At 29.4% G+C, this 53,986-nt stretch overlaps 4 protein-coding genes across 11 annotated transcripts in view; 3 read left to right on the top strand and 1 right to left on the bottom strand.

Moving 5' to 3' along the window:
• The window catches only part of LOC132939006 (uncharacterized), a 21,693-nt gene extending 12,958 nt beyond the window's left edge, over positions 1-8,735 (top strand). For all 4 annotated transcript variants that reach the window (XM_061006000.1, XM_061006002.1, XM_061006001.1 and 1 more), the window contains 3 exons: positions 1-8,163; positions 8,272-8,441; positions 8,586-8,735. The exon at positions 1-8,163 is cut by the window's left edge and continues 7,209 nt beyond it. In XM_061006000.1, the coding sequence (XP_060861983.1) occupies positions 1-8,163; positions 8,272-8,346 (8,238 nt within the window). In that variant the 3' untranslated portion in view covers positions 8,347-8,441; positions 8,586-8,735. The remainder of the gene's footprint in view (positions 8,164-8,271; positions 8,442-8,585) is intronic.
• A 2,769-nt stretch (positions 8,736-11,504) lies between these two features.
• Positions 11,505-40,523, bottom strand: LOC132939008 (protein borderless). Its single transcript, XM_061006004.1, has 9 exons — positions 40,019-40,523; positions 38,337-38,658; positions 32,669-32,947; positions 31,965-32,155; positions 31,297-31,512; positions 29,964-30,217; positions 28,531-28,709; positions 23,571-23,807; positions 11,505-12,215 (listed from the first exon to the last, which is right to left on the bottom strand). The coding sequence occupies exons 1-9, from the start codon at positions 40,220-40,222 to the stop codon at positions 11,974-11,976; spliced, it is 2,124 nt and encodes a 707-aa protein (XP_060861987.1). The 5' UTR covers positions 40,223-40,523; the 3' UTR covers positions 11,505-11,973.
• LOC132939009 (double-stranded RNA-specific editase Adar) lies at positions 16,289-22,106 on the top strand. Of its 3 annotated transcripts, XM_061006007.1 has the most exons (5): positions 16,289-16,644; positions 17,789-17,851; positions 19,008-19,781; positions 19,851-20,488; positions 20,547-22,106. In XM_061006007.1, exons 3-5 carry the CDS (start codon positions 19,065-19,067, stop codon positions 20,953-20,955), a joined length of 1,764 nt encoding a protein of 587 aa, XP_060861990.1. In that variant the 5' UTR covers positions 16,289-16,644; positions 17,789-17,851; positions 19,008-19,064; the 3' UTR covers positions 20,956-22,106. The 3 variants fall into 3 exon arrangements, with proteins under 3 accessions (XP_060861990.1, XP_060861989.1, XP_060861988.1); XM_061006006.1 differs by having other exon boundaries at positions 16,289-18,531; positions 18,589-19,781; positions 20,547-22,105; XM_061006005.1 differs by lacking the exon at positions 17,789-17,851 and having other exon boundaries at positions 20,547-22,105.
• Positions 40,524-44,105: 3,582 nt separating the features above from the next.
• Positions 44,106-51,711, top strand: LOC132938497 (spermatogenesis-associated protein 6). Of its 3 annotated transcripts, XM_061005363.1 has the most exons (12): positions 44,106-44,217; positions 44,333-44,470; positions 44,529-44,738; positions 46,012-46,196; positions 46,266-46,341; positions 47,118-47,172; positions 47,242-47,290; positions 49,132-49,283; positions 49,360-49,390; positions 49,465-49,632; positions 50,913-51,098; positions 51,603-51,711. In XM_061005363.1, exons 1-11 carry the CDS (start codon positions 44,170-44,172, stop codon positions 51,049-51,051), a joined length of 1,251 nt encoding a protein of 416 aa, XP_060861346.1. In that variant the 5' UTR covers positions 44,106-44,169; the 3' UTR covers positions 51,052-51,098; positions 51,603-51,711. The 3 variants fall into 3 exon arrangements, with proteins under 3 accessions (XP_060861346.1, XP_060861345.1, XP_060861347.1); XM_061005362.1 differs by lacking the exon at positions 51,603-51,711 and having other exon boundaries at positions 50,913-51,271; XM_061005364.1 differs by lacking the exon at positions 51,603-51,711 and having other exon boundaries at positions 44,165-44,217; positions 44,333-44,415; positions 50,913-51,271.
• Positions 51,712-53,986: the final 2,275 nt, after the last annotated feature.

The following is a 53,986-nucleotide window of genomic DNA, read 5'->3' on the forward strand; positions in this document are numbered from 1 at the left end:
TCGGACGATTACAACAACTTGGGTGATATGACAATGGAAGATTCGGATTTAAAAAAAACTGAAGATAAATCACCTAATAAAAAAACAAAACATGATAACAGTATAACGGAAAAGAATAAATCGATTCCCGATATGAATTACAAGAAAGTTAAACCAGAGGTAGCTGAAAGTATTGGTTCACTGAATTTCTCTGATGAAAAGCCAGATGATAAATTGGCATTTATTGATGATCATTTATATAAAAAGGCCAATGATATAAAACCAATTGATAAACCAATTGTTTTAGAGCCGACGAAGGATAAAATTCCAAAGCCTGAAAAACGATTATCAACTGATGAAACTTTCGATAAGAATAGTTATAAGGACAGTGATAGTATTCTCCATAAAGTATCCCAAACAAAACCCTTTGAATCAAAACCTGGGAAACCTATATCCGATGATGATGCTCTTAATGGTAAAAATAATTTTATTCCTATTCCGAGTATTTCAAAAAACGATGAAGGTACTTCTAATAATTCACCTGGAATTCAAAAAATAATTGATCTAGTCGATAATTCAGTTTCAAGTTCAATTGAAGAAATATTAAAAAGCCCCATAGATAAAGATGGCTTACTATTACCTTCAATAAATGTTGATGATATAAATGTTACACCGATAGAAAAACATGACAAGAATTTACCAAGTTCAAAAGACGATAAAACTGAATTTTCCATTCCATGTGACCACAATAGTCAAAAGATTTTAGAAAAAAAGAAATCTTTGGAAAATTTAAGCCCCAATTCAAAAACAATAATCAAAACACCACATATTACGGAAGGACCTACTTTAAATAAACATGATAAACCAAATATTCATAGTAAAACCCCATCTATAGATAATCCTGATAAAGATGTCGAATTTTTAGACATTTCGGACGATTACAACAACTTGGGTGGTATGACAATGGAAGATTCGGATTTAAAAAAAACTGAAGATAAATCACCTAATAAAAAAACAAAACATGATAACAGTATAACGGAAAAGAATAAATCGATTCCCGATATGAATTACAAGAAAGTTAAACCAGAGGTATCTGATAGTATTGGTGCACTGAACTTCTCTGGTGAAAATCCAGATGATAAATTGGCCCTTTTTAATGATAATTCATATGAAAAAGTCAATGAAGAAAAACCAAGTGATAAATCAATTGTATTAGTGCCGACGACGGATAAAATTCCAAAGCCTGAAAAACGATTATCAACTGATGAAACTTTCGATAAGAACAGTGATAGTATTCTTAATAAAGTACCCCAAACAAATCCCTTTGAATCAAAACCTGGGAAACCTATATCCGATGATGATGCTCTTAATGGTAAAAGTAATTTTATTCCTATTCCGAGTATTTCAAAAAACGATGAAGGTACTTCTAATAATTCACCTGGAATTCAAAAAATAATTGATCTAGTCGATAATTCAGTTTCAAGTTCAATTGAAGAAATATTAAAAAGCCCCATAGATAAAGATGGCTTACTATTACCTTCAATAAATGTTGATGATATAAATGTTACACCGATAGAAAAACATGACAAGAATTTACCAAGTTCAAAAGACGATAAAACTGAATTTTCCATTCCATGTGACCACAATAGTCAAAAGATTTTAGAAAAAAAGAAATCTTTGGAAAATTTAAGCCCCAATTCAAAAACAATAATCAAAACACCACATATTACGGAAGAACCTACTTTAAATAAACATGATAAACCAAATATTTATAGTAAAACCCCATCTATAGATAATCCTGATAAAGATGTCGAATTTTTAGACATTTCGGACGATTACAACAACTTGGGTGATATGACAATGGAAGATTCGGATTTAAAAAAAACTGAAGATAAATCACCTAATAAAAAAACAAAACATGATAACAGTATAACGGAAAAGAATAAATCGATTCCCGATATGAATTACAAGAAAGTTAAACCAGAGGTAGCTGAAAGTATTGGTTCACTGAATTTCTCTGATGAAAAGCCAGATGATAAATTGGCATTCATTGATGATCATTTATATAAAAAGGCCAATGATATAAAACCAATTGATAAACCAATTGTTTTAGAGCCGACGAAAGATAAAATTCCAAAGCCTGAAAAACGATTATCAACTGATGAAACTTTCGATAAGAATAGTTATAAGGACAGTGATAGTATTCTCCATAAAGTATCCCAAACAAAACCCTTTGAATCAAAACCTGGGAAACCTATATCCGATGATGATGCTCTTAATGGTAAAAGTAATTTTATTCCTATTCCGAGTATTTCAAAAAACGATGAAGGTATTTCTAATAATTCACCTGGAATTCAAAAAATAATTGATCTAGTCGATAATTCAGTTTCAAGTTCAATTGAAGAAATATTAAAAAAGCCCATAGATAAAGATGGCTTACTATTACCTTCAATAAATGTTGATGATATAAATGTTACACCGATAGAAAAACATGACAAGAATTTACCAAGTTCAAAAGACGATAAAACTGAATTTTCCATTCCATGTGACCACAATAGTCAAAAGATTTTAGAAAAAAAGAAATCTTTGGAAAATTTAAGCCCCAATTCAAAAACAATAATCAAAACACCACATATTACGGAAGGACCTACTTTAAATAAACATGATAAACCAAATATTCATAGTAAAACCCCATCTATAGATAATCCTGATAAAGATGTCGAATTTTTAGACATTTCGGACGATTACAACAACTTGGGTGGTATGACAATGGAAGATTCGGATTTGAAAAAAACTGAAGATAAATCACCTAATAAAAAAACAAAACATGATAACAGTATAACGGAAAAGAATAAATCGATTCCCGATATGAATTACAAGAAAGTTAAACCAGAGGTATCTGATAGTATTGGTGCACTGAACTTCTCTGGTGAAAATCCAGATGATAAATTGGCCCTTTTTAATGATAATTCATATGAAAAAGTCAATGAAGAAAAACCAAGTGATAAATCAATTGTATTAGTGCCGACGACGGATAAAATTCCAAAGCCTGAAAAACGATTATCAACTGATGAAACTTTCGATAAGAACAGTGATAGTATTCTTAATAAAGTACCCCAAACAAATCCCTTTGAATCAAAACCTGGGAAACCTATATCCGATGATGATGCTCTTAATGGTAAAAGTAATTTTATTCCTATTCCGAGTATTTCAAAAAACGATGAAGGTACTTCTAATAATTCACCTGGAATTCAAAAAATAATTGATCTAGTCGATAATTCAGTTTCAAGTTCAATTGAAGAAATATTAAAAAGCCCCATAGATAAAGATGGCTTACTATTACCTTCAATAAATGTTGATGATATAAATGTTACACCGATAGAAAAACATGACAAGAATTTACCAAGTTCAAAAGACGATAAAACTGAATTTTCCATTCCATGTGACCACAATAGTCAAAAGATTTTAGAAAAAAAGAAATCTTTGGAAAATTTAACCCCCAATTCAAAAACAATAATCAAAACACCACATATTACGGAAGAACCTACTTTAAATAAACATGATAAACCAAATATTCATAGTAAAACCCCATCTATAGATAATCCTGATAAAGATGTCGAATTTTTAGACATTTCGGACGATTACAACAACTTGGGTGATATGACAATGGAAGATTCGGATTTAAAAAAAACTGAAGATAAATCACCTAATAAAAAAACAAAACATGATAACAGTATAACGGAAAAGAATAAATCGATTCCCGATATGAATTACAAGAAAGTTAAACCAGAGGTAGCTGAAAGTATTGGTTCACTGAATTTCTCTGATGAAAAGCCAGATGATAAATTGGCATTCATTGATGATCATTTATATAAAAAGGCCAATGATATAAAACCAATTGATAAACCAATTGTTTTAGAGCCGACGAAGGATAAAATTCCAAAGCCTGAAAAACGATTATCAACTGATGAAACTTTCGATAAGAATAGTTATAAGGACAGTGATAGTATTCTCCATAAAGTATCCCAAACAAAACCCTTTGAATCAAAACCTGGGAAACCTATATCCGATGATGATGCTCTTAATGGTAAAAGTAATTTTATTCCTATTCCGAGTATTTCAAAAAACGATGAAGGTATTTCTAATAATTCACCTGGAATTCAAAAAATAATTGATCTAGTCGATAATTCAGTTTCAAGTTCAATTGAAGAATTATTAAAAACCCCCATAGATAAAGATGGCTTACTATTACCTTCAATAAATGTTGATGATATAAATGTTACACCGATAGAAAAACATGACAAGAATTTACCAAGTTCAAAATACGATAAAACTAAATTGTCCATTCCATGTGACCACAATAGTCAAAAGATTTTAGAAAAAAAGAAATCTTTGGAAAATTTAAGCCCCAATTCAAAAACAATAATCAAAACACCACATATTACGGAAGAACCTACTTCAAATAAACATGATAAACCAAATATTCATAGTAAAACCCCATCTATAGATAATCCTGATAAAGATGTCGAATTTTTAGACATTTCGGACGATTACAACAACTTGGGTGATATGACAATGGAAGATTCGGATTTAAAAAAAACTGAAGATAAATCACCTAATAAAAAAACAAAACATGATAACAGTATAACGGAAAAGAATAAATCGATTCCCGATATAAATTACAAGAAAGTTAAACCAGAGGTAGCTGAAAGTATTGGTTCACTGAATTTCTCTGATGAAAAGCCAGATGATAAATTGGCATTCATTGATGATCATTTATATGAAAAGGCCAATGATATAAAACCAATTGATAAACCAATTGTTTTAGAGCCGACGAAGGATAAAATTCCAAAGCATGAAAAACGATTATCAACTGATGAAACTTTCGATAAGAATAGTAATAAGGACAGTGATAGTATTCTTCATAAAGTACCCCAAACAAAACCCTTAGAATCAAAAACTGGGAAACCTATATCCAATGATGATGCTCTTAATGGTAAAAGTAATTTTTTTCCTATTCCGAGTATTTCAAAAAACGATGAAGGTACTTCTAATAATTCACCTGGAATTCAAAAAATAATTGATCTAGTCGATAATTCAGTTTCAAGTTCAATTGAAGAATTATTAAAAACCCCCATAGATAAAGATGGCTTACTATTACCTTCAATAAATGTTGATGATATAAATGTTACACCGATAGAAAAACATGACAAGAATTTTCCAAGTTCAAAATACGATAAAACTGAATTTTCCATTCCATGTGACCACAATAGTCAAAAGATTTTAGAAAAAAAGAAATCTTTGGAAAATTTAAGCCCCAATTCAAAAACAATAATCAAAACACCACATATTACGGAAGAACCTACTTTAAATAAACATGATAAACCAAATATTCATAGTAAAACCCCATCTATAGATAATCCTGATAAAGATGTCGAATTTTTAGACATTTCGGATGATTACAACAACTTGGGTGGTATGACAATGGAAGATTCGGATTTAAAAAAAACTGAAGATAAATCACCTAATAAAAAAACAAAACATGATAACAGTATAACGGAAAAGAATAAATCGATTCCCGATATGAATTACAAGAAAGTTAAACCAGAGGTAGCTGAAAGTATTGGTTCACTGAATTTCTCTGATGAAAAGCCAGATGATAAATTGGCAGTCATTGATGATCATTTATATAAAAAGGCCAATGATATAAAACCAGTTGATAAATCAATTGTTTTAGAGCCGACGAAGGATAAAATTCCAAAGCCTGAAAAACGATTATCAACTGATGAAACTTTCGATAAGAATAGTGATAGTATTCTTAATAAAGTACCCCAAACAAAACCCTTTGAATCAAAAACTGGGAAACCTTTATCCGATGATGATGCTCTTAATAGTAAAAGTAATTTTATTCCTATTCCGAGTGTTTTGAAAGACGACGAGATTTCTGATATAAATAAAACTGAAGTTAAATTACCAAATAGAATTTTAACACAGAAAAAAACAGCTAAAAATATATTATCATCTACCAATGTACATGAAAAGATTTTTCCAGGAAATTTATCAAATTCTGGCCAATATGGTTTTAAACCAATTTCACTGAACTCCAAAATTTCTAATCTTGATGAACATATTTTAATAACTAATAAAGACGAACATTCGTCGGTTTTAAGTGCAATTGATAAACATAATAATAGTTTATTAGATGACGATGAAGAAATGAATCTTAGTTGTGAAACCGAGCCCATTGTGGATAATTCCAAGTATTTATCAGAAAACCATAAGAAAAATATTCCTGTTAATCAAATTAAACAACAAAATAATGAATTTCGGCGAACACCGGCCAACATGAAACACACCAAGAATGAAACCCTTAAAGAAATTGTGAAAACTGAAGTAAATAATGATAATCCAAAAGTTAATACACATGACGGGTTTGATAACAATTATTATGATTCAAACCACATTGATAAATTACCTAAAATAATTAATGAAAATAGTAACATATATAATCACCCATCAACTATAGTTACTTCCGAAGTTATTTCACCTATTATGTCAGATTATAATTTACTGAATGAAGATGATAATCCATACGGTTACATGTTACCCAAGTTTCGCACAAAATATATTGAGGGTGGTAATTCAAATAATTTATGGGAAATAGTTCCACCAAAAAAAAATAACGATTTCAGTATACATAAGGAATCTGATAATTATAATAATGAAATAAATCAATCCGTTGATTATACTAAGAATAATATAATTTCTAGTCGTGTTAATAATGATAAGAAAACTATATCAGAAACTGAAACTGTCAAACATAGTTATGACGATAAAGAAAATACTGATATTCACAATAAAATGTATGATGATTTCATTAAGAAAATGTCAGAACAATTGTTTAAAAAAATCGATAATATTGATGACAAAATTTCTAAATTGGATAAATTATCTAACAATAGTTCTTACATAACACAAAGTTACAGTTTAAGATCTGATGATCCTGGTACAAAAAATATTATACTTATGAAAGATTTACCTATCAATAAACCAAAAAATAAAATAGAAGAGCCTGACTCAGAGCTAGATTCAAAAATAAATAAATCAGTAGAAAGTCATGAAACAATGATAAGTTATAAAAGTAATGAAGATAATGTAATCGAAGAATCTACAAAACCAAGTAAAGATAAACATAAGAAACATAAGAGGCACAATAAAAAACATAAAAAGCATTCAAAACATGACAGGCATAAAAAGAAGAAAAGTCATAAGAAAAATGATAAAAATGATAGTTATAATGATGATGAGGATGATGATGATGATGATGTTGATGACAGGCATAAAAAATATAAAATTCATAGGAAAAATGATAAAAAGGATGATGATGACAAACATAAAAAAAATAAAAGTCACAAAAAAAATGAAATGATTGATAGTAATGTTGATGATGATGATGATGATGATGATGATAATAGGGTTAACAAGAAAAGTCTTAAGAAAAATTATATTAATGATGATGATATCAAAGTTTTACGAAATAAAAAAACTGATAATAAAAAGAAAAAAAAGATAAAAGACAACATATTACTACATGAAAGCAATGAAGTCAATAAAAGTTGTAGTCTTCAAATGAATAGTGAAGATGATGATTCTGTAAAAGGTTTAAAAATTAAAAGTAAATCAAAAAATTCCAAAAAAACTAATTCAACTAAAAGAAAAAAATCGTCACCAAAAAAAAAGTCAAAACATATGAAACATTCCAAATATATCAAATATAAAAATAAAGAGATTCCTGTAGATGTCAGTGATGAAGATTCAAGTTCAAATAAAAAAAATTATAATTTTGAAGAATTCAATGTAAAAACTAGTCGTATTAATAATGAAAATAATGTACCAAAAGAGAAAACGCATAAACATAAAATGCGTAAACATAAAAAGCATAAGAAACCTTTAAAAACTAGTAAAACTTACAAATATAAAGAAATCCCCGTAGATAACGAAGATTTAATTTCAGATGAAAATAATGTTAATTTAGAAGAAACCTATAATATAAACATTACTAATGATGATAATGCGTTGAAACAGAAAAGGCTTAGACATAAAAGACTTAAAAAAATGAAGAATATTGATATTAATATTGTAAAAGACACTGACAATCAAGTTCTAAATAAAGATACTGATACGGTGAGACTCGTTTTTTAATTCCGATGGGGCTGAATTTCCTTTGTGTACTTATTCAAAACAATCTGATAAGACAAATACATAAATACTAATCATGGTTTTCTTTTTCAGAGGCATGGATATCAATTTTACACTTTTTATCCACAATACCGATACACAAATCCATTTGCAAGACTTTTTTACTAACCCATAATACGTACGATAATACTTTATACTAAATGATAATAACTTGGAAAAATACCTTGTTATTATTGTTCTATAAGTAAACAGTTTTAACGCAGGTAAATTATATTAAACATCTTTATTAGGTAGTTTTATTATTTATACATATTACATAATATATACAGGTTACGTTCTGAAATTGTTGGACAGTGAAAATACCTATTTATTTTTTGCATCTCTATATTTAAACTTTTTTTTTCTAGGTACCTATACTTTAAATACTAACCAAATTTATAAACTGCGACTGAATTATTATCAATGAACACGTTTCTACATCTGGATTTCAAAACATATATAGTTAATAAAATATAAATAATATAATACATAGAAATATATTATATTCTTTTGAATAATTACGTTTACTTATTTTATCATTTAAGATTTGAATAACTATTAATTCAATATTAATATATTATTAAACTATTATTTAGCAATTTAAATAAAAAATGTTTAAGCAAGTTATAACTTATAAGTATGTAATGAATTACAGTTTAAATACGCTCATAATTTATTTTTAAATTTAAATATATTAACTATAGATCGATTCACATTAATATTAAAATTTAAAGCTAATACAACACAAATCTAGCTAGTTCCTTTGAACGCAAATGGATACAACGTATTCGTGTGTGTCAAATTCTCTCGACAGGTGTATAATATTTTATCGTAGGTAGGTACCTTCATTAATTTACATTAATAATATGCCCATTCAAATACCCAAATAATTATTATTAAAATAATTCTTCCAAATAAATATTACATCATTAAGTTCAACTTTTAATTAATTAATATCAGTATTTAAAAAAACTAAATTGCAATAGCACATCATATTAAATGTTTCTATGTAATTATGCCAAATTACTTATTTTGTTTTCAATTAACTAATTTATTCTCTAAACGAATAGATAATCAGTGGAGTAGCCAGGATTATGAAATGGGGGGGGGGGTGTTTAAGAATAGATTAAAACCAAGTTTTTACAGTTTTCGTATATAAATAAATTTAGGGTTCGGGACTTGACTTGTTGCACTAAAAATTATCGAAATATGCAGTCAAAATATGCTTAAATATAATATGTAGCTACATTTTTATATTATTTTTGAAAAATGCATAAAACATATTACAATTTTGGTAATAAAAACTAAAAAAGGGTACCGTAGAAGTGGCTTACTTGGGGCATCTGCTTAACTTGGGGCACAACTGTAATTTTGGCTTATTGTCGCTATTACCTCTTTTGTTATCACTATAAAATAATTTTTGAATCTGATAATTTATCAACACAATATTTTCAAATTCCAGAACACATCAAAGTCGTTGTACGTTTAAGGGATCTTAACTAAATATTCATATTTAAAAAGTAGATTTTTACTAACAGCTTTACAGCATAAAATCAACCACGATTTACTCATGTAATAATTGACTTGACGTAAATATTGTTAAGAAACATATTTATTCTCTGCATCTCTATAAGAGATGAAAAAAAATCATCATCGTATGTCAAATATTTTTAAAGTTATCGATGTTTTTTATTTTAAGCGTAACTTGGGACACCATCTTTTTAATTCATCAGTTTTTTTATTCAATATAATTATATTTCTTATTTTTTTAATTTGACTTTATATGACCTAACTTCCTTGTTTTAAGTTGAATATTCATAATTACAATTTAGAAAATCACATTTTTAACTGTATCTATTAATCTATTTACCTAATACATAGTTATAAATTATATACAATTTGAATGACACATTCCTACGTTAAATGTTATAAGGAAACATTTTTTTTTCATGTATTTTGCCCCAAGATGGACACAATAGTGTTAAAACGAGTTTTTCATCAAAATTAAATAACTGCCCCAAGATAAAGCTCTTTCAAAGGTAACTTGGGGCAGCCACAAAAAAATATTTATAAAATCAGGAATTAAGTATACAAATTTAAATTAAAACCCATATTAAAGTATATAGACTACGAGACAACTTTTGATATGCTTACTGGCCCCATACAATAATTATTAACTGAGATATACATTGTCAAAGTTCAAAACTGCCCCAAGTAAGCCACTTCTATAGGTATCTAGATATATTGATTAATATGATGGACAGAGGACACAATGGTATGTTTTGGACGTTTTTAAACTATTGTGAAATTGATGTATAAAACAACTTAATTTTTAAAAATACTGGCATAAAATACTAGGTTAATAAATAAGTAATAACGAATAACGTGATATGCGAACACCGTGATAAACGAACACGTATCTACTGAATCAGTAGTACTGATTTTCATATTTTCTTCGTACAATCTAGAATCTAGATGTCAATTATAGTTTTAACACAGTTTTATCACAAAGATACTTATAAAATCTTACGTACCATATGCGAAAAAAGGGCCTACTGTAGGCAAGCTCCACCAATAACTTTAACAGCCCTCCTAAACATTAACTAAATTTTTCTAAACTTATTCAATTTTATAATAGTATGATTTTAGGCTTCGGCCTCCCCAAATCTCAAAATTAGCACCTATTGTACCAAACCAAACATAATATTTTTTAAGGTATTTTTCAATGTTATCCAAATATGATTTTTCCCAATAATTGTATGTACATTCAAGTTTAAAAAATGCAAAATAGATATAATATTATGCTTGTTAATAATATTATATATACGCCTATCATAATAAATTTAAAAAAGGTGGACAAGTGGGTACCACTTTGCTGTACAGTAGTTGTAATGGATATGTTATATTTGAATACAATGATAAACAATTGTATACGAAAAACGATTCTGAGCGGTAGCGTAGTCCTTATAATATTATTATTTTTATTCGTTGCTATATGGTGATAAGCAAATCGTTAGAAATTAAAATCCCATTTATAGAGGTTTTTCGTAATTTGTCGGTAGTTGTTCTCGACGCTTTCTAAAACTACTTAGAATTTTCAATTTTGACCTCCCAAAAGTACCAACTAGGCTCACTTTTCTATCAGAAAAAATGTTGATCTCAAAAATCGAAGCATGCTTACTATCCGGAATGTTGCTGATAGACAGAAAAAAACACATCATTGTAAAACCAATACATTCTTATACATTCTTTCGCTCCGCTCAGAATCTAAAAAATGTATAGGTATATAATATTTTATACTAGCAATATTATTTTTCCCAATAATACAACATAAAATAAAACATATTATCACAGGAAATTACTAAAAATGTACAAAAAAAAATCCATTATTAAAATATTATAAAATATAATAATATTACAATTATATTTCTTGTGATAGTATTGTCGCAGTATTTTAAATACGTTATTCAAGGGATATTCACAAATTACAAATGTTAAAAATATTTGTGTTTACAAATTACAAACGAGCAGGTATTTTTTCTATTGTGTATTATTTCCTCGGACATTTTTATTTTGGGTATTATTTCCACAGGTATTTTTTTTTTTTTAGGGAAGTATTATTTCTACCAAGTATTTTTTCTAACTACCAATCTAATAGTAGGTACCTAAATAATAAATATTCTTAGAGTTTGGCGCATATGATACCACGGTTATCGTTTGTCGGTGGATTGGTATATGTTTGTCGTTCGTACAATTTCACCTGCCCTTACCACCACGACAATTACAGCACAACACGACGAAGCCAGCGATGAGCAGACCGAACAGTGCCATATAATAGTATTTGGTGAAAGCCGTCGACTGTGACGAGGACGTGGTAGTTGCTGTCAACGCTGATGCCGGAGAATGGAATGAACGGCTGCCGACGGACGTCTGTCGGCCATCCGCCGCGGTGGCCGTTACCAGGATCCCGTAGGTCTTACCACCAGCCAGCTCCACCACTAGGAAATGATAAAGGAATATTATATTCTAGTGAATTATTATTTATTTTATGTTTATTTTTGTACCAATAAAAGTTTTTCCGATCAAAAATCCTAGTTTGAGTTTTATTGTAGTCGTTTGATGTTCTTACTAATTCTTACCTTTGAAACAGAACAGTGCCTAAATGGCAAGACGACGAAGACCGTAGTCACTGAACTTTTAGACTTTAGTATAACAATATACAGTATATAGTTCAGTGAGTTACAGCGAGCGGAAGAGTAGACAAACTATACTTGAATGTACCTAGATAGTAGATACTTAATTTGTATAATTTGGAGTTAGGACTAACCTTCTAACCTTAAAATATTTTTTTTTCTCTCTATGATTAGGATTTTACCATAATTATTTACCAGGCTACATATACGTGAAAAGCTCAATAGCGTATACTCACGAATTATTTTAGCAATACCATTGGTTTTAACTATTCGTTTAAACCAGGATGCACTAGAAAATGTATTTAGCATTATGCGATAAAAAAAGTGGCTGCAATAAGAACCTTACGGCGGCCAGCGGGATTGATATTAGAACGTAATTTATAAGTACTTGTATAATTTCATTATGTATTTTTAAAGGGATGAATTGTGAAAATATTACTGAAAGAGTAATACAATAAATATTGTCAGAGTCAATTGATGATCATAGAGGAAGATTTAAATGAAAATAATTTAATAATCAAATACCTACTAATTATTCATAATTTAACACAGGACTTAAGGCACAAAAATGTTTAGTTGATATTTTAAATATTTTTGAAAACAATTTTGACAACGTGAAACATAATAAAAAAATCACGTACAAAATAAAAAGCGGTGGGAAAATAAAAGCAAGTGTTGGAATGAATGCGGATTGTGTTAAGTTAGGTTAGGTTTAAACAACTTTTAATTTTTAAAATATAAAAAAAAAACTTAATTTTATGCAACTTTATACATAAAAATTAGCAAAAATGTTAAGTCACATTTATTTTGAATCATCCACAAAGAAGCGGTAGCCGAATGGAAAGACATATCAGGTGGAATACCACAAGGTAGTGTTTTAGGACCTATCCTGTATCTACTGGTGCTACTCTATACGGATGATATATATTATATACCAAACGACGACAACACAAAATCAGCTATATGTTTGCCGACGACAAGGCAATTTTTTCGACACGAACAGTCAGCTCACTGCAACTGCCAACTGCAGATAACTTACAGAAATCAATTGACAACATTTATGCCTGGACGAGACGTTGGAAAATTAATATCAATGACGATAAATCGGTAAACATTAACTATATACGTTACGCAAAACCGATAACATTCAAATAATACTGAATCAATCACCAATCTCGCAAAAAGGTCCAGCTAAATCTTGGAACCTTGACTCTCGTCTAAACAATATTTTCACGTCCGTCAAAAAAAATTCAGATTTAAGAAAAAATGGTAAAACTTTATTGGTCAGTATCTATAGCCGTGCTTGATATTTTGTATACATTAGACGATAAGATAATAAGCTGAAATATTAATATTGTTATCACCCGTAGACACGGTCACGGCCATAGATAATATAAGAATTTCTTATATTATCTATGGTCATGGGCCGGCGGATCAGCAACTGTATATATAAAACACAAAATTGTTCCGATATTGCATATACTTTTGTTCCCCTCCCATTCATTCATATATTCGTATATCTTCAGACGTGCCTAAAAACAAACAAAAGTTGATACTATTATAAAAGACGTACGTTTGCGTATTTTACGTAATTATTATGATTGATTTAATAATCTTTATAAGAATTAAGAGTTTATAGGTAGATCTGATAACTCTAGGCACACAATAATATCGGGTTTAGATCCAAAACTCAAAAGTACAAATTTAAGTTTTAATGCGCATTGTACATTTTGTACGGCTATAATGCAGAATTATATAATGGGCCTTTTTAAGCGCTTCCTAGTGGACAATACACTAAACTAAATTCCGTCAAATTACGACTCACTTTTCGACGCCGCGACAAAAATATTAATCCGATTATTTAATAAACTCTTTTTATCGTTCGTTCAAACAACCGGCACAGACATCTATATAGTACTAGATAGCGAACCCCCATCGTAAATTGAAGCATAAATGTCGGGGGGCAATTCAGAAATTGCATGGTATTTCACAAGAGTATATGACAAATAAGATTAATTACGATTTATTTTGTATTGTATTTTATTATTTCTAAACCTGTAGTTTTAAAAACAATTTTAATTTTGTTAGTACATTTTTATTTATTTAGGAAGTCATGTTTACATTCAGGACAATCGAATCACATTCAGAGCTCAACTAATGTGCCATATGTGGTACTGTGGTGGGTACCTACCTACAATTGTTTTCCAGCTTTTACACCTCTAAGTACTGCGCATATAGACATAAGTTTAAGATGTGAGGGGCTCATTGTGTAACCCATATACCTAGGTACCTCTGACTATGAAGGTAGGCATGTATGTATTTTTTTACTTACCTTAATGTTTGTGTACATAATACTTGCATGGCATTTTAAAAAGGTTGAATTAATTTGATTGGTTATACTTATACCATACCTATTATTAAATGCACATAATTATATAGTGCTATTAATAATAAGTTTACTCCTTTAATAAATATGTAAAAAATTTTATATGCAGACCACTGATGATGTGAGTGTAGTAATAATGAATTATACAAATTGAAAATTGAAAATAATAACAGGGCTTTTCAATAATCAATAAACTATATAGACAACCACATTACCCAAAGCCTTAGTACCTACCTAATTTAAATAATCTAATATAGTGCAAATATTGTTTACCTGACCAGAAATAACTTTTTTTAAATATTAATATATTTAATTGGATTTATTAAGCTAAAATAAAAAAAACTATTTTAATTAATATTAAACCATTTAAGTAAGTTTGGATCTACGTTAGGAAGAAGGAACCTAGAAAGTCTGTTTATTGTTTAACTAACACTGAAGGTGTGTACAAGTATAATACACTTAAGAAAAATAAAAAATAAAATACACTTACTTTCCAGTAAATAGCTTAATAGTTAAATAGTTCTTTTTATTTGTTAATTAAATAATATAATATTATAATGTTTAATATTCAAATAAATAATTTAAATCCTAATTGATAAATGATAAAAAAAAAGCGGGATATTTGAAATTGGCCAATGACAACGTGGTATTCATAAAGCGCTCTGTGACGTCCTGATACGCATCCCGTGACTTTTCGATTCAAACCGTATGCCGTGTGATAACATTTTTCTAATGGGTCGTTGTGCAACCATACTATCTTAAATCGTGATCGCCATATTGGCGATATATTCTGTGACCATGATAAAGGTTTTTCTTTATCATGTCTGTGACAACCGGACATATTATCAAGTATTGATCATAATCAGACATATATTATTTATATTTAGAATCTGTATCTAGAACTTGAAGCAAAATATACTATTTACGACAATATTATACAGCACACCATATAGCATATAAAAATTGGCGAACTATTTCTTATCAATATATCATTAGAATATTGATAGCCCCTTTTGAGATTGTTATAACAGTTTCCTCAAGGTTTATAGTGGTTAAAGTGTTTACACCTCTGTAATCTATGTTATAATATCCACCTTGAGTTTTCTATTTCACTCCTTACAATTAACGTGAATAATTTAGCAAAGTATAGGCAAATTATTTACAATCTCGGGGAGCAATGATAACAATATATTTTGTTCGCCCTGAGTCATAGAACATTATTTAATCAAGGTGATTTTATCACGGAGCGTCCTGTAATCTGCATTATCGTATCATCACAGAATAATTTTGTGGTATTATGACAAAACAGATAGGTATTAGGTATGTCGGCAGCAAACGAGGCGTAGTCTGGTTAGCGCATCCCACCCTTCCCAACCATAGTCATAGTTCGCCTCATTTCATTGGCCGTTAAATTACAACATACAGCGGCGAACCACAGAATAGACGGGAGTTGCGAGGGGGGGGGCGGATATGGAGTGATCGACGCGTATCAAAAAGTTGCAGACATACCTCATGGCTCATACCTATTCATTTTTCATTTATATAGTATTTGCTTGAAGCACAGAATAATCATTTCTGCGGTTGAAAACTGAACGACTTTCTGTCCATTGTTATGGGTTATGATGTACGAATTCTACATCATAATATTAATTATTAAAGATAATAATATAATATAAACTTTTTACATCGTATTTATGTGTCCGCCGCCCGATACAATAACAGACTCGTGACTATAAATCTCGAAATCGAAATCTGATCACGATGGGCTGTCGTTCGTCCACGGTTTACTACACCGCAACTCAACTACATGTTATATTGTTATAATAATTAACCAGACATTTGTTCAGCGTAAGTACCTATGCATTAATGATTATAGTTGTTAGTGTTGTGTTTTGGTGGCGGATATTGTTGCACCTACAATATTATTATTTATTAGTTTTTCACGCATTAAATATCCCGACGGACGTGAACGTGTAATACTTACCTAAGGTACCTATATTATTATTCGTCCTGGTGCGGATATCGACGTATTGCGCTTATTGTATTGACTTTCGTTCGCCCTCCGCCGAGATAGAATAAATAATAATTCCCATGGTACTATTATGTTACAGTACGTTAATTTATCATGAATAATGATATCAATTCTTAATCCCGATTCCGTCGTTATTTCGAAATACTATAATATCCTCCCACTCCAATACTCATGAGCACGCTTATTTACCTTTCTTATCCTTAGACATATTATTATAAATTGTTGTCTTGTAATGTCTACTAAGCTTATCTCAAAGATGGTGGAGGGGGGGTGTCTGTTGGCACATTGCATACAGTTCATCAAGTATTCGAGTATCAACCTATTATACAATTTGAAATAATAATTACTATAAGTGACTATATATGACTATATATCAAAATAAATGTATTTAGGCATATTAATAATTAATGAATACGAAATTGGAAATAGTTATAAATGTGGGTTGTCACTAATAAACAATGATGAGAATTTAAATTTAAATTAGCCTGGCACTGATATTTATAATAACAACTTTTAATAATCAAGATAGGAAAATTATTAATTTAATTTAAATGTGGTGTCAACAACGCATGAGCCGGATGGTGGACATCTGGTCTGTGTGTTATATAGTGTACCGTTGTCATTGCATCAGTTTAGTGTAGCTGTCCGGGGTGTATAATTGGTGGGTATGGGTACTAGACTACTAGAGTATATAACAAATGTATACCCATAACAATACTTATAAAGAAATACACATTATACCCAAATGGAAATTTAATTCTTTAGATATACGGTATATTGCAGGGGTCCCTAACTAATTTCTATGAATGTCCGTATTGAAACGTACCAAATTTTCCTCGGTCCCAAATAGTTTTAATGACTTACATACCAATGTTAATAAATACACATTTTATTTTTTTAATTTATATTTATATTAGTTGATTTAGGTATTTATTATAATAATATTATTACCTACTATAGAAAAATTATTCTAAAAAAAGTGGGGAAGTGGATGTCGTTCTGCTGTACAGTAAGTGCACAAAAGTGAGTAAAAAAATAAACACCATTGTAAAACCACTAGCTTTGTCACTCCGCTCAGAATCTATAAGACAATTATACAAGAAAACATTTCATTTTTAGTCTGAAAAATGTTTGTCATAATGTATATTTTATAGGTATGACACACTTATTGTTTTATATTTATATTATACAAATTTAAAAACTACTCAGGGTCCATAAAAAAAGTGTTTGTTGTCCATATTCAATTGGTGACCCCTGGTAAATAGTGATACATAAAAGTTATTTTATTTTTGCAGCCTAATATTTTTCTTAATTTTTATATTCTGAACAAATGCTGCAAACACTTACTGCAAGGATTTGTTTTTTTTTTTTAATGTAAGTTAAGACTATTTTTGGGTACTAAAAATCATTTAGACGTTGAACAGTCGGCACCTTTATATATAAGAATTTTTCATGTAGCAGATACTTAAGAAAGTTAATTATTCAAAATTGTTAATAGTTATATCAACACCAACAATTTGAGTTAAACGTTAAAATATGTCAGTTACTAGGTTTTAACAAAATTGTTTTGAGTTATTTAGTAATTTTTAATTTTTAGAAGTGTTTAAATTTAAAATCTGATAATTTAATTATACTCGTTTTAAAATCCCAGCTGTAATTAAAGGATCAGTCATATATTAACAAATAATTTTATGTAATGTTAGGTACTTATAATCTTTAACAAAAAAAAATATGTGTTAAGTTGATATTTGTAATATTAGTAAAATATATTGTTTGTAAAAATTGTATTGGTTGAGTAGGTATTTGTTTAGTAGAAAAATATCTAGTTTTTGAGTGGGATGAGAATAAAATAATTATCGAGTTTTTATTTGAATAAAATGGAAACTGGTTTCCCAAATGTAAGTCTCAATTCCTTATTTGTGCATAAAAGGCTGATGCTGGGTTGCATAAACAATTTATTAAATTTAATTGACCAATCATGGACCACTAAATCTTGTTTTATTTAGCTCATTATTGATTCATTAAATGTTTTGTGCAATCCGGCATTAGACTATTGTATATTAATAATTATAGATGTATATTTTGTTATTTATTTGTTTATCATTTTAATTTTTTTATGCACCCAATAAAATATATTATATAATTATAATTGTAATTAAAACAAATTTTTTTTTTATAGACTTAAAAAAATTATGGTTTTTATTGTTGGTAAATTAAGTTGACACTATTTACAAGTATGGATGAGCCAATCGATACTGAAAATACAACTTTATTAAGAGATTTCAATGAAACTCATTCTAATCATGAGTGGTCTCCTTTTATGTGTGAGGGACCTTCACATTTGCCTACTTTCAAGGTTTCATTATATTTAAAAAATCTTCGGTTTGATGGATGCGGGTCTTCAAAAAAAAAAGCTAAAATAGATGCAATAAAGAACTTCAATTTATACACTTTAAATTATGGTTCTAATTCTAAGGCTAATCATACTGTAGAAAGTGATACACAAGTTGGGAAAAGAAAATGTACTGATGATATAATAGAAAACTCACTATCAAAAAAACTTGCAATAGAACATCAAGTGGCTGAACATCAAACATCAGCAGTATGCATCCTACATGAAATATTCCCAGGACAAACCTTGATATACGAACATGAGCAGTCCCATGGTATATTAGAAACAATTAGTGTCATTGTTTCTGGTAATAAGTACATAGGTTATGGGAAAAGTAAAAAAGAAGCAAAAGAAATTGCATGTCGTAATGCTTTAAAATCCTTGTATGATGTGCAGCCAATAGATAATAAGTTCAAAAATCAAATAGAAATGTTGCGTACTGATTATAATGATGCTAAAATTATTGATCATTTTGCTAGAATTACAGATATAGTATACCAAAAATTAGAATTTGATCAAATCAAATTTAAAGAATACTCAGTCATTGCAAGTATTATTAAAGTAAATGAATTATTGGTAAATAATTAATTGTTTAATGTGTATTAATTTACCTATTGTTTGTTTATATAGATGACCAAAGATAATTTGATGTCAGCAGAAGTAATTTGTTTGGCTACTGGTACAAAATGTTTATCTGGTAACTATTTGAGCCTAAGTGGTGAATCTTTACATGATTGCCATGCAGAAATATTGACCCGCAGATGCCTATTGAAATTCTTTTATAAAGAACTCATGGAATCAGTGAAAGGCCTTCCTTCTATATTTATCCCTGTATTTATCTCAGATGATAAAAAATGTAAGTTCAAATTAGCAGAAAATATAGCATTTCACTTGTACATAAACACGGCTCCTTGTGGTGAAGCTAGAGTGTTCAGTTTCTGTGATACAGAACAACAGTCTAATCGTTTAAACCGTGGTTTATTACGATCAAAAATCGAAAATGGTGCAGGCACTGTATCTGTATTTGGTAGAGAAGTTCAGACATACGATGGTGTTGCTCAGGGTGAACGTCTTGTTACTATGTCATGTTCAGACAAACTAACACGATGGAATGTACTTGGACTACAGGGCAATTTATTATCAAATTTTGTTGAACCCATCTATTTAGAATCAATATCAATTGGAAGTATGTTCAATATAAATCATATGAAGCGGACAATTTATGGTCGTGTTGAAAACAGCATTGATGAATTACCACAAAATTATAAGTAAGTAACAATTTGCTTATGTTAAAATCTCTATTACATAACTATATTTTACTTATAGACTACAGAAACCTCAACTTCGTGGTTACGGTATACTTCCTCGTAGATCTGTTACATTATCACCTCACTGTGTGAATTGGATTATAAATGAAGGAATTGAAATAATTAAAGGAAGTATGGGTAGAACAGTTGAAAATAAGTTATCCAGAGTATGTAAAACCTCATTGGCTAAAGAATATATTAAACTGTGTAGTGCTACAAATAATTTATCAACTCTTATTGATAATGAAACAAATATATTTTATGATTCATTGAAAAATAAAAATAAGAGTTATGTAGCTGCTAAAAATGAATTATTATCAACATTTAAGTCATTAAAACTTGGGACTTGGGTACATAAGCCTGAAGAACTTAAAAGTTTTGAATTAAATGTTGGTAATGCAATAAATAAAATTGATATTATAACATAATAATATGTATTGAATACTTTTACTAAGAATAACTCCTTGAATAATTTACTTTAGATCAATTTTTATGTAAAAAATTATTAGCTGTAAAAAGTTTCCAGAAGGAGAAATAAAGAATCACCCAACTTTCCCCAATTTAATATTTACATTTTATAAATAGTAGACTATTATCATTTATATTTAATACTGACTATTTTTAATTTATTACTGAAAATATTGATTTCTCTTTGACTGTTTTTTAGAGTAAATATTTAATGTTTTAAAAATGTATAACTTTCTTGTCTCGCTCTATTTATGATCTTAAATGAATATTACTAATAATTAAATATAACATTGGTTAATTTTATAACATGCTCTGGTATTGCAAATTTATTATAAATTAGTAATGACCTCACTGCTACTTTAATATCTGTCTCTTAATAATAATGTATGATTGTTTAATTTATTAACCTCTTTTATAATATAATATGAGGTATGTACAAAAAATAAATATACAAAATGTATTGTAAATTATGTATTTAAGTGACAGAATATTTAAAATAGTCATACCATTAATAAAAACACATTTGTATGCATATATTTAAATAATTTTAAAAATAAATACATATTATGTAATGCTTACAATGTGTGATAATTAACAAATTATTATTATTTTTTTTTTTTTAATTATTTACTTATTCATTTTAAATACAATTTGTATAATGATGTTGAGATTAAAAATTAAAAATTAGTATTTCTATGCATACATTTTGAATACTTTAATAAGTATTTTTTACATGATTGTACCTTCTTATATATTATATATTTATATATTAACCAAGATCTGGGGAATAACAACATAAATATCAAATAGAATCAATCTTGTACAATTAATTGACAATTTATTTGATGAAGGATACTTTGATAAATGATTAGACCATTCTTAGATGAAAAAAATTCTTATTTAAAGAATAGTGTTGACTAGTCTAATATATTTCATTGGTTATTTGCAAATGTTCAACCGCCAAACATTGTAAAAACTACTAATTACTATTATTGATTATTACTAATATTTATAATCAACGTTACCGTGTTAAACACCTCCCTCCCCCCACCCATTGACATTTCCCCCTAATAAATGTATTATTTATATACGAAAACTGTAAAAAAAACTTTGTTTAATTTATACTTAAAACCGCCCTCATTTCACAATCCTGGCTATGCCACTGAAGATATCAATGTTCAAAACTTGGAACATAAAGGTATCTTATTAAATAAAGAAGCAATGGGATAGTTCCCTTTAAATAATTAAAAAAAACTATATTTAAGTTAGAAACAAAGATATCTAAACTTCTTGAAGAAAATTTACGAAAGAATACATGTTAATTTAAAGCACCATATTAACCCCCCCCCCTCCCTAAATAGGTATTGGGCATTAGATTAATGGAGAAGTATTATAATTAAAGTGGGAGCTTAAATATAAAATATAATTTTCAAATTTTGTAGAACCGGAAAATTCGAAAAATCAGCACCGATCCCCTTAAGGCATATGAAAATATGTAATAATAATTTTAAAAAGAGCTTGAAAATTTAGTAGGTACCTACATGGTTTCTCATAATAGCAGTTCTAACTTTTTAAAGATACTTTTACTCCAATTGTTTATTTTATCATGTACTATACTTGATAAAAAAATGTTGACTCGTTTTGAGTTGATTATGGAAATATTCAATTTTTTTCTATAAATGTGAATAAAGTTGTATTCATTGGTTCAAAAAGTTTGACAATTTAATACAAGGCTAATATATATTGTTACAACAAAAGTTGAAAAATATTAAAAATACATAGGCAATTTTTTTTTTTATAAGCCTTCAAGTTCAAATAAATATCAATAAAAGATAAATGGATTGTTCCTAAGTCTTAACAATGGCAAATTGACACATACCGATTTTGATATGGTTCTTAAAGTAATTTATTTTACTCCTACCCGAAAACATTTTTTTGAAATTATTTATACCTACTATTCGATCACTCAGTAAAAATTGTTGTAATTAAAATGTTTTTTCTTTAGCTTCTTCTTTATAATATAAGTAATGTAATAGTACTGAGGCGTATAGCCAAATGGGCTCGTCCGAATAACTGTACGTGCTTACTCATATTTTATAAAAATATATATATATATAGGTACCGGAATTGTGTGTGACCTGAAAATCATATAACCATTGGATGTTTTACCACCCTTTTCCCGCGATTCAAATGTCACTATGCTGTATACGCCTATGCGTGGTTCAGACGCAGAACGAAATCGCAATTTGGATGAAACATGAATTTTTTTCACTGTGGTTAAAAATATAAGAGTGTAATAACTAAAACTAATATTATATATTACCTGATACGTTATAGTGGCGATTAGGACAGGTCGATATATTGCTTTTTTTTGTCAACGATGGTATAATTATACTGGTATTTAATATAATCGCAACGGGTTTAATTTTAATAATAATAATAATACAATATAATATTGTAATATTGCACCTTTTAATAATATTTGTTCACGGCGTTATATATTTATGCTTTAAAAGTGTCAAATAATGGTAGGAAATCTGATAGATATATTACCTATGCGTCGAATCTCACCTACCTATGTATCTTTTGTTGGCCGCGGTTGACGCCGACCCCAGTTCTGAGCCATCGCGTGCATCGTACCACTTCACCACGTACCGCTTGACGCGATGTTCAACGCTGGACTTATCCATCGTCCACGATACATTGTAACCGGTACCAGAGCGTTCAACTCGAATGTCGAATGGGTGCAGGCTGTCAACGACGAGACTCGAAGATTTTTCACGCAACTCATCAGTCGATCGGCCGATGGATTCTACGAATATAATAATAACAACAATCGTTTTATAGAAAAAAGGGAAATTGCAAAATATTAATTACATTTTATTATATTACTATATAGTAAAGGGACCGGAACCTATATTTTTAAATGAAAAAGAATACAATTAACTTTATTTTTACCCTAACGATAATTTTTTCTGGAGTGCTTTGAAATTTGATAAACTTTATTCCTTTTAGAGCTTAGAGTTGTCTATTTCTAATGAAATATTAAAATTTAAATGGATATGTCCATGATTTATAATATAATCTTTTAATATATCTACGAAGTACGAACTACCTAGATAATACATAGCTGTTTAACCTGATTTCGTCCGGAAAAAAATAAACAAATATAGTTTAGTGTATACTGCAGTGTTGAGCCGAGATAAATATAATTTTATCTAGATAAAGATGAAATTTTTTTTTTATTTAGATATATTATCGGATAAATTTTTATATACCTAACCAATATAGAATAACTTAATAGTATGTTATCGAGAATGTCGATAGTTATTAGTAAATACTACCTACTTAATAAATTACTTAATTGTCTACCTATAAATTAAATGAATTTTCTCTATTTATCTAGATAAGATAAAAGATAATAGAATATTTATCTAGATAAACTCAGTACATATCTCAGTTCATAAAAAATTGGCACGGCGTATTGTCCGGTCAAATAGACAAAAAAAAAGTTTATTTCGGAATAATTCGCATATAGCTGAAAATTGATATAAACCATAGGATGAGTTATCCTAAGGTGTGTACCAATTTTCAGCTCTATGCAAATTATTCCAAAGTTAAATGTTTATTTTAACCGGATTAGTACCTCACTTTGTGAACCGATAATTCAAACGAGATGAGTATATCTGCCTGTGTCAGATTGGAAATAGCACTCAGTATAATTTCGAACGTGGTTCAAGCTATTTTGCATAATTTCTGAATTGTTCGTCAACATTAGACGACTAGCTTAAATCTATAACCTATAAACATTTGGACAATAACCATAATGTGAATGTCAAACCCATAAATACACAAAAAAATGTACAATTTTTATGATCAAAATCGAAATTCACGGGTGAGCCACCTTTTAGCAACCTATTAAGGTACTATAAACACTCCCCAGGTGTCGGAGAATATATAACTTGATATCAATTGGTTTTATAGTTTCCAAGTCTATATAAAGTAAAAACCTCGTTCAAAAGTACATTCATTTTTAAATACAGACTTAAATAGTCGTATAGATTTAGTACCTACGGCCTACGGGCGCATGTAAATTTCACCGATTGCTACCTTTTTAAACATTTTATCATGTAAATTCAGTATCAACCACTACAGAAATGTAGCCAATATAACATTTCGTCGCCTAAGAACCATCATGGCCAATCTCAGTTTCCCAACTTTTCAGGGTGAACAAAAAAGTGTTTTATGTTAGGAATTTTGAATGTTGTTATACCTTTTGACATTAATTAACTATAAAACGTTTCATCTTATTGTCAATAATAATATTAGTAATACTAATTTCATCGAGCCTTTGGTTGCTGACGGCTCTCTATTATTAGTGGGAGTTCCGATATTTTTAGATTGGCCATGATACCACTGATAACAATTTTAGGAATCCCTGAACAAAAGTCCGAGAATAAAAGTCCCAAATTTAATAATTATTAAATTAAGTCACTTAATATTTGCTTAGGTCCAACCGACTAACCATACTATATTATATATTATAGATTATCACTTTGTTTGGAAAGTCGTAAATTACAAGTTTATTACACTCATTATTTATCTTTACTTATCTTTCTTTAATTTTAAAAGTGAATTTCTGTGGATAATAGTTTGGTTAACAACAAACGCTCAATCTGTGTCATCGGTCATCCATGTCTGTGAAATCCTTAGTGTTTTTAAATTCAATAATTTTTTTTTAGTAAAAATGTGTGAAATCTTTAAAATTTAAAACAAAAAGTAATACTATAAAGTATAAATAAAATAGTGTACGTTTGATTCTCGTATACGATTCAACATAAATTAACCAAGAGTGTACGATGGAAATGTAGCTTGAAGAAGAAATATAAGTGTCCTTCAGTATTATGTACACCAAAAGACATTTCTATAACAAAATTAGTAATAGAACATAATCATGCTGGCAATCATACTACATTGGAAGTAGACAAATTTAAACACAAGATAAAAAAATCATGCTAAAATATCTAGCGATAAACCTAGTCAGATTTTTGCTGAGGGGGTTAGTGATCTTCCGAATGAAGTTTTAATAAATATACCAAACGAAAGTTCTGTTAAACGCGTTATACAAAAGCAACGTAGCAATTTAAATCCTTCTAAACCTACTTTCTTAGAAGATTTGAAAATTGAAGGTAAATATAGTAGATTAATTGTAGCTTTATATGAGTGATTCCCAACCTTTTTTTACTCAACGCCTCTTTTAGATTTTCAAAAATCTCACACAGCCTCTCCCTGGACAAATTAAAAAATATATAATTTCATTTTTATAATCAGCCATTTAATTAACATAAAAGACGAAACCCTGCAAACAATTTTTATTTGTATGTACTAAATTCTGTAGTACCAAATTATTACACCGTATTCGACTAAACGAAGCTTATCGATATCAACAATTATACGCAGTTCCCTATTTATTTAGGTCCCTATAAAAAGGTGGGTAAGTGGATGTCACTCTGCTATACAGTAGGTGACAAGTGGGTCACTGTAATGGATGGTGTTAAATTTGAATTCAATGATATAATACCATTGTATAAGAAAAACGATTCTGAGCGAAAACGGTCAGTCAGCCTATGATATTACTAAGTGTATTTGATGATATTATTGTGAATAAAGTAATTTATATATTTACTTATTTACGTGGAACCTTGTTTTAAATTTTACATCCTCAGCTACAAAAGTTGAACATTTTATACATTTTTAACTACAAAATAATAATAAATTATAAATTTGATAAATGTTGTCAAAATTTGAACTTTAAATGCTTATAAAAAAAATTGTGCCTATGTATTTTTAATATTTTTCAACTGCTATTAGAACGATATATCAGGAGCCTTATATTAAATTTTCACGCTTTTTTACCCAACAAATAAAATCTTATTGATATTTATACAAAAAAAAACTAAAAAAATTGAAAACTGACAATGTCCGTAAACAGCTCGAAAAGAGTCAAAATATTTTCAAAATGTTATGGTGTATAGAAAATGCTAATATAAACATTCAGTGAAATTTTCAAGTATCTACAGTCATTCGTTTTTTAATTACAATAAAATAATAAAATTGTTACATGAGAAATCGAGTGAATATCAAATGTTGTAAAAATATAAATTTCAGACGCTCATAAAAATTTAATTTAAGTTTCTTGTAGAAATTTTTTTTTTTGATAAAGGTAGACAAACTTATAAGTAATCTTATATTACATTTTCGAATCTTAGATTTAAAAAGAAAAATTTCACTGAATGTTTATATTAGCATTTTCTATACACGATATCATTTTGAAAATAATTTGACACTTTTTGAGCTGTGTACGGACATTGTCTGTTTTCAATTTTTTTAGTTTTTTTTTTTTATAAATATCATTAAAGTTTTATTTGTTGGGTCGAAAAGCGTGAAAATTTAATGCAAGGCTCCTGATATATTGTTACAATAGCAGTTGAAAAATATTGAAAATACATACGCACAATTTTTTTTATAAGCATTTAAAGTTCAAATGTTGACAAAATTTATCAAATTTAAAATGTAATAATTATTTTGTAGTCAAAAATTTATAAAATGTTCAACTTTTGTAGCTAAGAATTAAAAATTTAAAACAAGGTTCCACATTAATAGGTTATTTATAAATTACTTTATTCACAATAATATCATCAAATACACTTGGTAATATCATAGGCTGACGGACCGTTTTCGCTCAGAATCGTTTTTCTTATACAATGATATTATATCATTGAATTCAAATTTAACACCATCCATTACAGTGACCCACTTGTAACATACTGTACAGCAGAGCGACATCCACTTACCCACCTTTTTTATCATATATATACTTTTATTCGCAGACTTTTATCTCATAATGTATGTACCTAATATTTTTAATTTTTATTGTATTATTACTGTGTAAATTCCAATCAGATTTGTCATAAACATTGATTTATTGAATATGTCATTGAACATATTTATATATTATTATTTTTATAATTATTGTATTTTTGAAATATTTATAAGAATTCATTAACAACATTAAACATCACGCATTAAAAACTCTGTGTTACTATTTTAGGCGTCGAAGAGTTTTTATTTAATTTTTTCATTTAAGAAAATATAATTTATGTAATATTTTTAATGTAGTATAATTAATATAAATTTTAATATTTTAAAACTTTTAACATTTTTACCGGACTTTTAAGTATAATACCCAATTTTAGATAGACCATGATACCACTAATAACATTTTTAGATAGGCCATGATACCACTAATAACAAACGATATTAGATAGGCCATGATGACATTTGGAATTTTCACAGTGGACCTAACGGTTAAACATCAAAACTAATCACTTGGTCTCACACGTCTCCAAAATATGAATCTATTGATATATAAAAATAAAACACATATTTGAATTTTTGAGATTGTCAATGATGGTTCTTAGGCGACGATTTCGTGTGATATAGAAGGTAATTTGTAAAAACACTTATACCTATACCTTTCGAGCGACTTGTTAGTATGGACTTGCTGAACATAGATTCACCGCTCATCTCGTCCCGGCACGTCACCATTATCTCGTATTCCCCGCCAGTGTTTAAATTCCATAGAATCGCTTTCCCGTCGCTGGACGTCGCTGTTGCGTTCCAGTTCGACGATGCCGAGCTCGTGTCTCTACTCCTACAACGACGCCGTATATAAATCAACAATAATATATTAAAGGCCGCGTCGTGTCTTTGTCGGTACTTGATTTATTACAATATATTATTATTTATTATTATATATGAAGTCGTCGCGTATATAAGATTCCAACCAAGTTATACTAATATAGCAATATCCAATACACTATACACATAAAATATTTTATTTGTGCATGTGTATTTTTACAACTTTTAGATTTTTATAAGAACACCTTATCGTATAAAGTTTTCAAGCATTAGCTATTAAAATTGAAAATTTTATAAATTATTTAGTTACTAATTACTATAAAATAACTTGATAAGTAGGTAGGTTTAATGAATTGTATCAAAATCTGAGTATCAAAAACTTATAAAAAAAATTGTGCCTATGTATTTCCAATATTTTTAATTGCTAAATTAACAACTTATGTGGGAACTTGTATTAAATGTTCAATATTTTTACCGAGCCCAAACATTTTTATCTACACATTAAATAAAAAATAAATAAAATGTAAATACCTAATATCTAATTAGAAAATGATATTTGTATAATTGGATAACGTACAGTTATTGTAGGTACAGTATTCGATGTAACAACAGAATATTAATTGTACCTATTTGTGTAATTTTAGAAACATTTTTAAAGTAAAAATTATACTGCTAGGTATATGGTAGCCGAGAAGTATAATATATTTATATATAGCTACAAAATAATTCAGGGGTGGCCAAACCGCGGCTCGCGTCATAGCCCATATTGACTCATGCTGCTCGCGTCTTACCGTGACGCAAAACATTTTTACTGATATAATAATAGCCAGGTATTATATGAAGATATAAATGATATAATTATTATCCCATACAAAATTTAAACTGACATTATTATACGTTTTTATATGTATTATTGTTTCGCATTCTACATTTTATTTAATTTAATATTTTATCATATTTAGGTATGATAATAAATTGAGAACCTTTTTTTTTCTGATCTTGGCTCTTACATATTTTTTCATTATACTGTGCAGCTCGCAACTATCTTATCGCTGCCCCCCCCCCCCCTCCTGCTATATTATACTATAAATGTATTATGTATTAAGTTTTGATATATGTTTATGATTTATGAACATAAATTAATAAATATATCATATTATCATAAAAAAAATGTTCTATCCAAGATTGGGTCTCAAACTCTTGACACATAGGTACGGTTAGAAAACTATAGTGTTTAGTAGTCTATAATACAACAAGTATTACTAACCATACAGTGCAGAATGAATATGGTCGTTTCCAGTAAGCCACGATATTCTTGTTAGTTGCATTTACGTGTAAATCGAAATGTTTACGGTGGAATAAGTTTTCCTCGACGATCAACTCTGTTTCCACCGAAATAGTAGCTGCGATGTTGGATGCCACACATCTATAGACACCTCTGTCTTCACTCCTCACACCAGTCAGAGTTAGATTACCGCCAGTGACTGTCACTCGAGGATAAAATAAACTCTTACCGTCCGCCTATAAATAGGTAGGTATATACAAATAATATAAATAATTAAAATTTTAATAGTTTTTGTTATTTCTTTATTTAAATAATAATGATAGTAATATATTGGACATAGGTAGATTATAATAATTGTTGTCGCACAATAATACGCACTTATTATTATAATATAATATGTGTACTGCCATAGGCGTAACTAGACCTTAAAGTTAGGGGGGCTTCAGCTCTAGCATTTTTTTAATAAATAAATAATTAATGAAATGTATAAGGGGTTAAGAAATTCTGAGGGGGCTGAAGCCCACCCAAGCCCTCCCCTTATTTACACCTATGTAAGTACTGCAGACTTCAGTTAATGCGAAGCACTTGCGTAGACAAAGAATTGATATTCAAACTCAATATTAAAGAATTATAACATTTATTATAATATAGGTATTTATGAATTACGAATAAGCGTTAACAATTATGCAAGTTAATGTAGTCAACCATGGTTACATGAACAACAAATCAAACGAGTCTCCCTTAAAGATAACATATTAAAATAGATTTTTTTTATTAAGTCCGGCGTCTATGGCCATTAGCTGTTGTGGGGGTTATGAACTGCGGTTGGTAAGGTTGGCACGGTTAATACGGTAGGTAAGCAACATATATGTGTGTGGCAAGGTTTTAAGTTAAAACTTTTAACTACTAAGAACCCGGGTGGTCACCTATCCGGGAGCAGCTAGTAGCATTATTTACTCTTAGTCGTATTGTGCGACTGGGAGCAAAAACAATGCGCCACGCCAAGCCACTAAAATAGATTATTGGTTAGTAAAAAATGATACTATACGCATAGATACGATGATATGCAATTTGTTAAGGACTTAAGGTTAACTAGTTTTTTGCACACCGATGCCTGATGGCCGTTGCGTTTTTTAGGATAAGACCATGTGCTATTGATGAGACATTGAATGTGATGTCTGGACGGACAATGTAGGGGAGGCTAATATAGGGTCAACCATTTAAGCGGCCCTCGAATCTCTGAGTTGCGCAAACACTAACTTATGATAACGAAATGAAAATAAAACCATATGATATTATGCATTATGTGTAATACCTTCTGCCAAACAATCGCCGGACCTCTGTTGTCGAAATTCTCTGCTTCACATGGCATTGTGATGTTATCTCCGAGTTTACGGAAGTACAACACTTTCGGTACAACAATTAATTTCGGTGGATGCTGGACGATCACGTCCATTGGCGTAGATGCCCCTTCAGTTCCCAACTCATTGAATGGCGTGCACGTGTATTTACCACCGTGTTCTTTCTCTACCTATAACGTGCAATGTGCATATAATTATAATACAATAATAAACAAACAAGTTAAAATCCTATAACATATTAGGTACCTATATGTACTTACACACTTACACGTATTACATATTATAATATTTCAAAATCGGTATAGGTACTTGTAAAGTTATGACTTATCATATAAATATAAAAATACAGTTTGTTCCAACAGTTCCGTATCACCCTAATTATTTACGTGACTAATAAGTAATAAGTAGGTATATCTAAATATAAAAGAACTTTTTTCAACTGTTGTCTATTATAAGAATAAAGAAATTTACCTACGCTCTTAAGTTAAAATGTTCATAGATACAATTATATCGAAAACTTTAAAATTCAAATATTTCAAGGTCAATGAGATGTTTGGGGGTGATATGAGATTTTTGGGACATATAGTGTACATAATATATAAGCATATAAATCGATTCGTACCCGATCAAAGTAAAGAGAGCCGTTTAGCCTGTGGTAAACTCCGGGCACGTTGTACGTGTCGAACAAGAACCCGTCTTTTTCCCATCTTATTTTCGTCAGCGGTGGGTTGGAATGGAAGTGACAATCCAAGGTACCGGGCTTACCGTAAGCAAGAAAAACTTCAGCTGGTGAATAGACGACTTTCGCTTTGTCTGAAAAAGGCGTAGTATCATGATTAAGCTGTATATAATATTGACAATATTTGACATATTAGATATATACTTATGACTTAAATAAGATCATAAACGAGACTTTGGCTTAAGAAAAGAATTATTACTTAAATTAAGGTTGGTCGAGACCTAGGTACCTTAAGCATTGCTTTTAGTTAATATCACAATTTTTTTTTTTTAACTATCAAAATTGGGTTAAGCAATACTTATTTTTAAGCATCGACTATATGAATACGGCATTAAATCTCTTACATAAAATATTTGATGAGACGGGGTGGAACACGCTGGTCTGTCGATTCCAAAAACCCAAAAATAAAGAAATAGAATCTTATTTAATAAAAATCGTTCCAATATTATACGCTATAAAACAATAATATTACATTAATGTCTATTCGCCAAATGTGAATTTTTTTTTATAGGCTTGGAAATTATTTGAGGGGTATTTATGACACCAAAATATTGATTTAATCAATAGGTACTTGATTAAACACTTACACTGAACATTGAGAAAGGCACCAGCAGACAGTGTTCCCTTTGCTGATACTATGCGGCACGAATAAAAACCATTGTCGTTCAATGCTGCATCATAGATGTCTAACGAACCTTCTGGAGTCACAAGAAATCTACTATTCAAGAATGGCAAATCGTCCAGTGGCACGCCATCTTTATACCATTGGACGACGAACTCGGGATCTTCTTTCACGCAACTGAAATGAACGGACTCGTGTTCCATCCTGGTTTGGTTGATCGGGGGTATACTCATCACGTCTCCACCTGTATCTCGCCGCATAATATACTTTAGTAAAAAACACAAATTGCATTCTATATATAACAATGATTAACAGCAACCACACTGTAAGTAATCTGTTTTTGAAAATTGTGATACTTTTTAAATATATTTATTATTTAATTTCTTACAAGGAAATACTTAGAGCGTCACTGAGAAAATTCGTGTGGATACCTGTATAATACTGTATAGAGGGGATCGTGGGAGATATTTCGTTAAATTTCAATGCGTAACTACAGCAAAACCTACCCATAATAAGTAAATTAATAGCAGTCATGTGTGTCACCTCATGAAGGAAAAATCAAAAATGTACCAAACTAGCCTTAGCTCTATTAACACATGGACGGCGCATATAAAAGAATGACAATAATGTACAGAGAGAAAATACAAGTGATGCTTACTTAGTGAACATTGGGCGAGAGAGGAAAAACCCACAAACATCAATTAAAAACTCGGGAATTTATGGAAGTAAAATATTATGTAGAAAGAACTAAAGCAGCACATGGGGATGACAAACAATTATATTTTGTTTCCCCATAACAATGATGTGTGTTTTTTTTTTCTATTTGTGTCTGTGTACACGATAAGTATAGTCAAAATAATGCTTTGATTTTCAGCTTATCAGTATCTTTTCCGGTAGAAAAGTGAATCTAGTTGGTGAAATACTGAAATTTGTAAATCCACAATAATTTTATATGAGCGTCTGAAGTTTAAATTTCAACCAAATTCGTAAAATTTTAAAATTGTTTTAAGTCTTCTAACTGAAATTCATGAAACTTTTTCTTTTTATATTTAAAATTTGAAAAATTAATATAAGATTCCTCATAAGTTTGTCAAGCTAAAACAAAAAAAAAATGTCTATCAGAGTTAAATTAAATTTTTATGATCGTTTGAAGTTCAACTTTTTACAACATTGTATATTCACTCGATTTTTCATGGAGCGATTTTCTTATTTGGTTATAATTCAAAAACGAATAACCTAGATACTTTAATGATATTTAGTTTTTACACTATATATTTATTTTATCATTTTCTATGCCTACTTGATAAAATTTTCAAAATATTTTGACTCGTGTTGAACTGTTTCCAGACGTTATCAATTTTAATTTTTTTTTGTTTTTTTCTTATATATCAATAACATTTTATTCGTTGGGTTAAAAACTTAAAAATTGAATAGGTACAAGGCTCCTAGCATGTCATTACAATATCAGTTTAAAAATATAAAAAATACATAGGCAAGATGTTATAAGCATTTAAAGTTAAAATTCCGATAAAATTTATCATATTGAAATTTACTTATTGTTTTGCAGTTAAAAATGTATGAAAATATTTTCATACTGGAACCAAAAAATCCAAAATTATAGAAACACAATTTTATAGTTATTTTAAGTTTGGACAAAATTAGATATTTAAACGGATATCGGTTATTCGGTAAAATTGATTTTGTTCGGTGTTGCGTAAATATTCCCGTTATTTGATTTTTCCTCGATTATTACACGATAAGTACTGGACAGTTTTTACTTTTGACCCCCAAAAGTATACCAAGAGTCAAACTGTGATGACAGAACCTTAAACCATACATACACCACTGTAAAACCGATTATCGCTGTATATGTTCAGAATCTAAACTTTATCTTTACTTAAATTGTAAGTTGTAACAAATATTTATTCTGTATAATGGCTGTATAGTGTCCGAGGAAAAGATATGTCTAACAAAATTATTTTGCACAACCCGTGAAAAAAATCCTGCGAACGCCAATATAATATCATATTATATGATGTTTAGTAATTGTTTATCCAACCATTACAACCAGACATTAAAGTTCTACAAAATAATATTGGCACATTGGAGGGTCTTACAAAATATTTAATGTCTTGTTAATCATACAAAAACCTCGTCACTGGTCAGCCAATTTTTCACATATAAATACCTAGGACATATTTACATGCGAATGAAATCAGTATGATATTATAAAACAAAGTAGGTAATATATTGTATTGACTTTTCAATTAAAAATTATACGTCAAAAATACAAGTGCGATAACCAATAATATATATTTTGTTCAAGTCATAGTAGTCAACTAATATATAAACATTCTAAAAATATTTAATTATTCAAATAGTATTGTTATTATAACTTTTAAATACCTACACCTACCTATTATTCATATTTATATAAGGTTTGTTTTTTTATCATTAAACCATGTGAAAAATATAATATGTACTATACCTACCTATATTGAAATAACCTAATTTATTATTAAAATCTATGTTTTAATAAATATATTCAGATATTCTGTTTTTACTATTATGTAGCTATGTAGGTAGAAAATATCAAACGCAGTATACGGAAGCATTAATTTAATTTTAGTGGAAAAGGTTATTGTCGTTATTATTATATTATTATTCATATTTGAATATCACACTTTAAAAATGGTAATTCATATAAATATTGTAGTAGCATTTTTGTTAAATGATACCTACATAATAAAACCCTAGACAATTTTATTGTGTTAAGAACCTATTACAAAGTTTATATAATTAGCATAGAACTTGTAAGTAGGTAGGTAGGTATCCAGCCAATTTATAATTCTAATAAAGACCATACCAATAATATCTAAGTTATGCAAACCTAACCTAAGTATATGTTATGAAAGGGAAGGGTTTAATTTAAAAAGTAACTTGTACTATAAACAAATATAAAATAGTATCACGGTAAATAATGTGTTAGCTTTATTGACAGACTTTTGTGGGATATTTTTGATTAGTACATACAAGTCCTTCGACTCACTTCTTCATATTATAGTCCATCCTGTCAACAATACCTCCAATAAATAATTAATAAAGGGACCCTGAATAATATTTACTGGTAGGCTGACCTCGTATTCTCCAACAATGTTAAATTTTATCAGTAAGTCAAGGTCACACATGACTAAATCAGTCAAAGAACACTTAAAAACATATTATTTAGAATTGTACTTACCCATAATGAAATAAATCATTTAAAAATCAAAACTCTTATCTTTATATTGAAATGTCTTGTAAACAATAAATGTTTTTTTCGCTTGGCAATATTATTTTGGGATTAATGCAAGTCAGAAATTATTATTATTGTATTTTAACGCCTAAATTATTATTATTTTAATATAATTATGATGGTTGAAGTTGACGAAACAATTTCCTAAATAAATTTAAACAGCATCAGTACCGAATTCGTTCATATTAGGTACTATATCAGTCATTTACACAACACCATAGAGATTTTGTTTACATGTAAGCTTCAAAACATTCACATATTAATGTTCTTAATAAGATAATAATTTATAAATTTGAATATAATTTATGTAGGTATTTCAGTATTTGTGAGTACTTAATATATAATATAACTGTTAGGATTCGATTGTCTGTTTTTGTCTAACACACGCGTGACATAGTATTTTGGACGTGCTTTTTCCCAAACATACTAATTGATCTAATGAATCGCTAAGAATTCTAAAAACAGATTTGAATTTGTCATCAAGTCTACTTGAAATCAACTTTCCATATTTTTCATTTTTTGATTTTAACTTCTCCAAAAATTAAAATACGACAATTTTTAAATACTCTTTTTTAATATGACATTTCTAGGAATTTGGGGGATAATTACAAACATGTGGGAAAGTCGATTTCAAGTAGATTTGACGACAAATTCAAATCTATTTTCAGAATTCTTATTGCTTCAATAGATCAATTGGAATGTTTGGCAAAAAACACGTCTAAAATACTATGACGCGCGTGTGTTAGACAAAAACAGAAAATCACGGTATCGAATCCCCTTAATAGTTAATACCTACTTCAATAAAATAGGTAGGTACCTAATAGCTTTATTTTTGTGATAAATTTGAACGATTAGTTTAAATTGTCATTTAGTTTAAGTTAAAATAAATGTTTTTGTTCCTATTTAACAGGTAGGTACCTACTACAGCAAATCATTTGTTGGAATGGAATGATTGCCTCAATTAATAATTATTTATAACTTGGAATTATTTATTAAACAAACGTAGGTAAGTATGCAGTTAATAATAATTATCTACAAATCAATGTATCATAAGTTGTTATGTGTCATAACTCAATTTTTCTAAATCATTTAAAATGATAGGTACCTCCTAAAATAAATAAAAATAGTTTTATTTGTTTATAATAAGTATTATGAATCATTTATTGTTATTTAAAGTAGGTACCTATTAGTTGGTTGTATGCTTCACGCATAATTCAAACAAATAGTTTAACTTTATTGTTAACACATACATTGCTACACAGGTAGGTATAATAATTACCTGTGTAATTTAAATAACTTTAAAATACCTATAGGGTATAAGACATAAACCTTAATATATAGTAACTTCAGTTTTTACGATTAGTAATTTTGTCATTCTTGATCTATTTTTATTATTTATCAAGGATAAATTTTAAAATGTCTGTTCAATATTGAGCAATTGATTCAGTTTACAATGTTTATTGTTTACACACTGTAATTTTTATAGTTTATCTTAATGTATAACGAATACACTGTGATGTACACTATACATAATTACATCAATATTAAAAATGTCGTAATATAAATAAAATGGTTTAACGGACATAAAAAAAGTTAGGGTATATTAATAGGTATGGTACGCTACAGACATATTAAGATCTATGTAATTTTGAAACGTTAAGAACAATAAAACACTACCTACCTACACTATACAAAAATATTGAGTTTACTTGTATAGTTGTATAGTATATAAATACCTACTTACATTCATGAAAAAAATTAAACTCCATGCACATTTATTATTATGAATAGCTAACCAATAATCATTATTACAACATATTATATTCTGATTAAGTGGAGTTAAGTTATTTTCTTTCAGGTCAAATATCAAAAAAGTCTTACTGTTATCAATAATTAACAATTAGGTGTATACTGTGTGTCCGCGAAAACTGGGTACACTCTATAACTCAGTTGCCTACATTACTCACTATTCCAGGGGCGTAATTAGGGGGGGGGATTAGGGGGATGGATCCCCCCAAAACTTTTTTTACCGTTAACATTTTGATCAAAGTATTGATAATGACCATTCATGTTTGCTAAAATCGTATATCCCCCTCCCCCCAAAACCAAATTCCTAATTACGCCACTGCACTTTTCAGTAACCTATACATATTATTTTAGAATTCTGTCTGCGACAGATTGATGATCCAATAGTATAGTTTCATGTCCCGTAAACATAATTTAAAAAATATGTAGGTATAGAGTAGGTATATATTGAGTAATATGGGTAATTTAATTAAACAGTGTACCTTGTTTTTGCTGACAAACGGCGTATTATATACGAACTGTTAAGTCTCACCTTGCACATCGAGTCTAAACCGTACGCCTGCTGTACCACCCATGTCGTTGTCGACAGCATTCATCGTCGAGTCTGTGCTCGACTGGGGCAATGACAGTGCCGGTAAAGGTGGTCGTGACGACGACGGCTGCAGCGGACCTGCATCGCCACTGTAAGTTACATGACACTCGTAGTCACCTGTGTCTGATTCGCGAAGACTAGAAACGTTAATTGCAATGGAGACTACATCGCTCAACTCTGGTGGTTCTACCACGGTAGTCCGCCCGTCGTACCGTTCGTCGGTAGTTAACGTACCCTCTGAACACGTAAATACCGTCTGCCCCTGTGAAGAGAATATAATAAATTCAACATAATCGTAAACTGCTATAGGCGGTTGCGTTTGCTTCTCATACAATTATATTATAATTTATAACTAAAAAATTATACTAATCTGAAATGTACATTGTTATACAAAATTTTTAAAAGAAATCACAAATTTTTATAATTAAATAGCGGCGCACTTCATTGTCTGTAATAAATTACAACTATTTCAAAAATTGTGATTGTTCAACTCCTTTTGGGTATAACTCGCTGCAGCGGTAAGTGCAACTCAGCCACCCAGGTAGACAATCCGCCTACGTCGGATCGGGGACAATGTGCGACAGCATATAAAGTAAGCAATCCATCTATGGTGGATGGCAGACACGCCGATGAGCAGCTATATAAGTGCAACTCGGTCACCTTAGTAGTAAATTACCACAATGTCTACACATTACCTAAATCCGTAAATTTGATTTTATGTATGCTTGTACCTGATCTGCTCGTTCAACCAATGGCAACTAATATACAAAAAACATACAAATTTCTACCAATTATTTCTCCTATAACCAACAGCAACCATTTATAAACAACAATTTCCATCGTAAATCTCAAAATCCCCGACATAGCACTAACCCGAATAGCACCTACCGGATTTAAATCATCCAGGAACTATACTCAAACACATACCAACAATTTCATCAAAATCAAGGTCCAGCCGTTTTGGAATGTATATAAATACAGACATGAGATAGATATAGGTATCCATTTGTATATGTATAGAAGATAACTGTATAGGTATTAAAAAATATCCTCGACTTACCTGCAGCATTTTGTAGACATATCTTCATCCTTTCCACTCCTCTTAATTCACAAAGCCATTCAAGCCCAATAAAAAAACTTTCTCTTCAAAATTTAGAACCTCAATATAGATACGGTTTTAGGAATTTATTGCATTGTCTAATACACACCCCATCCTTTTTATACGGTCGTTGTGTATATGTGCGCGTCGTTAATAATAAACAATAATATTAGGTATTGATTAACATATTATAATATACCCGATTAGGTACTAATATTACTAACTAGTATTATAATATTACAACTTACAAGCGTAGTAAAATTACTTATATATGAGTAATATTGAGTGTAAATGTGCAATGTACAAGACATCGCTATTAATAACGATCGGTTTTGGTGTAGGTGCCTATATTATGGCCATATATAGCCGCTATATTATACGATATGCATACAGCCATACATGTTAGGTTACCAAATTTTCGGCTGCGACTTACAATGAAGAGTAAAGTTACATTAAAGTTTTTACAGCAAATTCACAGATAATGCAACAGCTGCTAATATCGTGAGAATAAGCGAGCACTCACGTCTTTAGTCCAACGCACGGCTACAAGACGGCGAAGACCGCCGTCGTGGTCGTACCGCGGTTGCGGTACTGCCGGGCATTCGAATACCGCGTAACCGCCGATCTGGGACGTCAGCGAGCCGACTTCGGCCGTCTGGCCGTTACAACCAAAGCGGTAAAACAACAACGCCGCCGCCGACAAGTGCACGACCAGTGTACCGAACATACCGCGGTTTTTCGAAACGGTGACGGTGACCGCGGTTTCAGCAGACCGATCGTTCGGTGGGTATGCGGCAGAGTGCGGAGATTGTCGCTACAGAGGCCTCGCGGGAAGACGAATTCGCATTATTTCACAGACACGACAAATTATAATATATTGTCGTCGTCGTTTTAATAACAATAATAATAACGCACGTCACGTAGGATAAATATTTGCAAATAACTATGTACACACGTCGGCAGCGGTCGGCCCACGCGATACTAAATGAATAATATTATATTATACTCTAATACTTAATACGATACATACCCAACACAATACATCAGCGCGCAGTCAGTAGTTGTACTTATAAGCTGCTGCTCTACTGCAGTGGTGTTTTTAGGTAGGGGCGATGCGCCGACGGGAACCGTTGCTCCTAGCGGAAAGTTTTTGATAATCCAACGGGGAGGCAATTTTTTTATGAACAATATTCGAATCTTTACTATTACTAGCTTACACTTTAATATATTGATGTATCTAAGTGGTAGGTCATCGATCAATCAATATAATAAAACATAATCAAAAATATATTTTGGTTTTACATTATTTCAAACAAGTCACCATAAATATAATTATAACCAATTGAAAAACGGCGTGTTCAACGATAAAGGCAATATGAAATAATTCAAATGCATGACCTTGAATTTGATTCGTGTTTTTTTTTTACTGCATAAAGGAGTAAAGGACTTATTATTATAACACCAATTTCTGAAAAATTTAAATTTCTAACCTCATTTTTCCAAACATGTACTACAAAACAAATTTGTTTTTGAACTAATATTCCCTCTTTCTTTAAGATTGAATTTGAATTGAATTATTTTTTCAACTTCGTCAACTCTAACTTGTAAAAATGTTATCTATATAAACTCTTATAGATTAATTCTAAGCTTCTGTTGTACCCTCTTCATATAATGTATAAATTATGCAATATAGGTAACGTACCTATATGTAATTGCTTTACTGGATAGATAAATGTGAATATTATTATTAGACTTTGACTTCTTATGAGTTAATATAAAGTATATTTAAATATTTAATATGACTTATGACTTATGAGCCTAAATTATTTTCCAACATGCATTATCTATATTGTATATACCTATAAAATAACCTGTCCTGAGTCCTGACTGATTCATCATATCCCGTAGCCGGAACCACCGAAGTTATGAATATGAAATTTTGGTTCGCATTTTAAAGAGGTCCTCAAAGTTCAAACAAAGATTTTTAGATTCACGGTGGAAATAGAAATTTGTTTTATTTATAAATTGTTGCCATCGGTAACTCGTACAGATGAGGTAAACGCATGTATCAAATTGTCAAATTTACATGGCCTCAATTAAATAAACTATATCATATCTTAAAACCAAATATATATTTGTAGCTTAAATACTCAAAAACTACTCGATTGATTTCGATGAAATTTCAGAGATCGTGTTTAGAGATTAATTTAAGCTACGTTAAAAAATATACTTAAGAGCCAAATCTAACCAGTAGTCAGCAATTTTCAGTTGCCCATTTAGGTCAAGTTATTTTACAAAGAGGTAACAGCGATTTGTCCGTGAACTGAGGTACACAAAAACCAAGATACACAATTAAACCTAGAGCACTGTATTTTATATTTGCTAATTTTTCAAGGTGGAGGTAATGGGGAGTATGAAAGTATGGAGTAATGGAAAGTATGGAGGTTTATAGGTAAATAAAAGGTTAAACAATTTAATTTGTAATTTAAATGTTTTACTCATAAACCTAACTTAACCATCTCATCATCAAACACCTGCCGAAAATGAAATTGTTTTCAAATTCATAACTCCTCCTTTCCCCCCCCCCCCCCTCCTGAAAATAAATCTCGGTTTCGCCACAAATATCTATTTTCTTAGTAAAAGTGGTAACTGAAAAAAAATGTAATGACTACTAAGCAATTTAAAAAACCTATGGTGACCGTGATGATGATGTATTCGCCATACGATTATACGAAGCGGGAGAATGTCCTGATCAAGCAATTTTTTTCAAAAGTTTTACGACAACGGTCGAGACGTGAGGCCCGTCGCTTGATGAACTGCAGCTTCCTTCCGTCCGCGGACCACAGTAACAGGCACGCTATCGCAAATCCACCGAGGTCGTTCCAACTGAAAACAAAGACTGCAGACGGATGTCCGTCGCGTGTGTCGAATCATTGACAAATTTTCCTATGGTACCTATAATATCTACGTTCATTTGTTTGTAATAGTTCGAAATACGTATACGACAATATATACTCGATATTATATTATAATCTATACTATAAATGTATAATATCCATGCATAATGTATATAAATCACAATGACCGCGGGTACGTTATACCTACTATTATTAGTTATTTCATATTATACTATGTCTATATACCTAGTTCTATAATTCTATCATCATATATTATGTACCTACCTAGTACCCCATTATACATAAATATTAAAATACTATTTCGTAATACACTATAAAGTGCCCATTTATAATACCTATATTATATTCATGGCATACAATTATAACTAATAATGTATAGTGTATATTGTATACTAATAATTATTCAAAACACAATAGAATTTATATTTAAACACTATGGATCAAATTATACATAGATAGCCATAATTATATACATAACATAATGAATTTTTTAATAGAAATCCTTGTTATACCTATGGTACGCCGTACGCGATATATAGTATGATCATATAGATAATAATATGTTAATAAAATCTATGAATATGATGAGTGATGACTGATGAAGTTGAAATGGTTTAAAATCCAAGGATTCCTACTCTTTTACTGGGTACCCGGATATTTTCCCGAATTCATATTCCCAAAAAAAACATACCACGAAAACGAAAATCTCGAATTAATTTTATTTACCTATTTAAAAATATTATTACAATTATAGGTTATATAGGTAGGTAGGTAAATATGTAATGGGCTATGAGAATTTAATTTTTATACTTCCAACTTGAGTTATCTTTTATTGATAAGTATGAAATATAATACCTTTTTATACATACTAAGATTATATTTATATCATCCCACACTAATATATTTATTTTACCGAAATATTTTATATTATTAAATTGTGCTTATTCTTTATTTAACTTTTGCTAAATGTATTAAACTCTGCTATATTTTTAATATTATTAAATATCAATTAATGTTTAAAATTATAATATTTACACTTTTGCATGGTTTATTTTGTTAATACCTTCCTATCCTATGTAATTTGCTTATAGTAATTACTAATTTGTATTTTTTAAATTAATATATAAAATACTTCATAATTCATATTATACTATTATAGTTTATAATAATAGTTTAAATAAATACTGAAATAAATATATGGTCTTGCCCTCTCATCATAGTCGCAATGAACGGAGTGGAAAATCTGATCCACTAAAAATACGCACAAGATAACATTTTTGGTATCATTAACTAGTTTATGAGTTGTTTTATTATATAATATCAAATTATAAATAATTTATTGCCTAACTATAAAGGTATTTTTTTCCACTAGAAAAATATGAAAGTTTTATTATTCGGTGCCGTTTCCATAGTAGATACCTATATTTTTGTATATAATAAAATATATACATTTAATCTTGTTATATGCGATCAACAAAAATTGCAACCATAAGTCCTCTGACCAGTTTTGATAGGTAGGTAACTGGTAAACTCACGTATATATAGTGAGTTATTATTGAACCATCTTACGTCTTAAGTTTTAGTGTTGTACATATACAAAAGCACGTTGCCCTGGATACACCTAAAAAATGTCTTAACACGCAAGTATACGTCATGTATTCACTATTCGGTGCTATATAGGAATGTTCGACTGTTATTCGTTTACATTATTGCAGACTGGTACACCAAAATACTCGCACATAAGCTGTTGCCGATTATGTCGTGTAAATCATTTAAAATATGTGTAGTTTTAGATATTTTAGACGTGAGTATCATTTATCCGCTATACCACCAATTTTTATTATTATCTATAATTATTTTCACTATATTTAATTACGGTTTCGATGAAAAATTCAATAATATTACCTACTTAACTACAGGTCACGTGTCCCGGTGTGTGGATATGTCCCAAAGGAATGATATATCTCGATATTTGGTTGTTCGGGTGTAACAGTAACACATCGTATGTAGAACCCAAATTTCCTTTAGCTTTCAATGAAACATTTAACTTCCACAAAGTAAAACATGATTAATTCCATATTTCAATTATTTTATCTATTTTTTTTTATCTGATAGACCTTTACAGAACTCTCAAACTTGAGGGACATTCAGAAAGTCTTGGAAGAGAAATGCATGAAAATAGAATTAGTGCAAGCCTACAAAAATAAACAAGTCACTTTAGCCACATATAGCTCATATGTCGATGAAGTGTTGTACCCCGAACGCAGTCGGTTGAGTAAGAATGGAGAAATGGCATTGCTCATGAAAAATGAACCTTTATTTCCGGTTAGTATATAGATAGGTAGATATAGAGTGAATATATTAATAATATTTAAATAATTGTTAAAGTAATTTCCGAGTTAAATATTATTTTTTTTAAAGTAATTAACATTCACATTATATTTTTAAAACGCATTATGGTACAACAATTGTAAGCAATATAATTAGTTTCTCTCAAAATATAGTAAATTTAAATATTTTCAAAAATAATTTATAATGGAATAACTAAACTATTTTGTTTATTTACCTGTATATCAGGAGCGAGCCCAACCTAATCCGCTCCCCTTCCTATTGAAAGGACAACGTAGAAAAATATTTCCATACCGATAAAATTAAGTATATAATATAATAAAAACGTTGTACATTTAATAAAATATTAATACAATTTTATAATTTAAAAAAGTTTTTAACATGCTTTAAAATTTAAAAAAATATTACAGAGAGTTAATATTCTTACATTACAATTTTATAATAAGTCACTAATCGGTACACTTTAATATATTAAAAATAACAAAGTAAAACGGGTTACCTATTCAGAACGTATTATAAGTTTTTCTGTGTTATGTATTTGTAAGACAGAAACCACACAAACGGGTATAACGTCCGCTAGACAAAATAATATAATTACAATATCGTAATAATACCTATTTCTAATTAGTCCTAGCACATAGGTACAATATATATTAGCAGATACCTATGGGCTATGACTAAATGAGTGATGGATACTTTTAATAATATTATTATTTGAGTAGGTATAAAATGTATTTAATACTTTATAATTGAACGAACCATTATTTTAATACTAGATAGGTACCTACTACCTACTCAATTACTCAAATAGGTAGATATTACTCAATAAATAAATTGGCATTTATTATATATACCTACGTAAAACATGTTTAAGTACAGATAATTAGTGAATAGTTAGTTGTTAAGTTAACTTGTAAACTTTATACTTTCTATTAACAGTTCAATGTGGAGACCAGATAAAAATGTATTATTTAGTATAGGACCCCCACCCTCCCTCCCACAAATTAATGGTTGCGCCCGCGTCATTCTGAAATTTACATTATTTAAATCTTGCGTTGTTTTTTTTTTAATTGATTAAAAGTACCTTTGCTTAACTATAGTCTATATTAATTACAATAATTTATATACCTACTGATTTACAAAATAATTAAAAAAAATGGAAACCATTGTTTACATAATTGGCATAATGAACAACATAAATTATATGTTATGATGTCCAATTACAAATAATAACAATAGATAATCATAGGGAACTATTTCACCAAAAATTACACTAGTCACCAAGACCAGTGTTACAGAACAAATAAACGTAATTTCACGTGTAAATCAATGCTCACCACAATATTTAGAAACTCAAAATCAGCCGAACAGAATGAAAAGAGTTCATCACTCCAAATTCAAGGATTCGCAGTGTTCACATAACACAAAACTTAGGTTTGAAAACACACTCAATTTTTACAATACTTATTTGTATTTAATTTCTTATTGATATTAATTTAATAGGACAACTAATGAAGATGGACATATTATTTCAGACACAGACACAGACAGTCAACTATATTGTTTAGGAGCAAAAAAGGTAATATAAAATATAAATATAAATTGTTATTAGTTATTAGCTAATATCAATAATACCTATGTATTAATGTATAGTAATATACTGAATATATTATGCTACCAACAAATTTAACGATTAAAGCAAAGTCTGAGAGAAGTCTTATGCATATGGTACTATATTTTTAATATTTATGATCTGAATGTTACATAATTTTAGATTGATCTGCAATAACTAATATTACCTATGTCTTATTATATTATTATATTTTTAAATATTCTTAAATATATTACCTATATAGTTAGTAGTAGGTAATAATGTAATATCATAATAATAATAATAATATAATTTATGAATATATATTATGAGCAAGGGCACCCCACTTGGTGGTGAAAAGGAGGACATGCCCCCCTAAAAAATAATAATGTATACAATAAAATATTATGTAATATGCTTTAAATTCATTTACTTATTTCATATTTAATACCATACTTGATACCATAGACCTTTACTTTCTGCTTATCAGTTAATGAGTGGACAAAAATCATTTTATGTCCGTACAGAATAATGAGTTATAGAATCTACTTTAATTTCCCCCCCCCCCCTGAAAATTACTCTATGGGCGCCCGTGTATTGTGCTCAGTGAAATTTTTAATAGGACGAATATTAATATACAATGTATCCATTCCGCTTGTTTTAAGAATTACTTCGACTTCTGTTAATTTACAACATTTGCTATCTGTACTCTGTAAGTAGGTATAGTAGGTACGTATCTAACTATAATTATTATTATTTATTAGACCAATAATAACATGATGGATTGGGAGTGTCATTCGAAAAAATCTTGCAAACTCTGTAAGTTTAAATATATATTTATTTAACGTCTTATCATATATTATATTATATTAATATACTTTAACGAAGGTGAACATATGAATAGCTCCAAAATAAACGAGCATAGAAAGGAATCCAGGTAAAACAATACAACATGTAATTTTTTATTAAAATCATTATACATGTATTTGGGTAAGTACCTACTTATACTCTATCCAGCGAGAGAAAACACCGATTCTGTGTATCCCCCTGCTATCGAAATCGGTTCAGCAATGGCAGGATGTAGCGTGAGAATGCGGATTTTGATCGGCGCGTTCTTTCAATGGATAGACTATATAGGAACATAGGCGCAAATCCATTAAACTTTCATTATCATACATTTTTAACATCAATGTGAGTGGGATAGGGGGGGGCTTTGATCCCACACAACTAAAAACTGTATATTTTGGGGGGTGCTAATGAGATATTCGGGGGGCTAAGACCCCTTAGCCTCTTTGCGATTTGCGTCTATGAGTATATATAGAAAGCTGTTGGTAACTACCAATTAAGGTTTAACTAAAGTTAAATGTTAAGTTACTTTTTTTCAATAACTTTTAACTTAAAAATTTATATTTAAAAAAGAACTATAGTTAGGTACCAACCTATCCAAGTTATTAACTTAGTTGCTTTTGGTTATAAAATTATAAATAACTTTAACTTTACCTGGTTAGGCATTTTTCAATACCTGAAGGTAATTCTAAAATGTTATTTAGGTACATATTTATGTATGAAATTATAAATAGGTAATTATTTTCATTGAATATAAGATGGAAAGTATCACATAATATTGGCTTGAAATCTATTTATAAAATACATTACATACCACAGTACCACCAAGTGCTCACATAAAGCGATTTTATGGTACAGATGGTCAATTGCAAAACGAAAAAAGAGTATCAACAGCTGACCACAACTTTGAAAAACTTTATTATTGAAATGTGGTAGGTAGATGATTCTTATAGTTTTATATCGGTTGTATATTTATTTTACAATTCTCTATTAAATAATACATTTATGAAACTTATAAGGAATCTTGTATTAAATTTACATTTTAGTAGTTTTTATCGAGAATAGTTTTAAAAAAAAATTGAAAATTTCTGAAAATTTCTCAAGGCTATAATTACCCTAAAAAGAATCAAAATATTATGAAAATTTTACCATTAATGTGAAATGTTAATATAAATAATTTGAGAAAATGTCAATGGTCTACGGTTATTAATTTTTGAGTTAAACCAAAAAAAATCAAATCAATTTCCTCAATTTTGTTTTGTTTTTCTCGACGCTTTCTAAAACTACTTGGAATTTTCAATTTTGACCTCCAAAAAGTACTAACTAATTTCACTTTTCTATCAGAAAAGATACTGATCTCAAAAATCGAATCATGCTTACTATTCAAAATGTTGCTGACAGACAGAAAAAAACACATCATTGTAAAACCAATACATTCTATCGATCCGCTCAGAATCTAAAAGATTATTTAAAAATTGTCGTATTTTAATTTTTGGAGAAGTTAAAACTTAAAATCAAAAATAAAAATGCGGGAAAGTCAATTTGAAGTAGACTTGACGACAAATTCAAATCTGTTTTTAGAATTCTTATTGTTCCATTAGATCAATTGGTATGTTTGGCAAAGTATCAGTCTAAAATCCTATGACGCGTGTGTGTTAGACAAATACGGAAAATCACGGTATAGAATTCCCTTAACTTATATTACTATTTACTACTTATCTATCCAAATTAATTTATAATTTAAAATAACTTCAATCAAAATAAATGGTTAAATTTCCCAGCTGTGTCTATATATTATATATAGTACCTACATTAATAATTATCATTTTATAGATACATTAGTTGAACAATCAACAAGTATCTTTCAGTTTTTATCCCTAGTAAAAATGTAATTAGTAACTATATAAACTTACGTGTACCTACCTTTTTCAGCGACCAAAAACATATAAAGGAGTCTTTAAATTTGAAAGATAAATCTTTGGATAATGATGAGTACAAAAAAACGGAGATTACATCAAATACATTTGGAAAAAATATAAAAGCTACATACAACTATAAGTGCTGTAAATCAAAGTTAAATAACAGTATGTACATTTTCAATTTTTAGTAAAATCATAATTGTAATCCTTTTAGAAATTTAACAAATTGTTTATGTAAAAGGCAGCAGTACAAATGAATCAATAAAAACAAGGTAATCATAAGGTATTTTCATATAAATAAATGTATAAACTATTCGTAGGTTATTTTTAATTTTTGATATGTTAGTGATGAAGATTCTATAATTAATGAAGAAAAAAACACAACAATTCCTGTAATACTTGAAGATTCAGGTGAAGAACCAAAGAAAATAAATCCGAAGATTAAAGCTCGTTTACATTTGGATGTGTATCATTGCAAATGTGGTATGCCTGACTGTATGTTAAGCCCAAGCTGGTAAAATCATTAAGTTTCAACATTTTGTTTAGCGTTTATTTAACATTCATAGTTATAATATACCTTTATGAGAAATGAGAATTAAAATATATTAAACAGATTTATTGTGGTGGCAAATTATTTTTAAATGGATAACTTGTAGACATGTAGTACCTACTTGATAAGAGTATTAATTGTTTAGGTACTCTAATCTAGATAATATTAGCGCAACTAGAGAGTAGAAATAATGACGTGAAGGGGGTGCCGACATTATTGTTGGTACTTAACTATTTAGGAATTTTTTCTGAAAGTTTTTGAGTAAACCGGCCCCATATTTTCCTATATAAACTGCAGTTCGACTGCGAGACGGAATGTTGACGATTCTTCTGTTTTTAATCCAGTTACAACCCAATAAATACCAATAAAACATTAGTGCATTACTAATGTCCAATAGGTAATCAGTAATATAATTAATATTATATCAATGCTGTTTGGACAAAATTGGGCCCTAAATCCCATTATATTTGGTCGATACCTACTGGCAGGCTGGTATTATATAACACCTTGGAGATATTTAGATTTCTCGGAGACTGCATCAAACGTTTGTTGAACCTACATGTGTCAAACCTACACGATGAGCATGGATAAAGAGCAAGTCATTGTTGACACTTCGGTTGTTCTGACCACGGGCGTAGATGTCCCGAATTCCTGATATGGGAAATCTTCGGAATAGCCGGCTACTCAAACGCCAGTAAAAACGACTGATTCGTCAGATGTGGTAACCTCTGAACTAACACAAAATTGCATAGATAATCCCACTTCAGACGTGAAAATGACCGTGGAATTGTCACAATAACTACCCCGACTGGTATGCCAGAGGTAATCAAAATTAGGCTCGAGTTGTCAGTTGGACTGAGGAGGCGGAAGAGCGCAGAGAAATCGAGACCGGTACGTTACCGATCGCTCATGACGCATGAAGGTCGAAAAGACAACTCAATAATAATACATAAATAAATAAATAAGTACATTTTTTTTTAAATATAATCAACAATACTAAAATTTTAAGCTTTTATAAAAACCATTAATATTTAATAAAATGTCTTTACAAAATATATATATGGTGGTGGGGGGCAGATCTAGCCCCCCTTTTTAAGCCCCTGAGTATGCACCCCCTCATAATTGCGCTAATGCTAGCCAAGTAATTAATGGTACAATGTATGTAAAATAAAAATATGAACTTGTCTTACCTATACTTGTTGTATATTGGTAATCGGTATTAATAATAATTCTGTAAAACATAGGAGGAATATATGCAACGAAGTGAACAGGAGAGACACCGTAGAAGATACAATTAAATATCAAATATCTTTGAGAAATTACTATAAGAGGCTTTACGATGGGACCACATATCAACTTGGTAGAAATCTACAACTACTCTGATTCTATTATTTATCTTAGTTCTTATCTTGAGCAAAAAAATATGATGAGTAGGTACAATATGTAATATTTTATTATAACGTATACTAAAATTAGTATTAAAAGTTATGAAAGCAATTAGATATATTAAAAAAAAATTACGTTTATACTATTAATGTTCTTTAAATCAAAAGTTTCATCTTGTATGGGTGTATGGCACACATATTGCCAAGCAATGTTTATATCATATTATGTTACCTATTGTATATATTTTAATACATTGATTTACTATACATATATGTTTTTTTCATTCATTTTAAAATATTAAATAATTAATCTGGAATTTGTCAACTACTTTGTATGGTACAGTATACATTTTATAATGATTTGAACATTGAAAGTACGAAAGACATAAGTGATGGTGGAATACTTTCTATGCTTCTACATATAATTTATAACAGATAAATAAAAAGTTGGTAACAACTAGTTGTATTTGTTAACATAATATGATTGGATCATGAAAATACATTTTTTTTGAATATTATATCTATTCATTTTTAAAATAATTGTTCTAGGTGGAGTCAATTCGTCAAAGTGGACACAGTAATGTAGACTCACAATGTCTCTTACTAGAATTTAAATCTCTGAAAAATAGTGATATGAATATAATACAATTTAGTGACCAATACTTCTATTTTTCCTGTTACATATGATATCATAGCTGTTAATTGTTATACTGAAAGTGATTTAGAATTTATGAATTAGGTTGTCGTACAAATAATTAGTGGCACACAAACAAAACGCATATTCTCTACCTTTCTCAACATCCCTTTTTTTGTGTAATTATTGGTATTTTTTTTTTAAACTAGTTCAATTTTATTTAATAAATATTATATCAACTAATAAAAAGTTAAGTCAATAAACATTGTTGATTTGACAATTTTCTTGTTAATACAGAACCAACAAGGCTTTTTTTATGAATTTGACAATATCTCTTACAACTTTTGATATTGTTGAATCAATCAATAAAAATTGTTGCTTTGACAATTCGTATTATTATATTTATAAATCATCATAGGCGTGACTAGACTTCATCGGCAGGGGCAGCCTAGCTAATAAACCGGCGCTACCTTATTAGTGAACTGAAAAAAGCCCTATACACCCAAAGCCGTATTTTTTAAGCCCCCTCCAAAATGAAATATTGTAATGATATGCTCACACACCATTATAATAAACTAAAATTTTAGAGATTAATAAACAACAGCCAGACTGTCGCTTGTAGAAATCGGTCGCATCAAATAAAACCATTGATAACGACAACTAAGATATTGACACGCACTCATAACAATATTACGTAGGATGTGTGTGACTTTATTTTATGCTGACGCCAAAGAATAATCTAGTTCCCAGGCCCACGATAATTTAGTGAAAAAGCCACCCACCACTCTCTGGTCAGCATCCTCGCGTCCGTCCCTTAAATCAGTGCATGAGCACCAACCACCGAAGTAACAACCTCTCTAGTACCAAAGAAACCGATTTCAACGAGCGACAACTGGGCTTCTTATGCAAGCAATAATCAGTGCGTTCGTTAATTCAATTTGTGTATCTGAAGTAGTACTTTATTTTATCTAAAACCTAAAACTCTTACAATATTGTCTACGAACAACTGCGAATCAAGTAAGACATATGATATAATATTTTATGTTGATTGCAGTCAATACGTTCTATGTGCTTTTTTCCATAAAATCATATTGTACGGTGTATTTGATATAATTCTCGAATATACGATCTCGAGAGCCCTCTGAACATCTGGAGGAAGGTAATAGCGTAATTTTTACAATTCTAACTTTTACTATTTTAATATAACTATCGGCAGGAGCCGTATTTATATTTATTTATATTTTATCTTAATTCTACGTTATTACAATATTTATAAAATTTAAAAAAAGTCTAAATTATCTATTTACAATAATAATCTACAGTAACTTCAGAAATATTATTCATCTACAGCCTTGGATTACACCACCTAGGCACCTAGCTACAAATCAAAAATAATACAACAATAATAACAATAATACCTGCGTATCGTACCGTACCGTCGTCGTCTGTCTAAAGTCTTTATAGTAGGTTTTTCCGATTTCGGAAGTCAGGAAATCAATCTTTGTAAATAAATGGTAATTATAACAATACCCACAAAAAAATCAAGTTTTTAAAAAAAAATAAGTATTGTAACCCTTCTGACTTAAAACTCGGTTGACCGGCACCTTTCAAAAATTGCAGGGGCAGCCCAGGCACCCTAGGCTACCACCGTAGACACGCCTATGTAAATCATTATTGTTACCATAATTAAAAACATTGTTGGTATATTGTATTATTATTGTTGAATCAACCAATATATTATATTGTTGTCTTTAGAATTATCCAAATACTTGTTAACAATAATTACTTATTGTTAATAATTATGAATTAGGATTATAATATGTTACATTTTAACTGTATTTCTGTGCTTAATACTCCAATAACGACCACTTTAATCTTTAAATTAGACAATTGTATTTAAGATTTTAAGTTATTTTATAAAACTAACTTTGGTTAATTTGTTTTAAACAATAGTTTAGTGCTTTATGAATGTCCAATTATATACTAGGTATAAAGAAATGTCCAAAATTGTCGAGTACTTTTTCTGTACATTAATATATAATGTAGGGTATACAAAAATAGATCAACTTATTTATACAAAGGCCTCCATTTGAATGTGATTTACATTATTTATACAAAGGCCTCCATTTGAAATGTGATTTACATTATTTTTATTTTTATTTACATAATATGAGTTATTAACTTGATTGATATTTTTTTAAATTTTAAGCATAAATAAAACATTACATAACATTAATACAGTTTATTATAATAGTATTCATATTATACTACAAATCTGAAAAGAATATAACTTTAATTA

Source organism: Metopolophium dirhodum, chromosome 2 (genome assembly GCF_019925205.1).
Source record: "Metopolophium dirhodum isolate CAU chromosome 2, ASM1992520v1, whole genome shotgun sequence".
Lineage (NCBI taxonomy): Eukaryota > Metazoa > Arthropoda > Insecta > Hemiptera > Aphididae > Metopolophium > Metopolophium dirhodum.

Excerpts from the sequence above, each read along its gene's own strand:
- LOC132939009 (XM_061006007.1), top strand. The coding sequence starts at position 19,065 with ATGGATGAGCCAATCGATACTGAAAATACAACTTTATTAAGAGATTTC. Across the intron at positions 19,782-19,850 it reads TCATTGCAAGTATTATTAAA|ATGACCAAAGATAATTTGAT; the intron begins GTAAATGAATTA and ends TTGTTTATATAG. Across the intron at positions 20,489-20,546 it reads GAATTACCACAAAATTATAA|ACTACAGAAACCTCAACTTC; the intron begins GTAAGTAACAAT and ends TTTTACTTATAG.
- LOC132939008 (XM_061006004.1), bottom strand. The coding sequence starts at position 40,222 with ATGTTCGGTACACTGGTCGTGCACTTGTCGGCGGCGGCGTTGTTGTTT. Across the intron at positions 23,808-28,530 it reads ACTAACAAGTCGCTCGAAAG|AATCCATCGGCCGATCGACT; the intron begins GTATAGGTATAA and ends TTATATTCGTAG. Across the intron at positions 12,216-23,570 it reads GGCCAACAAAAGATACATAG|TGGTGGAGCTGGCTGGTGGT; the intron begins GTAGGTGAGATT and ends ATCATTTCCTAG.
- LOC132938497 (XM_061005363.1), top strand. The coding sequence starts at position 44,170 with ATGTCGTGTAAATCATTTAAAATATGTGTAGTTTTAGATATTTTAGAC. Across the intron at positions 44,739-46,011 it reads AAAATGAACCTTTATTTCCG|GGAACTATTTCACCAAAAAT; the intron begins GTTAGTATATAG and ends AGATAATCATAG. Across the intron at positions 46,197-46,265 it reads TCACATAACACAAAACTTAG|GACAACTAATGAAGATGGAC; the intron begins GTTTGAAAACAC and ends TTAATTTAATAG.